The sequence below is a fragment of the Schistocerca americana genome, chromosome 8, assembly GCF_021461395.2.
Source record: "Schistocerca americana isolate TAMUIC-IGC-003095 chromosome 8, iqSchAmer2.1, whole genome shotgun sequence".
Taxonomy (NCBI): Eukaryota; Metazoa; Arthropoda; class Insecta; order Orthoptera; family Acrididae; genus Schistocerca; species Schistocerca americana.
In genome coordinates this window covers 91,776,618-91,848,706 of record NC_060126.1, presented here as the reverse complement: position 1 = coordinate 91,848,706, position 72,089 = coordinate 91,776,618, and the positions used below count along the sequence as shown (strand labels likewise).

General features: G+C 48.2%; 1 protein-coding gene across 1 annotated transcript; it reads right to left on the bottom strand.

The window, feature by feature from the left end:
* Positions 1-50,367: 50,367 nt before the first annotated feature.
* On the bottom strand, positions 50,368-65,375 carry LOC124545584. Its single transcript, XM_047124532.1, has 3 exons — positions 64,448-65,375; positions 63,781-64,352; positions 50,368-50,775 (listed from the first exon to the last, which is right to left on the bottom strand). Exons 1-3 carry the CDS (start codon positions 65,373-65,375, stop codon positions 50,368-50,370), a joined length of 1,908 nt encoding a protein of 635 aa, XP_046980488.1.
* Between the last annotated feature and the right edge of the window lie 6,714 nt (positions 65,376-72,089).

The window sequence follows — 72,089 nt, the reverse complement described above, 5'->3', positions numbered from 1 at the left end:
GGCTGGGATCGACTGATGGGGCAAGAAGCGGAGCAATGGCTACTTGATTAGCTAGTTCTGGTGGTGCAACACCCTTCAGTGCTGCCTCCGGCGGGACAGAAACATCTTGAGCTGTTGCGTCCGGCGGATCTCCCGACGGTACAATCGCTTCTTGCATAGCTGTGCATGGCAAGTCACGCAGCAACTGTTAAGGCTGATAGTCACAAAAGCAACTCTCGTCGTCTGAATGCGCCAGGTATTCACGCTCGTGAGCGAGATGATATATGATGACATAAGAGTTCGATGGCAGTGAGCTCGCGAAAGCCCTCTGGATAGTCTGGTGCGTGGTCGCATGTCGTCTGTCTGTCCATCATAAGTGGGGGGCCAGATGGGGCCGACTCCGTCGTCTGAGCAAGCTCCGCCAGACAACGATCCGGCACAGCCTTTGCAGTAACATAATCGTCCTCGTACAGCATCTCGAGCGCATTTACTTCCATCGTCGGGTGTAGTGCGAAACAAGGGCTCCTACCCACTTCTTCTTAATTTTACTTCAGTTGATGGCAATGTAGCTTTTACTGATGGGTATTTCCTACTTCATCAGTGTAATGTACGGGAGAGGAAACATCAGGGTTGGAAGTGAGTCATCTTCATTAGTGGAGTGTATCTGTCATCTATTGGGGAATTGGAATGGCATCATGTAGATCTGCTGGGGCACTCATTGTTGTAGCAGGGTGGGTCGTTGATATATTGCCCTGTCATCATCAGGGGCTCCGAGGTTCCGGATCAAGTGATTTCCGGCTTCTTCCTTCTTCTCGTAGAATCGTGTGGCAACTTCTTGGAAACGTTGAAGAACTTCTGGTTCAGGTGCAAGTTCACGAATAAATCTCGTCGGGGACTGTGACTGTGAGTGTGCGTGCATGATTCTTCATAGAGCCTTGTTTTGCAGTGGAGGAGCATAACAAATTTCAAAACAAACCGCGAAGGGACGGCGGCATACATCTGGAGTCAGATGGATGGCGCCGAGGGGGAAATCATGTCGAAACTTAAGAGATGTGAGTACCCTGGGGTCACAGTCAACACCAGACGAACAAGGGAACCACGAGGATCCATAGGGAGACACAGAAAGAACCCCTCTGAGTGTCATCTTAAAACAAATCCCCCACGGAACAACGGACGATACTGTGACCGAACAACTTCGCCAGCAGGGTTTCGACGTAGTGAAAGCGTGGCGTATAAAAGGCAGAAAGCGCAACGCGTTTACCCAGAAATTCAGGGTAATTACGTACTGCCAACAAACTGTTGACACGCACCTGACTGAGGGAGCAAAAATAGACTTCACTGTAAGACATGCAGAGCCCCCACGTTACCTCCCCCCCCCCCCCCCCCCAACCGACACAATGTGGCAGGTGCTTCACCTTCGAGCACGCCACAGCGAACTGCACTAGAGTAATAAAGTGCCCAAGATGCAGTGGACCGCACGATCTCTCGCTGTGAGATGTGCGCAAACTGCAAGGGCGACCACTCCGCACTCTCACACAAGTGTCCCAAGCGTCCCAAGGAGGCAACAAGTGAAGAAACAGGCGCACCAATCAAAATCATCGACGAACCAGCGCCACTCCCAAACAACAGTGACGACCTCAAACAGGAGCTCGTGCTGAAAGAGGACCTGGTGCGAGTCCTTGCTGCAACTCTGCGGGACTTGTTCCAGGGCCCCAGGGAAGTTATCAAAAAGTTACTGAAACATGCCACTAAACAGATTCTCGAAAAAGAAATTGAGGTGATGCAAGCAGAAAACAAAATACATATCACAATAAGTGACCACTGGCATCCAGAAACACGCTTCAAACACACACCACAACACACACCCCAGCACGCACCACAACACACACAACAGAACACGAATTAAACAGGCACCCACCCCCTAACTCCAACCCCCTCCCTCCCAGGCACCTCCGCGACGGCCGACACACTACATCTCCTATCGGTAAACGCCCAAGGCGTCAAACCGAAGCGCCCACTACTAACGCACACCATACAACAGGAAAGTGTCCATGTTGCAGGCATCACCGAAACATGGCTAAGGAACACACACGCCTTTAACATCCCCAGGTTCAATACATTCCGAAAGGACAGGCAGGATGGAAGAGGAGGAGTAGCTCTATTCGTGCAGAACACGATTGCAGCAAAGGAGATTTCTCTCCCGGCACCACTCAATAATGTAGAAGCAGTCATAGTACAGATAAGAGACAAGAACAGACGCACTGTCACGATAGCTTGTCTGTACAACCCAACCGGAACGCCCCTGCCACTGCACTTCCTACGACATATGATGACTTACAATAAATACATAATGCTAGGAGACTTTAACGCACGACACCATATGCTAGGGGACACAGCCGATAACGGAAACGGACGAAGTCTATTTGACTTCCTGACGACAGAACCGATGGACCGGCTACCAGTCAACCAACCGACTTTCATAGGACACCGAGGCCACTCGACACCAGACCACGTGCTATATGGACACAACATTAGCGACACAATGTCAGATGCTGTCGTGGGCAGCTCTATAACGAGCGACCACCTGCCAATCCTTTTTTCGACCAGCGCCACCCTGCCCCCAGACCATATACCCACAAGACGAACAGTACGCAAATGCGGACTGGGACAAATATAAAGAAATACTCACGGAACAACTATCAATACCACTGACGATAACAGACGATGACGACCTCCAACACGCCACCGATAGAATAGAGACTGCCATACATCAAGCAATAGGTGAAGCCACACCCACCATAGTAGTCGAAAATTGCAAACAAGCCATACCCCAGGGAAAAAAAACAGACGCGACAACAACCCGTACCTAAAAAGACAATGGAATAAACTGAATGCCAGAATTAAAAGAATCATATCTGGATACCGACAAAGACAATGGGACGACACATGCAGAAGACTTAACCACAGGGAAGGGAGGAAATTCTGGCAACGCTTTAAAACACTCACGGGACAACGACAGACAACAAACACTACATTACTAGTGGATAACGAACCAACAACAGACAAAGCAGAACAAGCCGAGGCATTTCGACAAGTACTGCAGCAAGTATACTCTTTCCCACAAGACGCAAAATTTGACGACAACTTCAGACAACACGCCGAGCAACAACTGACTATAATCCTAAACACGCTGACAGCAGAGATCACTAACGCAGAAATAATTAATGCCATTTACTCAGGACGTAACACAGCTCCAGGACAAAATGACATAAGACGTATACACCTTCAGAAAGCCCCAGCCCACCTCCTGACATCCATCCTCTCCCTCATCTACAACTATTGTCTCACAAATGAAACGCTACCCGGCACTTGGAAGACTAGGAAAACAATAATGATACCAAAACCTGACAAACCAAGGACTGACTCAAGATCTTACAGACCGATATCTCTACTCGACGTCATAGGGAAAACTTACGAAAGGATACTAACTGACCGCATAAAAACGTACGTAGAACGCAGCGACATCCCCCCCCCCCCCCCCCCCCCTCCTTTGACACAATCAGGCTTCCGACAAAATCACTCCACTAACGACCCGTTAATCAGACTGACCAACGGAATAACACAAGGCTTCAACAGAGAACACTGTACGCTTGCAGTCTTCTTAGACATAGAGTGTGCCTTCGACAAGCCCTGGCATACAGGACTGCTCTACAAACTGAGCAAATTGGGCCTCCCGACCAAGGTTATAAGACTAATACGGACGTACATCACATGTCGGCGGCGCTTCCTCCCAAGAATTCACACCCCAAGCAGGCGTGCCACAAGGAAGTATCCTATCCCCGCTGCTATACGCGCTTTACATGGCTGAAGTACCAGCGACAACAACCCCCAAAGAAACGGTAGGATTGTACGCTGACGACACCGCCTACTGGTGCACAGACTTGAAGACGACAACCGTACAACGAAAGACACAGACCTACCTACAAAGACTAGAAAACTGGATGACGACATGGAGAATCCGACCAAACCCAACCAAAACACAAATGACATACAACTGACGCTGTGGGACACACCACTAAGACTTGATGACACTGACGGGTACTTAGAAGTCTACCTAGACAAACATCTAAATTGGAAAACACACCTCACTTACCTGCTAAACAAGACGAGGAAAAGACAATGCCTAATCAGACAAGTACAAGGACGATTCCATGGATGTGACGACCACACGGCGATCCACACCTACAAGACGTACTTTAGACCAGTGATAGAATGTGCAGCAGCCCCCGTAGGAGGCTTGCACAAACCGGTAGCCGAACGACTTGACCAAAAGACGACTTTTACGCAGCATCTGTAGACTGCCAAGGCTCACGCTCAGTGACGACGTATATGACATCACAGGCGTGGATCCGCTACAAAACAGACTGACTAAACTCAGAGCGAACTACGGGAGGCACATATTAACGAAACGCCCAGACATGGAAGACATATTGACAACAAGACCACGAGTGAACAGACGACCAAAACTTACATATCCCCAACCAGCGCGTACAATACACAAAACACCAGCCAAGAATACCCAGACCTCGCCTCCACCGTGGAACCACTGACACAAGGTATCCCACTTCCCCCACACCTGACCCAAAGACACAGAAACTAACCCCAGAATACACACACACACACACACACACACACACACACACACACACACACACACAAGAACCGTAGACCTAAGTTACATCTAAAAAGTAACATAGAAATAACAAATTAAGCATTAAAAGTAGCATACACACCAAAACTACTGTACTACTATCGTATGCTACAACCTCTATATACACTGAAGTATTCAAAGAGAACTAACCGAATAATCATAACGGAAAATATTGTATCATTTATCAAATTTACACTATATTTCAATATGAATTAAAATCTTTAATACCTAAACCTCAACTTCTAACCTTATATAATATTTTTGTACTTATTTAATATTTTTGTACCTATTTTATATTTTGTTTTATTTTGTATTACTGTATTATTTTATATTTTTGCATCTTTATATATACTATATTTTTTATACTCAATGCTGTCAATATGACCAAATGCACTTTTGCAAGAAATATTGAATTAATAAATAAACGAATGTACTTGTACAGCAAAAGGCTGAAAAGGGCAATGCAAGCCCTCAAGCAGTCCGCCCATCCCCCTCAGGGGTGGGAATGAAAAGTGCAAAAAAAAAAGGTGCTTGTAGTCGTGACAGATGCTTCTAGCAGCATTACCCCGTACTGTGCAAACATACTCCATGATGGGGCGGATTAACAGGCAGTAGAATCTCAGTCGGTTTTCACTGGAGAGCGTCGAGTGCTCTTTGACGAGGGGGTAGAGAGCCCCCAGACACTGCTCAACTTTCCTGCAGATGGCAGTCACTTGCTGCTGCCATGTTAGTTTCGTGTCCAAAACGACCCCCAGGTAGGTGGCCAAAGGTTTCCACTCCATCTCTTCTCCAAACAGCTGGAGCGCTGGCACCAGGGTGGGTCACTTCCGTGTGAAGATCACGGCCTGGCTCTTCTGTGCATTTAATTTAAGTCTACACTTGTAAGACCAGTTCTCAGTGTTAATGCAGGCGTCTCCTAGTCGGTGGTGCATGAATGTGGCCCATCTGCTCCGGGTATAGACAGCTGTGTCATCCGTGTTAGGGCCAGTTCCACACGCGGTGTCAGAGGTAGACCTGCTGTGCACAAGGAGTACAGGGTCAGTCCAAGAACTGACCCCTGCGGGACACCAGCAGCGACAGGTCATAGCATCGAGGTGGCATCGTTGATCCTCACTCTGAAGGTGCGTCCTTGAAGGTGCAAGCAGGATGACATAAGAGACGATGCAAGCAGGATGGCATAGGGCCTTGGAAACACCAGATGTTTTAGTTTCCAATTCAGTCCTGTGTGCCACACACTGTCAAAAGCGCGGGAGACATCCAAAAAGATGGCCCCACACTATTCCCGCTTGTTGAAAGCTTGTGTGATCTCTTCCACAACCTGCAGGAGTTGTTGCATAGTTGAGTGCTGATTTCAAAAGCCAAATTGCTCGTCTGGCAGCATATGGTGGAGATCCATGAGAGCCTTGATGGGCAGCAGCAGGAGCCTCTCATACACCTTAATGAGATGAGAGGAGGAGGCTGATCGATCGGTATCTCTGAGGGTCCTTCCTGGATTTTCCTGGCTTGGGGACCCGCACAACTGTAGCTTGTTTCCAGACAGTTGGAAAAATATACAGTTGGAGGATGATGTTGAAGAGAGCAGCAATGTAGAGAAATGCTTGAGACGGAAGTTCTTTCAACATCTTTCTATTGATATTGACGAGACCCAGTGCTTTTTGGTTATTTAAGGCATGAATACCGCCAGAAACTTCATCTGGAGTGATGGGTGGTATGTCCTCTTCTTCTTCCCTTCTGGTGCATGGAGGTAAGCTTGAACTTCGTCTTCAATCCGTTGTACATGGTTGTCATCAATTGGGCCGTCCACACGCACAAAGGTGTTTTGAAAGACACCCGCTATGGCGTTCGCTTTGTCCCTCGGCTTGTAGACGAAACCAGTAGGCGTTTCGAGGAATGGAATCATTGCCTTCTGCTTCGTAAAGAACCTCACTGCATCCCATGGTTCTGGGTCTGGCATAAACTCGTGCAGTTTGTCCGCCCACTGACGGTTCTTGAAGGCAATGATGACAGCCTTGATGGTTTGCTGCAGTAGGTTGATATGTCGCTTCAGGGCCTGCTCCCTTGTCAGTCGCCAATCCTTGGAGCGCCTGTTCCTCTCCCTTATCATGTTCAGTATTTCTTGTGGTAGGTATGGTCGTGCTGGCTGTTGTCTGGATGTCGGCGTAGATGTTGAGATTGCTGTGTTAAGGGCTTCATCAAGAGTTTCCAATGCAGCATCAATATCATCAGCATCTGGTTGAGTAGGTAATGCCTGGTTGATTGATACCCTACATCAATTCCAGTTAGTCTATCAGAAATTAAACTTCGGTGTTTGATATGTTGAGTCTGCAATAAGGTGAAAGAAGGTTGGCAGGTGATTGGTATTGAGGGCATGTCGCACCTCAGCTGTCAAGAACTGGTTGAGCCCCTTCGTAATAGCAATGTCAATAACGTCAGGGTTGCCACGTGACGGATAGCAGGTTGGCTCATCTGGTTGGCACATGGAGGCATCAGCCTGCTCCAGTACTTGTAGAAGCCGCCGTCTGCTGTATGTAGTAATCCGCAAATTCCATGTGGCGTGCTTCGCGCTCATGTCACCGGCGATGAGCAATGAAGTGTTGGAGGTCGATACACTGCTACAAAGGTCACAAGTCCTGTGATGTTTCCACTGCAACTGCTGTAGGTTCAGTTGCCGTGATTGGTACCGGCACAGGGTAATGCTTAATTGAGCGCTTGATGTAAATTGCTGTTCCACTCTCCATTGTTAGCCGATCAGTTCTATAGCAACAGTAGTAGGCAATGTTTGCTCGAAGTTGTGGCTTCGGGTGTGTCTCAGAAATGAGGCAGATGTCTACATTTTTATCAGTCCATAGTTGACGCACTTCCAGGAGATCGTGAAAAATGCTGTTGGCGTTGTAGGTTGCCACGCAAAGGTCTTCAATTCTTCGAGCTCTGTCCATTACGGGTAGAGTATTGGATTGTTAGTTGGTCGAAGCACATTCCGGATTGTGGCTTCGACCGTTGCTACCAGGGCCGCCGGCAGGGCTTGTATGGCCTGACTCATCTCAGTGATGGCTGTCATCATTCATGTCAGGAGTTGCGTGATCTCGGCGAATGATGGTGACATCTGCTGCTATGGTGGTTGTGGTGTTGGTGGTGCTTCATATCTTGTGGTGGGAAGATAGATGGATCTGGAGTGTACTACTCCTCGTGGGACATCCGTGTAGTAGTTCCTTGTTGTGCCCATGGTGCAGGCCGATGCTGTTGTTGCTGCATATAGGCGATGCGGCGTTGCATCAGAAGTGGCTTTGCATTGTGCTGATCTTCTGCCTAGTGCTGGCTGGCCGGGGTGCCTCTGACGACAATGTTTCTTCTGTTTCGTCAAGGTGAGTGGAGGCAGGCCTCTCATCCTCCGACTAGCATCTTTATGCTTCTGACACGACTTGTAGTTTGCAGGGTGGTTACCCCCGCAAAGTCCGCATTTCGCAGGTTGCTTCTTAGGAACCGTGCACAGCCGGGTGCTATGGGGTCCGCCTCATTTAACACACATCCAATCCATGGTGCAGTTCCTGGCAACGTGGTTGAATCCTTGACAGCGGAAACACTGCGTGATTCCGCGCTGTTTTCGCAGTATTTCCGCAGACACTCCCAGAGAAGAGTGTCTGTTTATCTGGAATATTTTTCTGCTGTTAGGGGAGTCGGGAAGGACGGCCACCCTTAGTGTAGACTTGTGGTTGGTGCCAGGCATTCAGTGATAGTCTACAATGTGAGTGGTGCAGTGCCACCTTCAGAGTGGGTGGCTGAACAGCTGGGAAGGTATACATGGGTATACCCCTGGCGCCGACTTCTTCCATCACGTGGACATAGTCTTCAGTAGAGGAGACAGTAAGTTTCAATTTGTCCCCTCCAGCCTGCTTGGCAGAAAACGGCTGCTTCATGTTTTTCGTTGTAAGTGTCGGGGTACTGCATCACGATAGGTGGAATTTTCTGTGCTCGTCGTGGAGGTGGTTGCTGCGGTGACATCACGCCGTCGTCCGCTGCTGTAGTCGCGTCCGCGATGACGTCGTATCTGTTGGTGGTTGTGAGCACTTGGGGCATAGGCAGTTCCTGCTGCTTCGCTTGCCGCTTCCTCGGCGGACTGCGGAAGCCGTCGTGCCTTTTAGATTGCTGCTGTGAGGTGTTGCCAACGTCGCTTCCTTTGCGCCTCGTGTAACTGCTGCCATTGGCATCGTCGTGCTCCATGACTTAGTGATTCGTAGCTAACAGTGCTGCCGCCTGCTGTGTCATGCTGTCGTTCCTGTTCGACGTGCTGTGAGTGATGGAAACAGCTTCCAGCTCCATATTCTTCTCAGCTAGTTGAGATGCTGCTAGTTCTTCTGGCTGTTGAGATGCAGCCTGCGCGGGTACAAACAAATCCGGAAACGCTTGCCATGCTCTTGGCCTTGACGAATGCCGTGTCATCGTATGCTCATCATCCTGCCTCCTTTGCCTGTTCGTCATCAGTGGGGGGTCGAAGCGAAGCGAGCTCCGCCGGACGGCGATCCGCCACACCGTCCGATGAGTTATCACCTGGAAACATCGCAGGGCAAGCGTCACGCGTCTGCTCGCAACGGAATACTAACTCGAACTGCGAAACAAGGGCGGGCGGCCGCCTTATATCCCCCTCCCCCCATGGACCGGTTCCCTCCGCGATCAGCACCCCATTCCGAGCTGGGATGCCGCGAGGGAAGGACGTGCGCTCCGATGCGACGGGTGTGGCGGATCGCTGTCCGGCGGAGCTTGCTCTGTCGGCAGCCCCATCCGGCCCCCCACCTACGACGACCACGCATACGTCCACTGACACGATTTGCACTGCGAAGCGAAGCCTACCGCTACTGGCGACGTAATACGCGCTGCCGGTTTCCATCATCTGCACCTCCACCATCACCACCACAATCACCGTCATTTACCCCACCACTGCTACTCCCAGTCGCAGCTTCATTGCTGCAGCCATCAATGAAGCTGCACCTAGGGCTAGGTCTTGGGAATTATGCGCATCAGGGCCCCCTTCACGTGGGACAAGCCCGCGTGAGCCGCGCTCAAGGTAATGCTCCCCCCTCCCTCTCCCCTCCAGACCCGCTCTTGACATGCCAGATATCCAGGACGCCGCGCACGTCCCGCAACCGTCTTCTGCACCAGAGGAAAACCTTGACGAGGCGCTGATGACCGACGCCGACATACAAGAGGGGCTGACCGAGCAACTAATCGGTCTCTGCGACGCCGCAGAGGAGGGGGGCCAGCAGGTCGACGGTGTTCGGCTGCAGGCCCTCCTTTACCCCAACATGGCTGCCGCAGCTGACGACAGCGACGACGGGAGTTTGATGGACTACGATGACGACCATTGGCGCACGGTCGCTGACCGTCGGAAGTGGCAGCTAGCTTCCTCCTCCGACTCGGAGGCAACCCCGCCTGCGACTAGGGGTCAATTGAAGAAGAAGAAGAAAGTGGTAGTCGACGCGGAAGGCTTTCAAGTGCCACATAAAACGGCACCCCACCGTCAACACGCTGCGACCGCAGTGGATGTGCCCGTCTGCAACGCATTTGCGGCCATTGAGGCAGAGGACTAATTTAAAATCCTCCACACCCTTCGTTCCTTTAACATTGGTTACTACAAGTACGCCACCAAGTCTCTCGTCATCGTCAGGAGTCTTCCTATGAAGTACACTGATGGCGACCTGAGGGTGGCCCTAACATCATTGAATATTATGCCCAAAGTTGTCTCCCGAATCATCTCCCCCTGCACCCGTTGCCCCACCCTACTCTTCTTCGCCTCTGCTCCGGACATGCCAGAGAGCCACCTCCTCCCCACCCCCACCTCCATCGACCGCATTAGCGTGACGATGGAGAAGCCCCGCTCCAGGAGGCTGACCCTGGTGTGCTATCGCTGTCTTGGCCTGGCGCACTTTGCAGGTGACTGCACTTGTGAGGTGCGCTGTGTGAAGTGCGCCGGTGGTCACGCCTCCTCGGAGTGCTCCAAACAACAAGACGGCCCTCCCACCTGCGCCCGCAGTGGTGGGAACCATACGGGCTGCTACATGGGCTGCCCGAAAATCAATTCATTCAGAGCAAATAAAAAACGATTCTCGGGGCCCTTGGCGCTGACATGTCCGGGCGTCAGTTACTCTGGCGCTCTGGGGGGGGTCGGTGCCGCGGATTTACCCCCATCACGCGTCTCGCTCCCATCCCTCCCCTCTGGGCTCCTACCCAACCTCCTCCTCTCCATCCCTATCCCACCCCCTCCAACCGCATTCCCTCTCCTCCCTTCCCAGCAGGTGTCAAGTTCTGCTTCCCCCTCCCCACTGCAGGCGTCATGCTCTGCTTCCCCCTCCCCACTGCAGGCGTCATGCTCTGCTGCTGCTTCCCCACCTCAGCAGCAGGCGTCAAGCTCTGATGTCTCCTCCCCCATCCCGGTGCAATCTCAGCAACACCCTCTCCCCACTCCATCCTCCCTTCCTGCCCACTTTGGTGACCTCATCACCAATGTTGTCGAGGCTCTGACCTCGGCAATAACCTCCGCATACAACTCCTTCCTCCAAACCATCCCCCTCCAACTTGCCTCTGCCCTCTCCCTATCCATGTCCCCCACCACCACCACCATCCCCACTCCAACCAGTCATGGCTATTAGACACCGCGGGTTGTCAGTCATGATCTGGAATGCCAATGGTCTCCACAAACAACAAGGTGAATTCTGACAGTTGCTCCTTGATGAGGAGGTCGACATTTGCCTTGCCGCTGGGATGCAACTCAAACCTGGTTTTTTTGTCCGTGTAGCAAACTACTCCTGCTACAGGATTCACTGGCCCACCTCCTATGGTGGCACGGTGATGTACGTGCGTAATTCCCTCCACCATCACCCCATCCCCCTCCCCCAACTCAACACCGTGGAAGCCACTGGCGTTGTTGTCCACACGGTGAGGGGTCCCATCACTTTCGTGGCTCTTTAAAGACCACCACGAGGCCTTCTCGAAACACCAGTTTATGAGGCATTGCTGTCGCTTGGCAACGTCGTCTTTGTTGGCGGCGACTTCAGTGCCAAACATGCTGCCTGGAACAGCAGAGTACCCAACACACCTGGTCGTCGACTTCTCCAGGTCGCTGAGCGGCATCATGCCCGCACCATCGACCCATTTGATCCCACCATATATCCTACTGCAGGACACCCCCCAGATGTCGTAGGCATCGCAGTGGTGAAAGGTCTTCCCCACCCCAACACTGCAGCCACCCGCATCGCTCTGGCCTCTGACCACTGGCCGGTCATCTGCTCCATCGATCTCGTTGGACTTATGGTCGCGCCGAGTGATGGCCTGAACATGCGCGGTATTGACTGGCAGTTCTATCAGCGACGAAGCAGCCCTACCCACCATCCCTGCTGCCGATCAACCGGATGGAGATCGCACTCTTATCCACCTCACCACCATCGCCCTAGATGCTGCAGCTGCAGCAACCCCTCACCGTCTACATCAACCCCCAGACCATCTTTGTCAACTCCCTCCCCACATCCGTGCTCTCATCACAGAGAAAAACCAGACCACCCGAGAAAGGCAGCTTACTCGGAACCTGGCAACCAAGTGCCTAATTAATAGATTACAGCGCCAAATCATGGCTGCGGTGCAAGACCACCTCAATCAGGCATGGGAGAACAAAATCTCTGCCATTGACCTGAGTGATCCATCTGCTTGGTAGCTCACAAAAGGCCTTCTGAGACTAGGGCAACGGATCCCCTCCTCCAGGTTGGTAATGACTTTGTGTCCGAAGCAGACGCCAAAGCTAATGCCTTCGCCGACGTCTTCGAGCAGAACTTCACCCTGGTCGATGACCCCATCGACCCCGACCATATCCGCCTGATAACGGCACGCCTCTGTCAACTCCTTGCCGTCCAGGACCCTGAGGATGAAATCACCCCTATCAACGAAGAAGAGGTTGAACTGCAACTGCGGTACCTCAAATCCAAGAAAGCTGGCAGCCTCGATAAGCTGACGAACGCCCTCCTCAAGCAGCTACCCCCAGCTTTTATTCCCATCCTGATGGCCACCTTCAACAACATCCTCACAACCAGGCAATATCCCACCGCCTGGAAACATGCCGAGGTGGGCGCCATCCCCAAGGCTGGGAAGAATCTTCGTTCCCCCACCAGGTACTGTCCCATCTGCCTCTTGCCCGCCATCTCCAAGGTGTTCGAGAGGCTGTACCTTAAACGACTGCTCATCCACACTGCCTGAGAACGAGTCCTCCCTGATGAGCAGTTTGGCTTCAGGCAGGGTCATGCAACCACTCACCAACTCCTGCGCTTTGTAGAAGAGGCACTGGACGCCATAGAACGTAGGGAATACTTCGGGGCCATACTCCTTGACGTGTCCAGGGCGTTTGATTCCGTCTGGCACAAAGGGCTGATTTACAAATTATTCTCACTTGGCTTTCCAGTGTCCCATGTACGGCTAATAGCCGCGTACCTGGAAGGTCGCACCTTCCACGTTAGAATCCCTGACGGGAAATCTACACAACGATGTATCAGGGCAGGAGTACCACAAGGCAGCAGACTTGGACCACTACTCTACTCCCTCTTCGTGGCCAACCTGCCCTCCTCGCTGAGGGTACATCTCTCGTTCTCGGAGTGCGGCACGTCTCCAACAGTGGCTCCAGGGGGCTACAGATTCAGTAACCGAATGGGCTAGGACCTGGCCTCTGGCATTTAATCCCTCCAAAACCCAAGCCCTTATCGTCTGCCGACGCTATATCCGTATTCGGCTCCCGCAGGTGTTGGTCCTCAGTACCATAGTCCCTTGGACTCATACTGCAAAGTACTTGGGCGTTACCCTGGACCAGCGCCTCACTTGGCGCCCCCACATCGATGACGTGCGGCGAAAGGCGATAGGGCGGCTATGCCAGCTCTACCCTCTCATCAATCCCACTCCTTCACTCCCTCCACACCTTGCTGTCAGATTGTACACCTCCCTTGTTCGTCCCATCCTTGAATACGTGACGGTGGTGTGGGGCAGTGCTGCCCCCACCCACCTCTGTCGACTCCAAACTGTCCAGAATCGGGCTCTCCAGCGTGCCCTCCGCCTCCCCTTCGACTTCCCTACCCAAGAACTCCACATCCTGGTCGAGGTGCCGCTCCTTCAATCCCACATCCTCTCCGCTGCCACTTCCTTTTACCAGCAAACCCGCCACACTCACAACCTTTTAATCCTTTCCCTGGGCACCCGTGTCCACCATCTGGCCACTACTCGATGACCTGACCTTCTATTCCGCCCCCCATGACTCCACATTCACTAGCCACCTCATTTCATGCCAATTACTCTTTCTCATATCATCGATCCATCTCCTCACCACATCATGCCATTCAGCCCCCCCCCAACACATCACCCCTACACCCCCCCCCCCCCAACGCTGGCCTAATCCTGACAAGCCCATCCTCTTTTCACTTCTCCATCTGTCACTCTCTGACTTCTTTCCCCCCCCCCCCCCGCCCCCCCCCACCCACTCCAACGCCTCAAGATTGTCTGCCACCGCCATCACCGACGCCGCCACGAAGAAGAGGCCAGGATAATGGCCTTTCGCTTTCATTTAACTCATACTGTTCCTACTCCTCTCCTTTAATCTGTGATTTAGCTATAAGTCCCGGCTAGCCATTGGGCCGTTAATTTTCCTCACACTCCTACTGTTATGTCGACTTTCATTTAAATATCGCGCCGGCCAGTCAATTGGGCCGTTCGTTTTCCTGCCTCTTCTACTATCCCTCTGACTATTCTTTCGACTTTATATAAGAAAAAACCACAGCACTAAAGTCAAGTCAAAAACCATAACCACCATGTCATCTCCACACCACCACACCATGCAGGAAGGAGAAGCGCCCCAGAGGCGCTAAGACTTCGCTCCTAGCAGAGGATCCAACCCTCCGTCATGTGCGTCTGTGATCAGCGCCCGGCAGTAGCGGGGCCGCAGGGGTCTGTGGTAGCGTCGGTGTAGTTGCTATGTCTGCCCAGCTCGCCAGATAGTTTTCGTTGCTGAGTGTCTTCTTAATTATGCTCAATGCTGGTTCCCATTACTTGCTAAGATTATAACCGCAGCCTCGGTTGATGATCTCGTCCCTGGTGCGAATTTTGATGGCCTCTCTGATAATGCAGCCCCAGTATTTAGAAGTCCGGCCCAAGATCTTGGTACGCTCGTAATCCATCTCGTGTTTTTCGGACAAACAGTGCTCTGCGACCGCCGACGTGTTAGGACACTTCAGTCGTGTGTGCCTTTGATTTTCTCGACACCGATCTTCGATGGTGCGCACTAAACTTTTCAAGCATGCCCTGACCACGTGTATCCTGTTTAATGTAGAATACTATGAACAAACGGAAGGAGTCGCAATGGGCAGCCCACTCTCAACTGTGGTCGCGAATTTGTATATGGAATACTTAGAGGACGAAGCCTTGACGTCATCCAAATGAAACCTGCTTGTTTTTTCCGATATAGGATGACACATTCGCGATCTGGCCCCATGGTAGGGACAAGCTACTGGACTTCCTTATACATCTGAACTCCATACATCCCAGCATCCAATTCACAATGGAGACCGAAGCAGAAGCTTTTGCATTCGTCAGCATCCTAAGCCAAACAAAATATTCAGAATGAGAAAGACCAAAGCCACTTTAACAGATATGACCCACTTTAATGTATTATACAAATGGCCTTATAATATTAAAATTATTATTAATAATGCAGTAATTAATGGAAGTATAATTTGTGCATGATTCACACATCCATATTCTAATTAGCAAGTATATAATAGTTACAATGACGCAGTAATATTTTACTCTAAGAGAGCCCTAGCCTCAACGTTTTTTTGACTTACTATGTCATTTTCGGGTGAATATGCATCAGAGGGAGAATAACTGCTTCCACTGGACGAATAATCTTTCGAAGAAGTGGTCATTTTTGTCTCGGGATCTTCTTTTTCGGCTACGCATGGACGTAACCTCTTCTTTGTAAGCGCCTTTTTACTGTGGCTTTGGGTTGTTTCACACAGGAAATGACTACTTCCTCACGATGTGAAAACAAGAAATGTCAACTGCTCTACCATCTAGTGCAGGGGTGGGCAATTGTTTTGGCTCGGGGGCCACATTATAGACACAGAGGTTAGCGGAGGGCCGCACCTTACAAACATATATATATATATATATATATATATATATATATATGGCATTAGAACTGTGTGTGTGTGTGTGTGTGTGTGTGTGTGTGTGTGTGTGTGTGTAGTATTCCCAAAATTTTTATGAAAATGCAAGTTTTCTTTATTTCTAACCACGTATTACACACAGAGTTGCAATTTCGGGAGTAGCAGTGAAAGCGTTAAAATGCATTGATTAGTTAGCTTTACATTTCATAAAAGGTATCATAAAAACCATGAGATATAAATGAAAGAGTCAGAAGCAAAGGGTTGTAAGTATACTTCTTATAATTTTGATAAGACTAAAGTCACATGTACATCTTTCCTTCTGACATCCTCAAATATGATAGTTGTGTTCAATTTCATTTATTTTGCTAATTTAATATCATCTCCTAGTACATTAAATTTTAAAACAAGTTTAATGGGACAAATGCATCCTATCACAATTTTACACTTTTTTTTTTAATCAGGAGTCAGACTGCTAGTTGATATTCTCATCACAGCCTGCAAATTACTGTCTATTAAACAGCTTGGGTATTTGCTCTTGTTGATTTTCAAGCAAGAAAAACTTTGTTCATAAATATACGTCGATCCAAATATGGAGAACATTTTGCCTGCAAATTTCTTGATACATGGAAAGTTTTCAGCTGACAAAGATTTGCAACAGTCAACTAAAGTTAAAGCACTAAACATTTCTTTCACTGCGTGATCTGTCTGCACGTCAGTCAGTTCAAGTTGCAGCTCCTGTGGTGTAGTGTCAATATCAGCAGTGATGGGATACGTTAAAACATTAAATTGAGGCTCAATTTTCTTAAAATCCTCACCCTCTAAACTCTGCAGATAATCCCTAATCTTAGCTTAAACACTTCCCAAGGTACTTTCTGTTTCTATAGAAAAGGGAAATGACAAAATTTGCCTTCATTAGCTTGCTTTGCAAACAGACCTCGTTTTGTAGTAAACGGTTTGACATGTGCCCTCATTTCATGAGCAAACGACCCCTTTCCCTGCAATGTCACATTCAGCTCATTCAGTTTTTCAAAAATATCAGCTGCAAACGTTATCTCATATCTCCACTCTTCACATCCTATTTTTGCAACAAAATCATGAGATACCTCCTTAGTGTCCAGAAATAAAATAATTTCGTCCTGTAATGCCCAGACTCTTTTTAATACTTCGCCCAAGCTCAACCACCTCACACTGTTATGGTAAATTATATTTTCATGTTCTGCCCCCACCTCCTCAAGAAGGGATTTGAAATTTGAACCGTCTGTGATGGAGTGCCCTTGCTCTGATTGTGTTCACAACACCAACAACAGGATCTACCACATGCTTTAAGTCTAGTGCAGTCTTGCAGAGGCTTTCCTGATGTAAAATATAATGAAAATCCAAAATATCACTGTCTGTGTCTTCGGCTTGTAACTTGTTTTTTAAACGTTTCACCATACCTATATTTTTCCCACAGAAAGCTCTGACTCCATCTGTTGTAATGCTTACCATTTTGTTCCAGGATGAGCCACTTGTTTCCACACAATTAACAACACATTCTAACAAGTCCTGACCAGTGGTTCTATCTTTCATGGATGCTATACCAAGTAATTCCTCGGTGATGACGAAATGTTCATTAATTCCACGGATAAAGATGAGTACTTGTGCAGTGTCTAATATCTGTGCTTTCGTCCATTGCTAGTTAAAATGAAACAAAATATTCGCTCACAGTCTTTAGCTGGTCTGCAAGTTCGACATTAATTAAATCAATGCGCCGCGCTATAGTCCTCATGACAACGAAATGCTCTGATTTTGTTTTAACCTCAGGACACAATACACTTGCACACTCTACCTTGCACTGTTTAATAAACTCGCCATCCGAAAAAGGTTTGTTTCGTTTAGCAAGGTTATAGGCGACCATGAAACTTGCTTCTGCAGCACAATTTTGAAGCGGTGTTTTCTTCGTAAATAACGCTTGTTGCTTCTTCAAGCGTTTCACGAACTCCACTCCTTTTATTTTTCGTTCTTCATCTGAAAGTTTGCAGCCAAAGTCATTGTGTTTTGTTTCGTGATGTCGCTTCAGATTGTACTCCTTGAATACGGCAACTGTATCATGGCATAGTAAGCATGCGGCTTTAATTCCTGCACCAATAAAGAAATATTTAGTCGTCCAGTCTTCATTAAACAGACGGCACATATCACCGACTTTACGCTTCTTCTTAGGAGTCATCATTTCACTGAATATATATACGCTGTACTGCTGCACGGACAAAACACAAGTAACCCACCCGAAAAATAAGAAAATTGCTCTGAACGTCGTACTATTCACTGGGCGCGGGAGAAATACAGCGCTCCCATCAGCCACCGCGTGGAGCATAATTTGCGCCAATAGCAGGATGCACAGTGCTCTTTTCCGTGCCCGTGGTGGCTGATGGTAGTGCTCCCATAATCCACCGCGCCCACATGCAGCTAGGTTGGTTGCGTGACTGTAGAGACATCTGTCGGTAGTACGCACTACCAAGTAGCGCAAACGCTCGCGGATTTTTTAGTCACGCGGGGAAGGGAAAGTTTGTTTTTCCTATGATTTTTGTAAATGTCTTGGCGGGCCTCACAAAATCCCTCCGCGGGCCACATGTGGCCCGTGGGCCGCTATTTGCCCACCCCTGATCTAGTGCATGCATTGCATTGCATGCCAATAGTTTAGTGTCACTGGCTTCTGAAGAAGGCCAAATTGTTTTGGGTGAAACCTGGGTAAAGATTGGTTTCCATTTGCCACTGAGGCTGACGTATTACATGTCCAATTTTCACAGTTGCTGACAGGGCTGCACAATGTTAAAAATTCTTATATTTTGAATCAACAAATCAGTGGTGAAATAAACTCCCAGTGAGAGAACATTTATTTATACCTGAAGCCTGTCAGTTGGCCGTAATTGCCAATGAATGTATAACAACTTTTAAAAAGCGAAACGTAATACCTTTCTTACAGAAAACAGAATACACTAAACGCCTAAAGGGCTGTCATATGTTCACGTATAGACCGCCTTAAAACCTTGCTCAAATATATTCGTTTAGCCGGCCGCAGTGGCCGAGCGGTTCTAGGCGCTGCAGTCTGAAGCCGCGCGACCGCTACGGTCGCAGGTTCGAATCCTGCCTCGGGCATGTCTGTGTGCGATGTCCTTAGGTTAGTTAGGTTTAAGTAGTTCTAAGTTCTAGGGGACTGATGACCTCAGAAGTTAAGTCCCATAGTGCTCAGAGCCATGTGAACCATTTTATATTTGGTTAAGAGAAACATTAAACTTACATACGGACTCCCAACTAGACAGGCAATAATATACATCAGACACTTCTCCTACAAATAGCTCCCAACTCACGATATCGGCCAAAGTGCGGACATGAACGTCCTGCGGAGTAGCCAACACTGGCCATACCTGGTTGTTACGCACGGGCCCGATTTATCGGCCCGACCGAGGATGCGTAAGACTTCATTTCCCGGGTACCCCTCCCCCCAGACGGCTAACTCAGAGGACTGTCATTGGGTACACCTAGGCCTTAACGGAACGTTCAATTCAGTCAGATGCAAGAACAAGCGAGAACCCGAAGGTTTAGCCCAGACCCACCACCTAGACACAAATGTAGAACAAATTGTCAACAATTGTAGTCCAACAAATCGCGTGTGCTGACGCAGCAACAACACGCTATAACCAAATGTCTCAAATAGTGCAATGTTAATAAAACCAAAACCAATCACTTAAAACGACTTTAAATAAAAAGGCATAGCAACAGTATCGCAGGAGTTAAAACAAATTGCGACTGCTAAATTTAGATTACAAGTAACAAGACTCAGGGTTGAGATATTTTAAGTAGTCGATTGAGCTCACTTCCACACTTCGTGTATGCCGACGTTCAAATCTCCACACAAGTGTCTCACGGAGTTAGCGTACTTTGGTACATCATACTGTTCAAGATTCACAATATTATCTGGAACAAACTAAACACTCAGTTTTAAAACATTATACACTATAAGCCCCACGGCTTGGATGGTAAGGCAGAATGCCGACGCTACTAGACACCAAGCAACAACAGTTCGATCGGAATGAGGCGACAAACTGCGTAGCGTGTGACCACAACATTGATTATTAAGAGATTTTCATAACTGAGCACTCGCTAATAGTTTCTCAGGTGAGGTACACTTGCAATACGGAAGGCAGAATGTGCGTGGCCAGTGGAAAACATGAATAGAATGTCACATTATCAGGCAGTGAATAATCGTCCAACAGCATCAGAGAAGTAGGTCACCAGTACAGTCTCCCGTTAAAATGTAATCGGTTAGCGGTCACCAACAGCTTGGCTGCGCAGACCATCTCACGACACAGCCGTTACAACTGTCGCCAGTACAATGCCTTTTCACAACACCTCTTCTCCGACCGGGTTACCTCCCCCTCCCCGGAGCAATCGCACCGTCTCCCCCCACGTTCATCAAACCTCTCGCGCTCGCCCGTCGATCCGCTCAACGCCGCGCTACCTGGCGACCGACTCACAAGCGCCGAAAAGTTAGTATCTCTGAACGAATATCGATAGCTGCAAAGCCGGCATGCCTCACCATTCTTCGATGACTTTGTCTAAAAGATGTTGAAAAGTAGTGGAGAGAGGCCATCGCCCTGCCGGACGCCAGTCTTGATGGAAAAAGGTTGAGAGATTTCTCTGTTGAATTTGACTTCGGAAGTTGTGTGTGTTAGGGTTTGTTGTATGAGCCGTTGTCTTTTTGGATCCAGATTGTTTTCGTTGAGTATATTAACCCTAGAAACACCAAGGTATTTTAGGTTACATGGAGCACCAACCAAGGGCAAATTTTGCCCGTGTTACATTAAGTTGTAAGTCTTGTAATTTGTTGTAATATGTATTTATATGTATTTATTTTATATAATTCTGTTTCCATTGAGATATTAGTTTAACAGGAAATAGTGACAACATAATTGAAAGCTTAATTTTTTAACACTCATAGGGTGAATATAACAACCAAGAACGGTCAAATCTTGGTCAATGAAAGTTTGTGTAAACAAGATAAGAAGGTTTGTAATTGAATACGAAGGCTGTCTAAAGTTTCTATGCACTCTTTGATCTATTAACTGAATAATACAGCTTTGTTATTGAGAGAATGTTTCAAAAACAGAAATGGAAACACTTGCTAAAATATGTCATTGTACATTGAAAACTCTAAAAAAACACTTTTCACTTGGAGATATATTTTAACTTACAGATGACATTTACCTCCTGCACACAAAATGGTTGATTCTGAATGAGTCTTACAAGGGGAGGCCGCCAATTGTTAAATTCAGATTCGATTCATACTGCGCATAATAAAAGCTCATGGCCAGAGGTGTAATGTGGCAAAGCACCAAGATGCAATTCTCAGCCGTTGTCGAGAAAATCGACAGTTAAAATAAACCGTTGCGGTGAAATACTCTCTACGATTGATAATTCTCTACAGCCTCGTGGCGCAGCGGTAAGCGCTCGGGTTCGTAATCCGAAGGTCACCGGATCGAATCTCCCGCCATGCAACCTTTTTTTTGTATTTGTTTTTTGTAATTGGTTCAAATGGCTCTGAGCACTATGGGACTTAACAGCTGTGGTCATCAGTCCCCTAGAACTTAGAACTACTTAAACCTAACTAACCTAAGGACATCACACACATCCATGCCCGACGCAGGATTCGAACCTGCGACCGTAGCAGTCACGCGGTTCCGGACTGCGCGCCTAGAACCGCGAGCGCGAGACCACCGCGGCCGGCTTTTTGTAATTCAAATGTGTGTGTGTATACACACACACACACACACACACACACCTATATATATATATATATATATATATATATATATATATATATATATATATATATATATCCCGGCAATCAATTGCAACAATTATGCATATAATAAGTTGTTGAAAGTCGTTTGTCGTGGAAAAACTGGCGACTTCGAACATCATTATGTTTTCCGCAAACAAAGTTGTATTTCACAAACGTTATTAATTGTCTTCATAATGTTAACCACGTATAGTTAACGGAAGACGTAGAAACGATATTCCGAAACGAATACGTATAGAGTAAGTCAAACGTTCGAATTAGAATAGAAACCCCACGAACACAAATTTTCTGTGGCAGGTATGAAATATAAACTCCGTTACTCGCTCGTTACACTTGAAGGACAGATGTTGAATGGGCCGAAACGAGCCGGGGCAGCGTAGTTGCCTGCTAACTTCGAAAGAAGGTAGATGCGGTCCCTAGCGCAAGTTATAACATCGTCGAAAATCAGTGCGGACGTGAGAGCTTTGGTACACCCTGTTAAACAAACGGAAAAATGGAGGCGGTACAATTGGAGAGCGATCCGCCTTCACCAAAATGCATAAGCAATTCATTAATAGTTTATATATATATATATAATGTGTGTGTGTGTGTGTGTGTGTGTGTGTGTGTGTGTGTGTGTGTGTGCGCGCGCGTGTGCGTGTGTGTGAAATACAAAAAACTAATAATTAAAAATAGTGTTGCATGGCGCAAGATTCGATCCGGCGACCTTCGGATTACGAACCCGAGCGCTTACCGCTGCGCCACGACGCTGTAGAAAATTATTAATCGTAGAGAGTATTTCACCGCAACGGATTCTTTTAACCGTCGATTTTCTCGACAACGGCTGAGAAGTGCATCTTGGTGCTTTGCCACATTACACCTCTGGCCATGAGCTTTTATTATGCGCAGTATGAATCGAATCTGAATTTCACAATTAGCGGCCTCCCCTTGTTAGACAGATGGCGCCCACAGCTTCCACATGTTAACTTGGTTTTTGTGATGTTGTCTCTTGCTCTCTGGTTACTTGCATTCTTCAAGCATAAGTAGCTCCTTGCTTTCCTAGTTGGTTCTTCATTTGCAGCAATTTTATTTACCTCTCGTTTCTTTCCTAGGATCTCTCCCATCGCGCAAATAATAGGCAACTGGAGTCCTTTCAAATCCATGGCTCGCTCTTCTACATATGGTTTCAAAAGTTCGTGGCCTAATTCAGGGAAATATAGTCTTCTGGCGTTTGGTTTCCCTTCATTCCATTTAGGCGCGTTCATCTTGAACAGTGTGTATGAGTTAACTGCAGCTATATCAATTAGGCTGTAGAACATTGACATTGGCCATCTTCTCGTACCCCTTTTTGTAGAGTATACCCTAACCATTTGATCTACGGCATCCACTCCTCCCTTAGTGGAATTATAGTACAGGTTTATGTGTGTTTTCTGTTTTGGTGTATCAACTTCTACTCCTGAATTACGATGTTGTGTAGACAACAACAACAGATTTTTCTTCAGTTTTTCCTTTGTGATGTAAGAGACAATTGTTACTGGCGGCTTCTTAGAAGCTGGGTCTGTGAATGCGAATTTGGAGGAATACAGCTCTTTGCCTGCTGTCGTCTTAAGTTTCTGCAGTACATGTTCTCTGTTTGTTTTGAGTGTCCTAACCAATGTAAGTTCGTAGTCTTGATAGAGAATGTCCGCCAATTTCACAGAAGTGTAGAAGCAGTCAGTTGTGAAATTGTAGCCTGTATTCTTTATTGCCTCCTCCAGTCTCTTCACAATCTCAAGAGGACCTCGTTCACTGGCAGGTCTACTGTCTTTTCCAGCATACACTTCCATTTTTATGATGTATCGTTCAGTTGCACTACAAAGCGTTCCGACTAATATTCCATATTTTCCAGGTTTGTCTTTGAGGAAAACTTTGAAAGGACAACTACCTCTGAAAAGACACAACATTTCATCAATTGCATTGTCAGGTCCACTTCTGAAGTACCGTGGGAATACTCCATTCAATACTTCACGCAGCGGCGCAAATTTGTCACGTACACGTCTTTTTGACCTGGCGCCTTTATCATCAAAGCGAAGAATTTTCAATAGCTGATATTCTCTTGTCTTAGCCACAGCTCCTCTATAAATCGCTTTTTCCAATAAATTTGACCATAAATCAGATAAAGAAATATTGGTGTCCTGGTAAACTCCCATTAGAATTAAAATTCCCATCAATGCATATATTTCAGAATCGCTAATGGGAGATACGTTTTCTCTTTCAGCTTCTTCATTTGTATGGTCAAGTATTTTCCCCGTACTAATTCAGGAGTTTTTTTTTAAATGATTCACATATGCTTATTAGTTTCCCAGCACTGGTTATTCCTTGACGTTCACGGACTATTTTACCAAAATCCCTTTTACTATGTCTTGGAGTTTCTGTAGATACACTCTGCCAGAATTTTACATATTTATTTGGAGCGTTACCTGCAGGGTTTGTTTTTTCTTCATGGTCCTCCGGCTTCTTTACTGGAATCCTTTTCTACTTCTGTATGATCTGATTGGAAATCACTTAAATCTGATAATTCGTCGTCGAGTAACAGTTCTACAAGAACTTCCTGCGTCGTTCAAGCCTCTATAACTCATCTTACAAAATCTACAATAAAGGCGTCGTTCTACTGTGACAAACTGCTAATAGCAATAATGGCAAGTCTAAAATCAACAATGAAAGTGAAACTCAACAATTAGACTGCTCAACAACACTGTAAAACTCATGTTCGAGGTTGCCAACTGAATAAAAGAAAGAAAAACGTACGGGCAAGTTTTGCCCATGCTTGGTGGTTGTAGGGAAGATAATAAGAATTACGGTCGCGTGGAGTACCAACCCCGGGCAAAATGTGCCCTTGGGCGTAAAATTCCTATTTTGTACTTGTAATTATAATACACTATGCTGTACGTTTCTATGGTTAAATTTTTATAAGGTAACAGACAAAAAGAAAAAGACCCAAAAACATAGGATATTTGCCATGACATTTTTAAAAAATAAAAATGTACGGGCAATTTTTGCCCGTGTTTGGTGTTTCTAGTGTTAAACGGGGATTGTCGGTCGATGGAGTCGTAAGCTTTCTTGGAAGTCGACAAATGTGCAAATGATTGGGAGATTTCGTGTAGCTCGAATTTTCAGAGCAGACTTAAAGTTGAAAATTTGTTCTGTACCTGATCTGTGTGGTCTGAACCCTGCTTGATATTCATCTATATAGGAGTGAGAGTTGTTCCTGTGCACGTTGTAAGAGGCAAGCGGAACTGACTTTGTGAGGAACGGAAAGGAGGGAGATTCCTCTGTAGTTATTCACATCAGGTTTATCTCCTTTTTTGTGAAGTGGGTGGATGAGTGCTCATTTCCGGTCGTCTGGGAGTTCTTCACCTCGCAATATGTCGTGCATGATAGCGTGTGATTTCCTGTAATGATCGCGTTCTGAGATTTTCAGTAACTCTACGGTGATTAAATTTAATATTTATTTATTTTTGTACGACCGAATGGCGGGAGGTAGTAACAGAAGGCGCCGTCGATTCGATTATCAAAGTCCCTAGTTCATCCAAAGGATTAACCTTCAAATTTGCGTATCCTTAGCTGTTGATCCGAGGGCAACTCCGTCGAAGCGTGATAAGTATTTCCTTAACTGACAATTTTCAAACCACTGTTGAAATTTGGAATCGTTAGCAATAAACATGTAAATTCTCTTTTCCGGTATCTCAGAAAAGTGGTTCAAATGGCTCTGAGCATTATGGGACTTAACATCTGTGGTCATCAGTTCCCTAGAACGTAGAACTACTTAAACCTAACTAACCTAAGGACATCCATGCCCGAGGCAGGATTCGAACCTACGACCGTAGCCGTTACGCGGTTCCAGGCTGAAGCGCCTAGAACCGAACGGCCACAACGGCCGGCTCCGGTATCCCATCTTTACATATAACTAAAATTGTAATTGGACGATGTCTATACATAGGAGATATTTAAGAAAACTTAATATGAGCTGTCATTATAACAGAAATAGACAACAAAAGTTATTTTTAGACTTTTTGTCTGTCTGTCGGTATGTTAATAGTTGCATGACGAAAAAACTAAAGAATCTGGTACATGTTTCATCTTTGTACACAGCCTAGAAGCAGAGTTATCGCATTTTTGCCATAAAAGCGTGCATGATTGCTCACCGCAGGGCATTAACAAATCGCAAGATGCTTGAATGAATCCTTCCATCGACAATAATAGTAAGACTCTATTTATAGCGCTCTGTTCGACAGGAAAAAGTTTGCATTAGAAACAATCGCCTAAAAATAATCATGTAGGCCTGCTAAGGACCAGTGAGGTGCGACTTCGCTGCTCTTTAATTTTAATTATTGGTTAGAGCAGGTGTCGCCAATATGTTTTGCTGCCGGTCTAAGTAAAGTAAAATGTATTGAGAAATCGATTCGAATGTCTTATAAACAGTACTTATTTTTCGAACAATGAATTAGATTTTATTGATTATGATTACAACAGAAAGTGTGTTGGTTCCGTGACACAGCACATTACCTTCAATTTGGGCTCCACGCACAGTACCGTTGTCAGTATCTATAAGGTTAAGTATTCTACAGTCTCATGTATTTATAGAATATAGAATTCAAATCCACCACAAAAATTAAGTCACTGTGTAGATTCACAGTGGAAAAGTTCCTTTTAGATGAAGAGGTTCCCCTCTGTTTCCGTCCGTTCCGTAGGCGTGGGTTCGGGTATTGGCTTTAACCACAATAAGAAGAGGTTTACTACAAACACGCCTGACATGTTGTGTGAGCTGAGCTGTGAGATACTCGCACTCCTCGCCCATTTGTTCTTTAATTCGCTGCTATTCTAGTCGGTCATTAGTTAGAGAGTGTGGCTGCTAATTCGTACGACAGTATTGCCTAGAGCACAAAAATGAATTAGACCTACCGGTACATGAAGTCGGCAGGGGTCACGCTTATTTTCTATACCTGCTCATTCCAGATGGTTTAACGCTGCTCTGCTGCTTGTGAGCATCATAAAAAGCTTAATCAAAGCTCCAATTTCGAACAGGATTACAAATATGGTGACGAAATATTAATGACTGTTTCCTCAAATTAACAGTACGCAAAAGCTGGCGTTTGTAACAATACTAATAAGCAATCATAAATAGATGTATATAAAAACTGAAAGACACTCACGAAAAAGGTTTCTGATATCAATGTTGTATGGCGGTTCGTCGGTCTGCAGCTGTGTACTTGCATCAAACCGTTGCCGTCCTAGATGCGGTCTCACGGCCACTAGCGTTTAGTGCTAGTCTGTTGCCAATGCTTAGTGATGGGGTAGGTGTCAGAGCATTGTCTGGTTTTCCCCTTCCCGAACTAATGTTCATTTCCTTCGCCAGTAGGCACTTAAAAGCGATTTAGAGCGCAACGTAGGGTTGCCAGAAGTTTTTGCTAACAAACCGTGACGTTTCTCTAAAATTAACTAAAAACGGCCGTAATTTGTGAATCATAAACCGGAACATTTCGGGACCCTTTTTGAACGTTAAAAAAGTGGAAATATTTGTGTAAATTACTGCTGTATTCAACTGATTCAGTAAAATAGATAAACAAATGAACACTTTGTATTGTAATTAATTTAATAAAACCCAAGGGAGGACATTCAGATGGTAATAATATTTTACAACATTAGTGCTGGTAACAGAAGAATTTTTTATTTTGAAACATTAATACGAGATACGGAATTGTCTACTGAAACACTGTATGTTGAAGTGCAAAGTTTACATAATTCGGTATCCTACGCCTCATATTTATCTGAATTTTGAGCTGTGCAGAGATCTTTCCGCTGTATGATGTATTCATAAAACTTAGAGCAACTCATTTGATAATTAAAAACACATGTAATTGCTGCTTCGACCGTTGGCACTTCTAATCTATTTCCTTCCTCAGTCCATTGCACATTCATGAGAGAGAATACTCGTTCCACGATTGCATTATGCCCTGGAATACTGAAGACGAATTCACACAGATTCAGCAACTGAGAATACTGTTTTCGCATCCAGTCTGGCGAAAGAAGTAGGTCCATTTCTCCTGATATGAATTACTACCCCAGTTATCGCTATTTTTGTTGATAGTTTATTATGTGACCTGTTTTCTTTATTCAAGCAGTTCACTGAATCAGAAATCATGTACTGGCAATCGTCTGCCTTGTACAAATGTTATTGTCCTTGTCACATTAGTTCCACTCAGGTTCTGCGTCCAGCAACATCCATTTAAAAACGGAAAACTGTTCTACATCAACATGAATTTTTTGAATTTCACTAGTTAATGCAACCTCGCTGTCTGCAACAGAGACGTCACTTTGAGTGGAATAAAACATTCTTCTTTACGACGTTCTATTATTCTGATAGCATTTTCCAAAATCGCAGCTACTTCTGTAACACTGCTGTCGGCTTTCCAAAGTTTAAGTATTTGTCTCTGAAACACGCTCAACTGACTATGCAGGAACCACAGACATGCTTCCGTTAACGGATTCTGAAAGATGGTTGTCAGAAATTTAGGTGCCGTTTCTTACAAGAGGAAGAATGATTTAAGAGCATTTGACAACTTAAGTACTCTCTCTACAGCAACAAAGGTAACCATCTTGTTTTTGTATATGACGAAAATGCATGATATTCGTATGTCCACAAACTCACAAAACTCCTTTAGACGTTTCGTTCGTACTGTGTATGTGGAGAAGTAATTGAAAAGTTTAATTATAAAGGTTTCTACGTCAACACTCATCACATCAGCGGCTGTCTTGGCAGCATTGTGTAGAATCTCAGCAGGGCAGCCAACTACTAAAAGATTTTCGTTTACTTCACTTTCCAGTCTAGAAAATACATTGTTTGTACCTGCTCGTCGCACTCCTCCACAATTAGTGTTAGCATTGTCACCGGAAAATGCAAAACACTTGTCAATTTTATGTTCTTCTAATACAGTGTGTACTTTGTAGAGGCGGTTTCATTTGGCAGCAAAACTAATTTAAGCAATTTCACTTGAATGCCATTCTAAGGTGCAGAATATTGAGCAATTAATGGAAATACTTTTTCAGCCTTGTGATTACTCGCATCTGTACCTGTCGAATAATAGCGGATTTATATACTTATCGTATGATGATACAGAGCTTAATCAAATACATAATTTTAAGAGTATACAGTGTAGGAGATGACAAGCAAAATACAGGTACAGAATCAAATGTCTGAAGTATTTAAGTCCAATCTGTTGATCTGGTTGAGCCCTTCAGGTGATACATGATTGATGTCATTTATGAGCCTTCAGGTGATGCATGGTTGATGTCATTCATTGATCCCACGAATGCTCGTTTCGGGCATTCACCAACACTGTGATTTATTGTCTGCAGGGCAGCTCCACAGTCACAATCTGGAGATGTTGCCCAGCCCCATTTGTGCTTTAGATATCCGCAGTTCCCTTGTCCTGTTCGGATGCGGCAGATGGTTCTCCACTGGCGCCTGGGGAGTGTGAAACCTGGAACTCGCATGGAAGGCTTTTCAGCGAGATGACCGTTGAACACTGACGATTCTTCCCACTGACTTCTCCATACTTCGTTGATGTTAAAGTCGGAGACTTCAAGATGTTTTGCAGTTCGCCAAGGTGGTTTTCTTGACTTCAGACGCTGATGTTCTGCTATTAATATATCGCTGTGTACTGGTAGCTGGGGGTTCTTCTGAATGTTTCTCCAGATCTTCAGGAGAGCGTCTGATCTTCGTAGAGCTGGAGATTGGATGTTACTTAAAACTTGTAGCCATGCAGTTTGAGTGCTACATATGCACCCTGTGATAAGTTGCATTGTCTGGTTGAGTTGCGCATATATCTTGCTACAGTGAGCACTATTCACCCAAGTTGTACAACAGTATTCAGCGACAGAGTATGATAGTGCCAAAGCAGTTGATCTTAGGGTTTGAACGCTGCAACCCCAGGATGTATCAACAAGCTTCTGAATGATATTATTACAGGTCTTCACTTTAGCGGTCACGTTGGAGAGATGATTTCGGGAAGTTAGGGACCTATCTGCCTGGTAAATTCAGTCGTTACAGTTTGACAGTCTGGTAAATTCAGCCCTTACAGTTACAGACTCAAAATATATCGACATGCTACCAAACAAAATATACAATCCTAACACCACATAATAAAATATAGAATTCAACAAACAGAACAACAAAAAATTGGCCAGAAAAGCCAATAAAATAATCACAATTGTTTATCACAATTTTATATTCCCCACACATCGATTTCCCACAGGAAGTAAAATACGAATTTGCTTTCCTATTGATGACGCAGAAGTCGCACCGTCTCCGTTTTTGGTCGTACTGGCGGCTGAAGAAGTAGCAGGTCTAGTCAGCTTTTCACCCAGTTGTTCTATATTCGTTCTCAAATACCTAGGAAGACGTTCGTTAACGAATCTCTTCTCCATGCATGGAGTAGCTAACGCAGTGGCTAAGTTTTTGAGAAAAGTCCGTGCTCAAATTCCATTTGTAAAGAACCAGACTGTGTACCCCAGCGATATCAAGGATGCCATGAAATCAGCGCATCAGCCATCGATTGCTTTTTCTCTTCGTGAACGAAGAATAGCACAATTTGTCTAATACGTCGACCCCTCCTTTAGTCATGTTGTAAAATCGAATTATTTCTGGTAATTTCGAGACATTGTCTACCTCCCGATCGAAATGCATTCATGATACCCGGCTGACTTTATTTTTCTCGGGAGTGTATGCTAAGAGCGTTTCGTCATCTTCATGAGTAAATGTTGGGGTCGAGACAGGGGCGTTGGCTAATAACGACGGAGGAATCTGCGGCTTGTTTTTTCGCAGACTACCGTCGTACGTTAGTTAGTTTTTTTTTTTCAACTCAGTCGATGAAAAGACATCCATAAGGCGTAATTATCCCTCTCCTTGTACTGGTGTACATTGTGTGGCTGAAAGTTTAGTAATTTGAGATCTTCCTGTGCTTACTTTTCTGTGACCGTTTCGGGGAGACCTTTTATGACTATTTGGAGGTGTCGTTCGCTCTGTGGTTCGTGTGTATAGTTATGGATGGTATGATGGCGGAAGAAATCCAGAGCGGTTCTTTGGTCCTTGATAGTTTTAAAGTGGTGTTTGATAGTTTTACCCTTGTAGATGGCTTTAATTGGTCCTTCCATGCACTTTTTTAGTGCGGCGTTAAGTGTTAAATAGTGGCCTGCATACTTTATTATAATTTGTGGTATTTTTTATTTCTTTCGGTGTAGTATGAGGCAAGTTTGACGGTGTTTTTTGTTGTCGTTTTTGGTTGTTGTGTTGTATCAGCAGTTCCGGTGGTGTCTGTCGGTTGTGCATGTCCTGTTGATGGTTCAAAACTATTTTCCGTATGTCCATGAAACTGTTTGTGTGGTGCGCTGTTGTCACCAGAAGTTTCTGTCTGATTGTCTTTCGTGGAGGTGGGGTCTGAAATTCCCCTTCCGCATCGTCTTGTTCCATTTCTTCTGGTTCGCTTGATTCAGAGTCAGAGGAATGATATATCAGGTGTATTTTTCGTCGTCATCTCTTTGGCGATTATCGTCGTCGTTCGTCTTGTTTGTTTCCGTCATTTGTCGTTCTGTGATTGGCCATCTTGGCGTCAGAGCTGGCTGCGATTTCAGTGTCGTGTTGTTGCACCTGGAACTTCTTAATCTGTCGACGCAGCGCCGTCTCGATGCTGAAGTCCGGTGTGCGGGGTTTTGGTTAGGTTCAGACCTACCCGCGAGAGCTGCCTATTCCCTCCTTGTTCTTGGCCTAGGGGAATGCAGACATACATCCTGCTGGGGAGGCGCGACCTTCTGTCAGTGAGGCTCCTAGGCATGAGGCCCTGACCCCTCATTCCCGACGCTAGCTATCCTAACCCCAGCTAGCCTCGGGTTTCTCGCCTATCTCCTATCACGTCCTACTTCACGACAACTTTGCTTGTTACTTGCCAGGAGGAAAGACGGGTTGTAACACTACGCTCCTGTTGCGCACACACAGCTAGGCTGCTCAGAGACTGATGTGTTGATGTGTGTTACCCGCGTGGCCCCATTTTTTCCTGGATTGCAAGCACGAGCCCAAGTCTACCTGGAATGTAGTTTTTACTCGAGGGACATATCCTACCACTGAGATGGAGTTGAGTGGTGGTGTGCACCTCGATTTAGAGGGTGAGTCTGGGAGAGGAATCAGTGGTGGGAAGAAATTGATGTTCACGTGCAGTTATTCACTCAGGGCAACGTGCCACCTGTAGTGGTCGTGGATATCGTTGGGTCGTCCCAGCTGCTGGGCGAGGGGGTTGGCAGAAGAGCAGGTGGTGGCAGAGAACCTGCGCGCAGCGTGCTGGAATTTCCCCATGACGAAAGGTTCTCCAATAGCTTCATGGAGTATATGGTGAGGAAAATCATTGGGTACGTGGAAGGCTTCTCAAAATTTTGTCCTGAAGTTGTTGAAGTTTCTGGACTTGGGAGGTGGCAGCATTACCCCAGACATCACATGCATAGTCCATAACTGGTCTGGTGCGGTTGCAGAAAAGGTGCAGATCGCTGTCAACAGGGAACAAGGAGGGAAAGTTGAGTGTAGGGTATAATGTCCCAGCTCTCGGCGATGTCTTCTGACGAACTGCAGTGATTTGGGCCTTCCAGGTCAGCTGACGGTCCAGGACGACTCCTACGTAAGTGGCTGTAGTGGTCCATTCAATTGGCTGGTCAAAAAGAACAAGTGGCTGCACATCAGATGGGCGATGTCAGGTATGTGTGTTACCCTCCGGTCCACCATCGTCAAAACTACTTCTAGCAGGGAAATGTAGTTTTACCTGAAGGCATTTACTATGACTATTGTAGGGTAAGATAGTAGAGACTTAAGGTTGTTCTTTATTTACGTCGTTGGATGTGGATTGGGAAGTTATTGTCTGTACGAACTTATGTTACTTCATGTTGCGACTGCCGGTTTTTAACAATGGAGCAGTGCAACAGGCCTCTTATAGAGGTCTCTGTCGTCCATAGGAGCCCTAAGGTTCCTGAAAAGGGGATTGTCAGAAGCCGCATCCTTCCGATACATCTTCTCGGCGATATCTTGAAATCGGGTGAGGACTTCCTTTTCTTGGGCTGCTTCGTGAAGATATCTTGCAGGGAACTGCGGGTGAACATGGAAGATTTGGCGAAGCACCTTATTTTGTTGCGCTTGCAGGCAGTGGAGATGTCTGTGCACCGCATTCCCCGTGCAGCACGGGCATAGTCCATGACTGGTCGAACGAACATTCTGTAAATAAATAGCTCGTTATTTACAGAAAGTGCCGAATGCTCGTTCGGGAGTGGATAAAGGGCCTCAGCCTTTGCTCAGCTATCCGTCGAACTTCTTGGACTTGGTGCTGCCAGATGAGCTGACGATCTATGACAACACTGAGGTAGGTGGTCATCAACGTCCAGGAGATGATGTCGCCGAAAAGTGGAAGCTGATGATCTTGGGGTGAGATCCTCTTGCATGTGAAGACAGCAGCTTGGTTCTTCCTTGCGTTGAACCTCGCTCGCCATAGAGTTAGTTGCCCATGCTTCTATGGCAGTGCAGGCATCTTGTAGTCCGTGATACCTTGCTTGGGGGCATCAGCTTCGAATGAAGATCGCCGTTCATCAGCGTAAATCGCTCGTTCCACTCTGGGAGATGTAGGGAGATCGACAGTGTACAGCGAGTACAGGATCGGACCAAGGGCCGAACCATGTGAGACGCCAGCTACAATGGGTCGTACTGTGGAAGTTGTGTCGTCAATGTGGACCACAAAGGTTCTCCCCCGCAGATAGCTGTCCATGAGGCGGGTGAGACATCGTGGAAATCCACGTAAATGGACTTCCAGAACAGCCCAGAATGCCAAACACTGTTGAAAGCTTTGGTAACGTCGAGGATGATAGCACTGCAGCACTTCTTATTGTTGAAGGTAGTAGTCATATCTTCAACAACCCGGATGAGCTGCTGCGTTGAGTAGTGGCCTCCCCGGAAGCCAAACTGCTCTGGAGGTAACATCCGATGACGGTCCATGATGAGCTTCTGCCGTAGGAGAAACCTTGCTGAGCTGTGGAAGTAAGCTGACTGGCCGATAGTGGTTCAGGTTTTTCTAGTCCTTTCCTGGTTTTGGGAGGCTACGATGACAGTCTGCTTCCAGGCAGCCAGATAGATATGCTTCTGCAGCATGGCGGTGAAGAGACGTGCCAGATAGTTATGTTACAGGAGGCAATTCCTTAAGCTCCTTCCCAGGGATGTCGTCGGCGCCGGGAGCCTTGTTGGCCATTGCCCTGGTGCAAGAGGTCACCTCGTCTGCAGTGAAAATCGGAAGGTGATCGTCGTCGTGGCGTTCAGCTGCAAGATAAGCCTCGAGGCTGCGGTCCACGTCTCTCATGTGCTGGGCGTCCACTGGGTCATCGAGAGAGACGAAGTTCGTCTGGAAGACATGTGAGGGCATTGGCTTTATCCTCGGCCGTGTAGGCGACGCTTGTCGTCGTGTCCAACGATGGCGTGACGCGCTTCCACTTAGTAAAGAAGCGCGCTGCATCCTAGAGAGTAGGATCAGGAGTAAAGGATGCAAGCTTCTCGCCCCACTGCTCGTTCATGTGTGTGTTGATGGCGGCCTTGATATCACGGCGGAGTCGATTAATTCACCTCTTATGGAGTGGGTCGCGAGTGACGCACCATTCCTTAGAGAGACGATTTCTCATTCTAATGAGAGCCAAGATGTTTTCTGGGAGTCCTCGGCGTAGTCTGGGTGTGCCTCTGGTAGTATGGATTGCAGCAGCGTCGTTGTATCTTCATCGGCGAAACCATTGACGTCGGCATCGACGTAGTGGATGTCGGCATCGAGGTGTGGCCGCACAGTGGCGAGGACATTTTCTCGTTGTCGGTGCGCCGGAGGTTGAGGCGCGGTGGGATGACGGCAGGATCAACTGCGAGATTGAAGATGACTGGCAGATGATTGGAATTGAACTCATGAACGACGTCGGCCGTCATGAATTGATTAAAGCCCTATGTAACGGCGATGTCGAGGACGTCAGGATTGCCCCTGGATGGGTAGCAGGTGGGTTCTTCCGGCCCGCAAGCATGAGCTTCAGCTTTGTCGAAGACTTAATGAAGTCGTCGGATGCTGTGGTGTGGATCGAATTCCACGCCGCATGTTTGGCGTCAAAGTCGCCTGCCAAGAAGAGTTTCCCTGGGAGATGCAGCAGAGCGAGTGTGTCATCCAAGTCCACCAGGTACCGTGGAGGACGGTAGACAGAGACGAAGGTGACCACTCCCACTGAGGTCACTACTGCCACAGCTGTCGCCTCCATCTGTCGTGAAAGTGGTGTAGGAGCCACATAATGGCTTAATGTAGATCGTAGTACCACCACCTCTGGTGGGCCGATCATTACTATAGCATCGGTAGTTGGGGATGTTGGCTTGTAAACCCGTCTTCAGGTGCATCTCCCTGACGAGAAAAATGTCGATGTTTGTGTTGCTCGCGTTTTTTTGTGTCGTCTGTTGTGCCCAAGTGTACCGCCTTTGGCCGTTTCTACTTGTTTCTCTGTTGTGAGGAAGGGTAGGTTTTCACTGTCTTTATTTGTACTTACGAAGAAATTGGGCTCTCCTATGGGTCCTTAGTTCTCCTGTCTATTGGTCTTTTCTTATTGTTAGATTTTCGTTTTGTCATCATTTTTGTTGTCTTACAATTTGTCTATTTTCTTTTAAAGTTCTTATCCAGGCTGGTGCTCTTCGTCTTGAAATTAAATATCTTCTTCGATAGTATTTATTATTGTTTCGGGACTTTATATCAGTGCCATGGTTGTGGGGTCTATTGTGGCAACATTTTTGAGTTGTAGAGTTCGTTCTCTAACGGTATCAATTTTTGAAAGGTTTTTTTCTGCATATTCTTTGATTTTTTTCTGTGATATATTTTTCATTTAATTCTTAATGGATTTCGGTGATTCTCGTCTATCGAGGTACAACGAGGTACCATATAAGGCAGGTGTTCTGAAGTATTTGAAGCTGTTTGCAGGTTGTGCCCCATGCTGCTGCACCATACAGAATTGTCGGTTGGATTGTGGATCTGTATAGTTGTACTTGGTTTACGTGTTTAGTTCTCTGCTTTAGAAAAAATGGTACGAGGGTGTTCATTTTCTGTGCTGTTATCTTCCTTTCTATTGTATTTTCTTTAAATGTTGGTGCTTGGTAGAGATGAATTCCTAGAAATTTCGTTTTTGTACTCCATGAGATATTTTGCTCTGCTATTTGAAGTTGTGTTCGTAATCTTTGTGAAAAATATTGCTGCCGTTTTTGTTGCATTGAAGGTAATTTTTTTCTGTTGTGCCCATGTTTCCATAATATCGATCTGTCTCTGCGCTATTGCTATTGTGTCGATGCTACGTCCAGATGTTAAAAAAGCTGTCGTGTTTGTATAGGCTCAAAGTTACATTCGGTAGAGTAGGTAAGTCATTTATATATAGATTGAATAGTATAGGTGAAATAACGGATCCTTGTGGTATTCGTGCGTCTGGAGTCTTGGTAGGTGATCTTTTGCATTGTATCGTAACGAAGAACTGTCTGTTTTGCAGAAAACTGTCAATAATTTTGATGTAGCTGCCTGGTGTAGGAGTTTTCTGGAATAGTTAAACTATTAGGTTTTCTTTCCTTACTATGTCTTAAGCTTTTGCCATGTCGAAGAATACCTCTGCTGAAGATTTACTAAGGTTAAAGTCGTTATGGATGTGTTCTGTAGTTCTAATTAATTGCAGTTCTGCTGATAATTAGGATGTGCAGCCGAACTGTTCTGGTCGCATGATATTTTCTTCTGTTAGGCAGAGTTGTAATCGTTTCAGGATTATTCTTTCCAGGATTTTTGATAAAGTCAGTAGGAGGCTTATTGTCTGTGGTTTGTTGGTTGTGCTGTGTTGTTTCCTGGTGTAGGTATGGGAACTTTTTTTGCTATTTTCCACTTGTCCGGAAAGTATTCCAGTAGTAAGCAACTGTTGATTATTCGTGTTAGTAGGACTATGTCTATCCTTGGTAGATTTTTAAGATGAACGTTGGAGATCTGGTCTGCGCCTGGGTCTGTGTTCTTCGTGCTGGATATAATGTTCTTTGTTTCAGCTGGTATTGTGAGTAGTAGTCCTGCTATTGAAGGTGTGTCACGGAATTGCTGTAGGAGGTGTCAGATTCTGTTGTCTTCGTTTTCGATTTGGTGAATCGTTAGTCGGTAAGGACATATGTTGGTAAGGACATATGTTGGTAGTATTCTTATGCAACGAGTTCTGCTTTTCCTAGTGCATCAAATATTAAGCCTTCTGGCCCGTTAATTGCAGTGTGGGGTGCTGGTTGTTCATTGATGTTTCGAACTAATTTCCATTCATCTCGGGTGAGCAGGACGGAGGCTGCCATTTTATCCTCCCATGTTTGTTGCCGCCGTTCTATTACTCTTTTGTGAAGTTCGCGGGATAGTTTTTTTGTCTCGTGTCGGTATCGTGGATTGTGGAATTGTTGGTTATTATTGATGCTCTTTTTGCAGCAGTTTTGATTTTGTTGGTTAGAACTTTCACTGCTATGTCTCTTGTATCTACGTTCATTGTTGGTCGGATGTTGTTGGTTAGATATCTTTGGTACTGTTCCCAATATCTGTATTTGCTGTGGTGGTGGTTTCCGCGGTCGCCGCGGCGCTGCTGCATCTGCTACTGCGAGTGTGTAGTGGGTGAATGCGGCTGGTGCAGCATCCACCTCTCATCGTTTGGATCGGGCGTAGCGGTGACAGTCTGTACCAGGTGATGCTGGAAGTGCGCCCAGTTCGTGTTGAGGCGGGAGCAGCGATGGTAAGGTGGCGCCATCTCGTCTTACGCAGGTCGAAAGTAACTGGCAGGTGATCAGACGACAGGGCACAACGAGTGGTCGCGATCGCATTGTATGCTGCCCCCTTTGCTGATTACGATGTCAAGAACATCGGGACGGCCGCGCGTCGGGTAGTGCGTGGGGTTGAAGGGACCTATCACTTCGGCATCGTGGTCGTTAATGACCCGGAGTACTGTCTGCTACTGGTGGTGGTGACTCTGGAGTTCCACTCGCGGTGTTTAGCATTGAGATCGCCGTCGATGAATATGTTCCCGCACATCGACAGCAGCGTCTCGAAGTCCCTGGGTTGCTGATGTCCTGATGGCTGTCGGTAGACCACCTCGAATGTAACGTGGCCCACGGAGGTGTTGACCACGACGCCGCTGGTTTCCAGGGTTGGCGTCTCGGGGAGTTGCACCTGGTGGTGGCGCAGCGACGTCTTCACGTAGACCCCAGCGCCCCCGCAATGAGTGGTCCCGTCGGTGCGGTTGCAGCGAAAGTTCGCCGCCCGCTCGTCCACGCCTGGCTTCAGCCAAGTTTCGGTGACGAGACAGACATCCACATGCTCGTCCCGCAGAAACTGACAGTATTCTCCCGCTTGGGTTCGGAGGCTATTTGCGTTCCACACACAAACGGTTAGACCTTGGATGTGTCTATCCATGTTTGGTTGTGGGAACGGATGGGGTGGTAATGGCCTGGGTGGCCGACTGCACTGCAGACGCGATCATCTGCGGAAGCTGCTTCAGAAGCACTTGAATTCCTCCCTCATGGCCCTTGACTTCGGCGATGCTCTCTGCAGAAGTCCTGTCAGTGCAGGGAGATGGTGCCGCTTTCTGGTCTCGAACGGCGGGCTCTGGGGCTGCAGGCTCACTGGTAGAGCGCTCCGTCCGCGCCGACGGCCGGCCCTGACTCGCGCAGGGTGTTCCCTCAGCGGTCCGCGCCCACGAGCGACTACCGCCTCCAGCGCAGTCCAGCAGTAGAACTCACAACGCCAACACAAATCAAGAAAATACTAGCCTGCAGAAAGGATAGATCCCCACCAGGACTAAACAGAATTTGAATCATACACCTAAAGAACCTCCGTAGGAAACCACTAGTCCTGTTAACACGTATCATTGATAGCTGCATGCTGCTACAAAAATTCCCTGCGGCCTGGAAGGCAGCAAAAGTTATTACACTCCCAAAGGCAGGGAAAGATCCAAAACTACCGGCAAACCATTGCCCAATCAGCCTACAATGGGAAAACGCTTGAAAGAGTAGTTTTGGACAGGATCAACAAATGTCTCATAGACGGTGAAACCATTAGACCGGAACAATTCGGGTTCCAGAAAGAGGTCTCTACGGAGCTTCAAGTCCTTTGACTGACATGACTTCAACTACACAAACTTAACAGCAGCAGTTTTTCTCGACTGGGAAAAGGCTTACGACAAGGTTTGGCACGACAACCTGATTTTCAATATCAAACGCAGGACAACGTGTACAAGAAACTGATAGACAGCTTTCTGACAGACCAGACGTTCCTTGTTGAGGTAGACGGAAAACGCTCCTCAAAAAAGCCCCTGAGGGCCGGCATCCCCCAGGGGTCGGTACTATCACCCACACTTTTTAACATTTACGCAAACCACATCCCCCTGTCGCTGCATGCCAGGATAGCCCAATTCGTGACAACACAGCATTCTACACGAGTGGCAGGCAGCACCACTCAAGACATAGCACGCCTCGAAAAGCAGCTAGACATGGTAGCAGACTGGTGTAGGGGACATAAAATGACACTAAACGCCGGAAAAACTGCAGCTGTCTACGTCACAAAAAAGCACGCGGTACTCAGAAACCGGCTGTCTCTAAACGCCCAGGAATTACCGTGGACAGACTCCGTAAAATACCTGGGCGTAACATTAGATAAGAAAATGCTCTTCCACCTCCACATCGGGGAAAAGAGGAAGAGAGGTATAAACCTCGCAAAAGCTCTCCTGCCCTTCTTCCTCAGCAGGGAGATGTGGATGGAAACCAAAAGAACACTTTACAAAACAACAGTCCTCCCAGCACTAACGTATGGGTGTTCTGCGTAGGGAATCGCGCGCCAGACTAACTACAAAAAACTGCAAAGAGTGCAGAACAAGGTTTTAAGGTGGATTCTGGATGCCCCACCATGGACGCCCATACGCGCGCTCCACGAAACAGTGGAAATTGAAAGCATCCATGACACAGTGAAGAGACTAGTGACAACATAGTACAACAAACCGGATAGACAACTGAGAGACACAGGCGCTGTGATGCTTAGAACTTGGCACAGGCAGTGTGTGCCATGCCTTATCATTGAAGACCCCTTAGAATAAGTAATCAGTAGTGCATAGATAAATGTTTAGCATGTTTATGTTATGTCTGTTTAATGCTCCCTTTTTGTGTAATATGTTTTTTGTTTAGTTAAGCTGTAACCACCACTGTTTTCAAATATATTCTGTTGGTAAGACCTGTCACCACCACAGCAGGCAAAGTTTTGGAAAATCAGTTGAACTACATAATCCAAGGTACCATTCTTTGTTAATGAAACCATGCACGACCACAGCAGCCAAAGGTACTAAATCTTTCGAGTCACCTAATAAAAGGTACCATGTACAACAACATGTAGTTAGTAGATTAAGGACCTAGATTAACCTAAAGATGTAGTTAAATAAGTCTAATCTCCCCCTCCCACTCTCTGCCGTCTGTGCGACCACCCATAACAACATAGTTTTCTTAGAGATAGATTAACTAGAACTAGACTATCAAGTAAAGAGTTAAAGTGTAGGTGCAGACCAACTACGGACCTATGCACTTACGACGGCCGTCCTCAGCGGGCAAGTGGCGGGGAGCACCGTATCCCACCCAGGTGGGTACGGTCAACACCCTGCCAGAACGAGCACAGCGGCCGCCACAGAACGACAACACTCGCTGAACTGCCGACTGGTGTAACTACGCAAAAGAAGCAGTGGGAAGCAGCACCCGCTGCACCCATGCACAGAACATAACAACCCTAAACCCACCCCATAAATCTAGGATGGTCGGGGGCCGCAAGCCCTTATTGTTCCGACCATGCCCTCCAATGTCCACGATTTGTTTTGTAAATAAATTGATCCCAGAGAAAAACAACAAAAAACCACACACAAGTACACGTAGATTCGGCGAAGCCGAAGGCACTGTGAAACACAGCGTTACACACACACAAAAAGGCTCCGACTGGTTACTACTAGAATACTTTCCTGACAAGTGGAAGATAGCAAAAATAGTTCCGATACCAAAACCACAGAGAAATCCGTCAGGTGCAACAAACCATAGACCACCTTACCAAAAATCCTGGAAAGAATAATTCTAAAACGATTGCAAGTCTAACTGAAGAAAACAGCATGCGACCAAAACAGTTCGGCTACACATCCTAATTATCAGCAGAACGACAATTAATCCTAATTACAGAACATATCCCGAACAACTTGAACGTCAGTAAATCTACAGCAGCAGTATTCTTTGACGTATCAAAAGCGTACGACAGGGTCAAACTCTTATCAGACTGTTACATCAAAATTATCGAATACCACAAGGATCCGTCATTTCTCCCATATTATTCAACTTTCTCCTCCGAATGCGAAAATATTTTGTTGCCACCGTAGGGAGAAAGGATCACCACGATAAAATAAGGGAAATCAAAGCTCGTACGGAAAGATATAGATGTACATTCTTTCCGCGCGCTATACGAGATTGGAATAATAGAGAATTGTAAAGGTGGTTCGATGAACCCTGTGCCAGGCACTTAAATGTGATCTGCAGAGTATCCATGTATAATAGATCAACGATTTAGCTACTATACCAAACGTAACTTTAAGCCTATATGCAGACTACACAGCTTCAACATCTGGACGTAACATCAATGTAACAATAACAAGAGCACAGACGCAAATCGACATACTGGAAACATGGGCACAACAGAATAAAATCACCTTGAACGCAACAAAAACGGCAGCAATATTTTTCACAAAAAAGAGGAAACCAAGATAACGAACACAACTTCAAATAGCAGACCGAAATATACCATGGAGTACAAAAAACAAATATCTAGGAATACATCGATCGAGCACTAACATTTAAAGAAAATAAAACAGAAAGCTAGAGGACAGCACAGAAAATGGTGAACACTCCCATGCCTTTCTTCAAAAGCAGAGAACTAAACACGAAAAATAAACTGCGACTGAACAAATCTACAGTCCAACCGACAATCCGATATGGAGCAGCAGCATGGGGAACCACCTGTAGAACTAATATTAAACAGCTTGAAATACTAAAAAATACAGGCCTGAGATGGTCCCTCGCGGTACCCCGTTAGACGAGGATAACTGAAATTCACCAAGAAGTAAACGAAAAATACACCACAGAAAAAATTCTAGACAATGCACAAAAACTTTTTCAAAAAATTGACACCTGCAGAGAACAAACTCCTCCACCCATAAATGTTGCCACCATACAACCACAACTATGGCACAGATATAAAGTTCCGAAAGCAATAATAACTGGATAAAACTACGAAACACTATCGAAGAAGACAATTTCATTTTTACGACGGAGTCAATGAGCTTGAAGAACTTTAAAAGAAAGTGATAGAAAAACTTTTAAGACGACAAAAAGATGACAAGAACGATAACCTAACACCAAGGAGGACAAATAGACAGGAGAACTAAGGACCCAAATGAGTGCCCAAGTCCTTCTGAAAGTACAAATAAAGATAGAGAAAAACCTACCCTCCTAACCACTAAATAAAAAAGTAGAAACCACCAAAGGCGGGTACTCTTGGACACAACACATAAGAAAAAAGGCTCCGTTCGTCTGCCACGCAAAACGAGGGGAGCCGGTGCATTCCACGCTGGTACGAACAGGGAGCAGCCTCGTTTTGCGTCTGCCACGCCCGTCTGCGGGGGCAGCCGGGCGCTGCCCAGCTGCTCCCTGTTCGTACCAGCGTGGAATGCACCGGCTCCCCTCGTTTTGCGGCGGCACGCCAGAAGGCAATGCAGCTTCAGTAGCATGCCACATGCTACTCGCTGCAATTGCAGCATTTGGGCGCGTCTGTCTTCGGGATCTTGCACTCCAGACTGAGATGTTTTCCCGCAATACGACGCAGCGAGAAGGCATCTTTCAGTACTTCGCCACATGGTCCAGGCCCTGGGAGTTGAAGCATTGTGGCGGTCCTCGTCTCTTGTGCAGTTTTCCCACGGTGACTCTGACATTAGCTACGTGGTTCAGCTGGAAGAGTTTGGAGTTCTCAATGGTGTCAGCGAGGACCGCCATGAACAGCGGCATGTCGGAGTTGTCCCTGGGCAACTTCATACGCGATGTGGCGCATATAGGGAAGCCCAGGTCCTCGAGCAGCCCCCACAGGTACCCAGGATCCATGCCGAAGGGGATGTCCATGACCCAACGGTAATCCTCTGCGGTCTTAGTGAGAACGCGGTGCAAGTCGCGCCCCACAACACGAAATGTGACGTTTCCCTTGACCACTTTGACCTTCTCGCCAAATTCTCGGAAGCCGCCAGTCCACTTGATGACAGGATCACTGTTTCAGTGCTATGTTCCCCAGAAGGTGGTGTCCCTCCACCAAAGCTCTTTCTCCAACTCAAACAAGCTATGTCAGGCAATCATTATGTGGTAACAAACAGCATACCAGTGGACGGATGGGCCGAGAAAGACACCATTGATGTATTGTACTAATAATCACCACAGTTCATAGTGCGAACAGTTTTACAGTAATTTCAACACCGAGCAATGTTGGGACAGCATGTTTCCCAATTTCAGTATCATAGCTAAACTGTCCCCTCTCTACTTTGCAAGTATCAATCCGAATGTAGGTAGATGACTCTGCAGTACGTCCATTCATTGTTAATTGTCGAACATATGCATCATCAAAGTGTACCAGCGAGTTTTCTACATATTTCTAGCCTCTCGAGCATAGTGCATAATTTACAATCTATCCCTATGCGGACGGGAGTCACAGAGCATTCTCGCAGTCATAGGATAAAATTAGAGACTGAAATGCGCCCCCCACCCCGCACTGTCTCTGACCAGTCCGTCCTGCAGCACCGTTACGGATTTAATCTGCAGCTGACCAGAAGTAGACCGCTACAGTCCATGTCTCGTGAATGAATGGAGCTAGCCGAGTCCTCATCCAGCCAAGTACACAAGATTTCTCCAGATGCTCCCATGTCGAGGTGGTTAACACCCCTTACCGGTGTATAGTAACAGAGTTGAAAGTGTTGTGGTGTAATAGCAGATGGATAATGAGAACAAGAAACGGGTGATTTTTATGCATGTTTGAGCTCCGTATGGATGGAGTTTGAAGCATCTAGAGTTTAGGATTAGTACCTGGAAGGTATTGGTAAGAGAGAACATAAACATACGCACTCCTAAGGCTACAACGATCCTCAGTTAAAAACAGGCTATAATGTTAGATGGCTTGAGTTTCCGACCTATCAGTCGCGTGGAATGCAGCGCTGTTAATATTCCAATGTTAGAAATATATTTCCAGCGCATGACATACATCCTTCTTCAACGTTTCTCTGCGATAAAGTATATTATCGAACCGTAAAACGAGAAAACTACTTCCTTAAAATAGTGGCTCTGTGTGATAGATGCACAATATAGCGTTCCAGAGATGTATAGCGTCCACTGTCCACATCCGATCATGATTTAGAAATTATACTATGCTTTCTTCAGTCCTATATAAAATGATCATTAGTAACGGAGAATACCTCTTACAAGAAAACAACTAAACGCATAGCAGCAGCGTCCGACAAGTGAAATTACAAGTCACGTCGCGCCTAACTCCGTAAACAGCACAACTGTAAAGCAGATGTATACGCAGGGGATTGCAGTGTATCAAAAACACCTATCGCTAACTTAGTTATGAAACTGAAGTGTCTACTTTACACTCAAAATGCGACAGGGGAATGGAGTAGAGCGCGGAATGCGTTGGCGACGTCTCGGGAACGTCTAGGTGGTTTTCCACGCGCTGCCGTCGTCGATCCTGAGCGTCGCAATCAGGCCCGCCCAGTCTCGATTTTGGTGGTCTGCTACTGCGGACGGAATGTGGCGGCGCCGGCGGCTTCGGTTCAGCTCTTTTTTTTTTTTTGCGGCGTGGTCTCTCGTGACCTGCCAGTCACGAAAGAACCTGTTCTTCTCCCTGATGGCGCCTGTGATGTCAGGAGGCAGCTGGCGGGAGTAGTCCCGTGGTTTCTTTGGGCCTTGCGGTGTGGCTGTCTGCTGCATACAGCGCGAAACGCGTGAATGCTGCGATGGCCTCGTCTGCTCCCACGACGTCCGGATCGGGCATGGCGGCGACTGTCTGTGCCAGGTGCACTCGGAAGTGCTCCCAGTCGATGTTGTGCAGCGTTCTGCAGCTCTCCGGTGGTGCTACTCCATCTGTGTCCATGTCGAATGTCACTGGCAAGTGATCTGGTGACAGGGCACAGCGGGTAGATGCGACTGCGTTGTGGGCGGCCCCCTTGATGATGGCGACGTCGAGGACGTCGGAGAGGCCGCGTCGTGGGTATGTAGTAGGGTCATATGGCCCTACCACAATCGCATCGTGGTTCCCGGCCGCTCGGAGCATCCGCCATCCGCTGTTGTTCTTTACTCGGGAGTTCCACTCCATTCGTTAAAGTCGCCGCTGATTAAGAGGTTGCCGAGCCTGGCCAGCAGCACCTCGAAGTCTGCTGGTTGTAGTGTCCCTCTCGGCGGCCAGTATGCTGCGATGAACGTAATCTTCCCCACCGACGTACTGACAGCGACACCAGTCGCTTCCACCCTCGCTAGCTGTGGAAGTTGTACAGGGTGGTGTCGCAGCGATGTTTTGACATACACCGCCGTCCCACCTCCGGCCGTTTCTCGGTCTGTGCGGGAGCGGCGATAATTTGCTGTCCACACGTTGACACTAGGTATCAAGTGAGTTTCCATCACTATCCATACGTCTACTGCCTCGTCGCGCAGAAACTGTCAGATCTCGCCTTCTTGGACGCGAATGCTGTTAGCGTTTCAGACGCAGGCTGAGTGTCCCAGTATTGGTATGTTAGACATGTCAGGGCGTTGAGGATGCCGTTGTGGTGTTGGCCTGGTTGGCCGCTTGCACTGCAGCTACGATAAGTTGCGGAAACTGCATAATGAGCTGTTAGAACTCGTTTAACATCGCCCTGAATTGTGCTGCGTCAGTTGTTGCAGCTGGTTCCTCCTGGCGCAGTGTCGTCTGTTGGGCTTGCTCGGTGGTTTGTGAGTCGGTGGCGGCCTGTCGTGGCCGTTGTCCCCTCCTACCGCGCACCTGTCCTGTCCTGGCTGTGGTCAGTAGCTCTGCTCCCTCTGTTCCACTATCTTCTAACTACATCTAGTGGGGGAAATGTAGCCTTTACCTGAAGGCATTTACTACACCATCGGAGGGTAAGGGATGATAGACTGCAGGATTTTCTTTAATGTCATCTATGGATGTGGAATTAGGAATGGACTATCTGGAGGAATTGAAGGTACTGAATGTTGCAACTCCCGTCGTTATCGATGGAGCAGTGCAATGGGCCTCTGATAGAGGTCTCGGTCATCCATAGGCGCCCCAAGGGTCCTGATGAGGGGATTATCAGAAGCAGCATCTTTGTGGTACATCTTCCGGGCGACGTCCTGAAATGGGGCAAGGACTTCCTTTGCTTGTGCAGCTTCGTGGAGATATCACGCTGGGAACTGCGGATGGACATGGGAAATCAGCCCGTTATTTACAGAGAGCGCCAAGCGCTCGTTCTGCAGGGGGTAAAGTGCCCCCAGCCGCTGCTCAACTTTCCAGCGAACTTCTTGCACCCGCTGCTGCCAGATGAGTTGTCGATCCTTTACGACCCCGAGGTAGGTGGCTGTCGACGTCCAGGGGATGACCTCGCCGAAGATTCGAAGCTGCTGATCGAGGGGTGGGGTCCTCTTGCGTGTGAATATGACGGCTTGCCTCTGCATTGAACCTCAAATGCCAAAGAGTCGCCCACGCTTCGAGGGCGGCGCAAGCATCCTGTAGTCGGCGATACATGGCCTGGGGCCACCAGCTGCGGGTGAAGATAGCCGTATCATCGGCGTATATCGCCCTTTCCACTCGAGGGGAGATCGGCTGTAGGATGAGGGACCGCGGAAATACATGCAGATGCATCTTCCACAAGAGCCCGGAATGCCACACGCTGTCAAAAGCCTTGGTGTCATCAAGAAAGATGGCGCCACAATACTCTTGATTGTTGAAGGCTGTGGTGACTGCTTCAACAACGCAGACGAGCTGCTGCGTGGAGGAGTGACCACCCCGGAAACCAAACAGCTCTGGAGGTAGCAGTCGCCAACGGTCCATGATGTTCTTCATCCGGAGAAGGAAGAGCCGTTCAAAAACCCTGCTCAGCTGTGGAAGCAAGCTGATGGACCGATAGTGGTTCGGATTCTTCTTGTCGTTACCTGGCTTGGGTAAAGCGACGACAACAGTGTGCTTCCAGGCAGCCAGATAGGTGTTAGCAGAATGGTAGTGAAGAGGCGTGCCAGATATGCATAAGCTGCTAGAGGCAGTTCGTTGGGCGCCTTCCCAGGGACGTCGTCGGCACCGGGAGCCTTGTTAGCGTCCATCGCCCTGATGCAGAAGGTCACCTCGTCTGTGGTGAAGACCAGGAGGTGATCGTTGTCATGGCGGTCTTTGGTGAGGTAGGCCTCGAGGTCACGGTCCACATCATGAATGAACTGGGCGTCCACAAGGTCGCCGAAAGGGACAAAATTTGCCTGGAAGACCGCGGCGAGGGCATTGGCCTTATCCGCAGGCGTATAGACGACACCAATCGGGGATCCCAATGGGGGCATAGCATGCTTCCGGTTGGTGAAGAATCGCACCACATCCCAAGCAGTAGGATCAGGAGTAAACGACGCCAGCTTCTGAGCCCACTGCTCGTTGTTGCGAGCGCTGATGGCGACCTTAATGTCAAGGAGGAGGAGATTGATGCGCCGCTTGAGAAGGGGGTCGCGAGTAACGCGCCCTTCCTTGCAGAGACTGTTCCGCACACGGATAAGGTCAAAGATGTCCTCTGGGAGTCCTGGATGCCGAGGAAGCGTAACCCAGGACGGCGGCGTGGAGTGCAGCATCGCTGAGTAGACAGCACCGGCGAAAGCAGTGACGTCAGCATCGATGTTGTGGATGTTGGCATCGAGACAGGGCAGCACACTAGTGAGTACATCCACATGGTAGGCAGTCCAATACGTGTGCCGAAGATTGAGGCGAGGCGTGGTGATAGCGGGATCAATTGCAAGATGGAACAGAACTGGCAGATGATTAGAGTTCAACTCATCAACGACGTCGGCCGTCATGAATTGATTCAGGCCCTTGGTAATGGCGAAGTCAAGGGCGTCCGGTGTGCCCCTGGAAGGGTAGCAGGTTGGTTCTTCAGGCCCACAAGCGTGAGCACCAGCTCTGTCAAGGACGTGATGAAATTGGCGGACGCTGTGAGTGGTGTGCAGTGAATTCCACGCCGCATGTTTGGCGATAAAAGTCGCCTGCCAAAAAGAGTTTCCGCTGGAGAGACAGCAGAGTGTGGGCATTGTCCAAGTCCAGTAGGTATCGAGGACGGTAGACAGAGACGAAGCTAACCACCCCCACCGAGGTCACCACAGCCACAGCCGTCGCCTCCATCTGTCGTAACGGTGGCGTAGGAACCACGTAATGGCAGATGCTCTGCTTGATGTAGATCGTGTTGCCGTCTTCTCGGGTGGGCCGGTCATTGCGATAGCACCGATAGTTTGGGATAGGAGATCACGGAAAAGTCCATCAGCATTGTATGTGGAAATACGGAGATCCTCAAAGCGTCGCACCCTATCCATGATGTTGGTGAGCGTCACTGGTGGGTTGAAGAACACTTCTGATCGTGGATTCCACGGTGGCAGCAAGAGTAGCGGGCAGCGCCTGAATGGCCTGGGTCATTTCGGTGACCGCCGTCATTATGGTCTGAAGAAGGCAAAGAAGTCGTCACTCTGCTGCTGACCGTCCTGTGGCGGGTGGACGACTGGGCGTCGGCACCGCAGCGGCGGAAAGCTGACATGGCCATCTGCAGCGTCTGTCGGAGTGGCAGAGGACGCGGGGCGTCTCTATGGATGACATGGTGCAGCAGGTGGACGTTGTCAGGCGGTAGGTGGACGAGACTGCAGGAGAGAGTCCTGTCCCCGCTGCTGGGCGCCCGCATTGTGGAAGCTGGCAGCAGTGCTGCTGACGACTGCAGTCCTTCGGCGGCGATCCCTGGCGGTGAGAGGGGGAAGCCCTCGTTGCCGTCGGCTGGCCTCTTTATGTTTGGGACGCGACCGGAAGCTAGCTGGGTGTCGTCCGCCGCACAGGCCACATTTCCTTGACCCAGTCGTTACGGAGGGACTCAAGAATCCCTCGAAGAAACACCTTCAAGGTCGGCGATCGGTCGACGGGAAAAGTATAGTTCCGAATGCCTTGCGCGCCAAGGAAGTTCATAACTGTAATATAATCGTCAAGGGTGGAGACGGACAACTTCAGCTTGTCGCCACCCGTCAGGCGCGCGGTGAAAGGCTGCTTCAGGTGCTGCTTCAACCACTCGTAGAAATCCTCGTAGGACGAGAGAAGCTGCAAAACGATCGGCGGAATGCGCTTCTGCTGTGGTGGGTGCTGTTGCTGCTGCTGCGCCTGGTGCTGGAGACCTGCGTTAGCTGCATCATCAGCAATGTCATCAAACCGGTTGTGCACCGGAATCTCCGCTGCTTGCGGCTGAGCTTGCGTCGCCCTCGCTTGACGTTTCTTGGGTGGTTTGCGGAAGCCATCATCCAGCACATCGGCAGCGTGTGAACTGCTGTCAGTGCCCCTCTTCTTCCGAGAGGCCGCCGTCGACGGTGTCTGTTGCTGGACGACGACGACGACGTTGTCGTTGAGAGAAGTATCCGAAAAATCGTCCACCTCGAAGTCCATAGTCGAAGCCGGGTCTGCCATATTCTTGTTCCTCTCCTCCATAGCCCTGGTCGTCAGAGATGGGGGGCCGGATGAGGCCGCCGACTGGGCAAGCCCCGCCGGACGGTGATCCGCCACGCCCTTCGCTCCGCGCACGTCCGTCTGCTGCGACATGTCGCACTCGAATTTAGTCCGCTCCCGTTAGCGTCTGCCGCGGTAGGAGCGTGCTCCGTCCGTCGTCCGCGGCCATGGACGTCTGTGGCGGCGGCTGGACGTTGTTGCGTTGGCCTGGCTGGCGTTAGTCTCGTTACTGTGGCATAACTCCTTCTCTGGTTTACGGCTGCGCATTTGAAGGAGCTGCAGCCACGGTAGTTCGCCACGTGTTGCTCCTGGCAGTTGCAGCATCGTGGTGGATCTGTCTTTGGGATAGTGCAATCCCACCTGAGGTGTGCTCCCACACACTTCACTCATTGTGGGGGGCATCTGGCAGAACTTGGGATGTGTTCAAGCCACTGGCAGTAAAGCACTGCTCAGACCTTCTTCTGCGAAGTTTTTCTACCGTAACTCCGACACTGCCTACTCGCTTGATCTGGAAAATCTTCTTATTTTCCACGTTGTCATCGAGGATGGCAAGGAAGAGTGGTGTGTCAGAGTTGTATTTTGGCGACTTCATTCGCGAGGTAGCGCGAATGTTGTAGTCCATATCTTCTAGCAGCTCTTTCAAGTATGCTGAGTCCATGCTGAAGGGATGTTAGCGGAAGACCACCTTCAGCGTTTTCACCAGCTCCAAAGAGTTGGTGAAGCAGTGCAGGCCCTCCTTCGCGAGGTCCATGAGCCCTTTGTAGTCTTCGGTCATGTATGTGACAACTTATGCAGCTCGCGTCCTGTCAAGCCAGTTGTGATACTGCCCTTCACGACCGAATTTATCTTCTCTTCAGAAGTTTTGAAGGCGCACGTGTGTTGGATGACAATAGACGGAGGTAGGGGCGTCTTCTTCTGTTGTTGATTGTCGGTGGTCGCCCCACCTTCCTTTGTGAGGTCGGAGAATCGGTTGATGGTGTCGATGTTGTCAGCTGTTGTGAGCGCCACCGCCCTGGCGGTGTGCTTGCGTTTCGGCCTCACGAAGCCGTCTTCGTCTGGCGTTTGCGGGGCCCTGGTCCCCTTCCTTGATGCCTTTTGTTGCGTGCGGAGTGTGGGAGCGCAGCTGATGGCGCGTGTGGCAGTTCGTTTCGTGCTGGTTGTGGTCGTGTTGTTGGGCGGCTGGTGGAAATTAAGGTTGTTATTTAATAATGTATAATTGTAATGTAGAAATTATGCAATTCCCTGCCGTTTAACCATATTTGGGTGGAATTAATTGTTATATAAAATGTTCCTATTATTTATGCTGTTGTTTTGCCGTTCTCAACACTGGCTCTCTAACTACAATATTGGCAACCAGAAAGTGATTAGCAAAACGTGAAGGCTGTAATTAGAATTCCTAGTGCCCACTTCGTCTGAGAAATACATTTATAGTTACAGCTTATAGCTCTGAGGAATTAGGAGATTGTCTGGGATTCATAATCAAAAACGATCGTGTAAAAACGTTCTCTGTATTATGAAAGTCACAGATGAAGGAAAAAAAAAAAAAGGAATCCACACAATCTGACTAACAGAGCAGTTCAGAGTCTAATGCGCTGATGCAACTATAACTGTCCAAATCAAATGTTTAAATGAATGGTCGCCATAATTTGATGACAATGTTCATCAAACGCCACGCTAAATAATGGTAGAATGTCTGTCCCGCGGCGGCACGTGAAAATACGACATACGCAAACTGAAGATAGATCATTAAAGTCATCCCAAAATTAACACTTCACTTGAAAATGATTTCATGGTTACGCGTATCCCGAGTAACTTAATACGGCATCCGAGGCTGTTTATAGCAATGATACCGGCGCGACGCGACTCGCGACACAGATGGTGTGCTATTCAGCGTCTGGAGAGAACTGGGGCCTTACTCTCTCGCGCAGCGCTCTTATATACACTCCTGGAAATGGAAAAAAGAACACATTGACACCGGTGTGTCAGACCCACCATACTTGCTCCGGACACTGCGAGAGGGCTGTACAAGCAATGATCACACGCACGGCGCAGCGGACACACCAGGAACCGCGGTGTTGGCCGTCGAATGGCGCTAGCTGCGCAGCATTTGTGCACCGCCGCCGCCGTCAGTGTCAGCCAGTTTGCCGTGGCATACGGAGCTCCATCGCAGTCTTTACCACTGGTAGTATGCCGCGACAGCGTGGACGTGAACCGTATGTGCAGTTGACGGACTTTGAGCGAGGGCGTATAGTGGGCATGCGGGAGGCCGGGTGGACGTACCGCCGAATTGCTCAACACGTGGGGCGTGAGGTCTCCACAGTACATCGATGTTGTCGCCAGTGGTCGGCGGAAGGTGCACGTGCCCGTCGACCTGGGACCGGACCGCAGCGACGCATGGATGCACGCCAAGACCGTAGGATCCTACGCAGTGCCGTAGGGGACCGCACCGCCACTTCCCAGCAAATTAGGGACACTGTTGCTCCTGGGGTATCGGCGAGGACCATTCGCAACCGTCTCCATAAAGCTGGGCTACGGTCCCGCACACCGTTAGGCCGTCTTCCGCTCACGCCCCAACATCGTGCAGCCCGCCTCCAGTGGTGTCGCGACAGGCGTGAATGGAGGGACGAATGGAGACGTGTCGTCTTCAGCGATGAGAGTCGCTTCTGCCTTGGTGCCAATGATGGTCGTATGCGTGTTTGGCGCCGTGCAGGTGAGCGCCACAATCAGGACTGCATACGACCGAGGCACACAGGGCCAACACCCGGCCTCATGGTGTGGGGAGCGATCTCCTACACTGGCCGTACACCACTGGTGATCGTCGAGGGGACACTGAATAGTGCACGGTACATCCAAACCGTCATCGAACCCATCGTTCTACCATTCCTAGACCGGTAAGGGAACTTGCTGTTCCAACAGGACAATGCACGTCCGCATGTATCCCGTGCCACCCAACGTGCTCTAGAAGGTGTAAGTCAACTACCCTGGCCAGCAAGATCTCCGGATCTGTCCCCCATTGAGCATGTTTGGGGCTGGATGAAGCGTCGTCTCACGCGGTCTGCACGTCCAGCACGAACGCTGGTCCAACTGAGGCGCCAGGTGGAAATGGCATGGCAAGCCGTTCCACAGGACTACATCCAGCATCTCTACGATCGTCTCCATGGGAGAATAGCAGCCTGCATTGCTGCGAAAGGTGGATATACACTGTACTAGTGCCGACATTGTGCATGCTCTGTTGCCTGTGTCTATGTGCTTGTGGTTCTGTCAGTGTGATCATGTGATGTATCTGACCCCAGGAATGTGTCAATAAAGTTACCCCTTCCTGGGACAATGAATTCACGGTGTTCTTATTTCAATTTCCAGGAGTGTATAAAGCCGCGGTGCGGACGGCTAAGGGAACGCCTGATCAAATCGGCTCTGACGACTAGCCGCTGGGCTAGTAATTGAATAAATCATTGCTTCCTTTGCTGATGGCCGATGAAGCTCTCAATTTAAGTGTGCAATCAGCACACAGGTAAGCAATCATAATAAAAGTCTGACGTGGCTAAGTCAAATATTTTGGGCGAGAGAATTAATTTAATTACACTACACGCAGTAGACGAGCACTGAACTTGCCCTTTGGAGATACGCTATCGCTATATTTTTATAGTTATTAAATTGAAACTTCTCACATCTTTATGATTATAGCGGATCTCCATTCTACTTAAATTTAAACATCCTAGCCTTATTCATAAGCCTACTTAATCTATCTTGCCTTAACTTTTAAGACAAAAACCAGAAAATCATAAATTTCAACTAAAATCTTAATTTGTGAAATCCAGAAGACTGTTTCTATTAAATTATTATGATAAAGGAATCTAAATCTAATTTTTTAAGTCTCTAGCTCTTTTCTGTTGCGCCAATGATTTTTACAGAAAAACGTCCAAATTTCGAAAATGGTTGAAGTTATCGAACTGATATTCAACACATATTAATTTAGTATTACTCCTGACATGCTAGAACCGTTTCAGGTTATTTGCTTGATTTTAAAAGTATTGCGCAACATTTATGACGTCAGAGCTAGGCTGGCACACAATGGAAAGACTGATGTGAATTTATTACAGCGTGAGTAGGCTGCTTCCCTACATCACCCTCTACTTAAATTTTCTGTTTTTGAATGTTAATGAACGAAAAAAAATTTAATTACAAAAAGGGAAGCAAGAGTACAGCTTAACTCCCTATGAAAAATTAAAATTGAAATGTAAACATATAGAAATATTAAAAGAAAACTGATTACTTACTTCGGTTATTTAAATTACTGGCATGTTCACTGCCTCTTAAGCAATATTATCCCTCAAAATTTAAGCAAAATCAATGAAACACTTTGGCATACATATTGGCTTAGACAAACACACAAAAATATGTAAAATTATGAAAATCTTAAATCCATTAAGTACATTTTTTTACATACACAAATTCAAAGAATATAACACAGTTATTCATGATACATAAACGGATGATTATATCTTAGCAGTCTTTTCTAAACCTGAAAGAAAATTTTATAATCATGACAATTTCATTTTTACACACGTGGTTGTAGCTGCTTTGGCTGGCGTTCTACACTTCCATTCACAAGGGTAGAGGAGGGGAAGTCGCTATGGTGTGCTTCCTTCACGTTCACTCTAAAGTACATAGGGAAAGGGGAGGGGTCACTGTGAGTTGTGTCCAAGTCACTCCACGCTTTCACGCAGCTACCAGGCTGCCATTATCTGGTTTGTCCTGTAGAACAAACAAAAAGAGTGCCTCAGACTCTGTTCACTTATTATCTGAAGGTGGGTCACAATGAAATGGGGATATATACATTTTATCTTTCAATATGTTACTGGAACAAAGTTAACAGAACTTTTTCAGTTTTACTCTGCGGTTACTTAACTGTCATAAAATCGGTAAACAAATGGCTCAAAGCGCCGTTAGTCACGTACTAGAGAAAATTTATGTCAGGTCATACAATCATTAATCCTATTTAATTTCAATTTATTATTTCTGTACCGGAACACTGAACCAATGCTCGGTACATTCCTGATACATTTGTATTTTATTTACTTACCTAACTCATCTTTGATTACCTTATTCTTAGAGATAGTATATTTGATCAGTAGTTGTCTTCTCAGCTTCTTTGTACATGTGAGTAACTTGTGGTAATAGTACAGTTCTGAGTGTTCAAAACACACTACGTTTAGTTGACTACTAACTCCACTTATTGGTCCTCTGCTGCTGTGTCAGTTCCACATCTGCAATTATGTACTTACATCGTCGAAATGTATTTATGCTGAGCTATAAATAGTGTTCCACGTCTGCCATTATGTTATTCAATTATGTTGCTAGTGTATGTACTTATTTAACACTCACTCTATTAACATTTAAAGCATAGGATAGCACATTTATTTCATATCTATAGTGTATTGCAGCTGATCAGTTTGCTCACGTGGCAATCCATTTCCACTCGATCGGACGCTGAAACCACAGGTAGACCTACCACTAAAGTGCATTAAGTAATTATGGACGAGCGTAATGCTAAATTCCTTAAACCTATAGGACACCATGAAGGGTACCTATGGTCGCATTCACGCCTCCAACTCATAACCCCAATACATGTAGGTGTGTCCTGTCACACTCTACACCAAAATAATGGCCAGCTCCAACCTTATAAATACTTCAAAGACGTGTCCTTCACGTCTTAACTACAAACACTGTTCAATTCTATTACACTGCCATTCCTTGCTACACAAGGTGAGTTTATTCTTACAACTTGTCTGCATATTTTTCATAACACTAAGCACTCTCTCTTACTATTTATTAGTTAGCTCTACAGCATACAATAGGTTTCACTGCCACTTCAGATCCTGCTTGTGCACGAATTTGTGTATCTTTTTAAATTACTGTTGGTGGACCATTTCCAATAAAACAACAACTTTATACTTATAATATTACCAAGGTTCTATACATACTTGTTACTCAAATACTTTTGTATCTTAATTACATCACACTTCTCTACTGTTTATGTCACTGTTACGTTTGTCACATTAGGTATTTTCTTCACTAATCGGTGGATAGAATGGTTACAGAACTCATGGCTTGATAGCCATGACGGAAAATTTTTATATTGCAAAGAAGGAGTCGAAACTTTGGTGGATAGGAAAGATGAAGATTGAGTGAAATCTGAAACGGGAAAGAAGATCTCACACAGCTGGGACTGCACAGCTGCCATACTATGTAGAGGTTACAGAACAACCTCCTCGCTATAGAATTCATTGGTTTCAGAAAATTTTCGTATTGGAAAGAGGGGTCAACATTTTTGTAGGCAGGAAAGATGAAGAATGAGTGAGATCTGAAAAGGAAAGAAGCTCTCACACAGCTGGGACTGCATAGCTGCCACACTGTGTAGAGGTTACAGAACAACTTCCTCGCTATAGAATTCATTGGTTTCAGAAAATTTTCATATTGGAAAGAAAGGGTCGACATTTTTGTGGATAGGAAAGATGAAGAATGAGTGAGACCTGAAATGGAAAGATCTCACACAGCTGGGACTGCACAGCTGCCACACTGTGTAGAGGTTACAGAACAACCTCCTCACTACAGAATTCATTAGCTTAGTGCTGGCTTGATAGTCGTACCGGAAGATTTTAGTATTTGAGAGTAAGAGCCGAAATTTTGGTGGATAGGAAAGATGAAGAATGAGAGACCTGAAATGGGAAAGAAGATCTCACACAGCTGGGACTGCACAGCTGCCACACTGTGTAGAGGTTACAGAACAACCTCCTCCCTACAGAATTCATTCACTACCTATGAACACGCCAGGTCGATTTGAAAATACCTTATGATGCCTTTTTAAAACCTGTCTCAGTTCTTCCTTCTGATTAGCTGAAATTTTATCGATTTCCTGCAATTTAGCTTCTATTTTGTCCAAAATAATTGCTTCTTCTTCTTCTTCTGCGTTTAGCTTACTTTTACTAAAATTAACACCTTCGTCCCAATATCTCCTATTTTTTCAGAACTCGTATAGGCAGCTCCCAAGTTTCATCATTAGTTACTACATGTTTATCACTAAAAGGTACCGTAATCACTCCGGTTATTGGCAAGACCATTTTTAACTGGCTTCTTTCAAAGTCAACAACACTCTGATATTTCGACAAGAAATATATGCCAATTAAAACCTCAATACTGAGATTGTTTACAATTAAACATGGATGATCAATTAAATTACCATTAATGTTAAAGGGCAGTAAAGCTTTTTGCTTTACCGTTTTTGACGCCTTGCCAGTAGCACCAATTATTCTCAGTCCTGATACCCTCATTACTGTAAGCTTGTCTTTACCAGGTAATGCATCAAGGAAGGACTGAGATATCGCACTCATCTCACTTCCACTGTCTAAGAGAGAACGTACATTGATACCCAACATATTCACTATTATTATAGGGTGGCTTATTCTAGTTTGTACAGGTGGTTCCTCAAACTCATCCAATAGTTCCTTTTTGATTTGTCTCCAACTAAAGTGATCGACATCTGTCTTCATTACATTTAGGTCAAAGTGTGTACGAGTTTCCTGAATTACATTTTCAGCTGCCTTTTCCAGTCGGTCTATTAATTTCAAATCGAAACACCGCACGACTTCATTACATTTAGTTTGCTGAACATGACCTAAATTACTGTAGTCTGAGCGATTGTGCGCCTCCAGACCGGGCATAACACTAGTTACAGCTAAACCACTTTCATTATTATCCCCGGGTTCCTTCTCAAGTGACAACTGGTCACAGCTACTGGGTTCATCGACCCCCAACAGGCTACCCTCTGCATTCTCACTTACCTCCTGTTCTAAATCTATTAGTACAGTATCAACATCCTGCACAGGCACTTTAGATAAGAACACATCATCCTCATCGTAAATATAAGCATGAATTTCTTCTGCTTCTTCACCTGAAAATTCAGTATTTTGTAGCTCTTCCCTACCATTACACTGCTGCGCCTTCTCTTTCTCTTCCCACTTAGTATTTGATAGATACCTTGTTAGAGACGCTTTCTGTGAGTGATCTAATATTTCTGCTGTATCCTTAGATGCTACCGACCCCTCATCCACATGTTCAGTCTGAGTATTCTGATCTGTCTTACCAATTACTGTAATTACTGGCTTAGGAAAAGTAACCGCTTGGTGAGCGCCAGTGTCCTCATAGACGGGAACTAGTTTTCCTGCCTCGGCCTACTACTGTTTACTTTATTACCATTATAGTTAACTGGCACAGCATTGCTTTCCGCACTGTTGTTTACCTGCATAATTTTGTTTGGAACAAAATTACTATCATTTGGATGCCATTGTTGGTTCTGATAATTATTTCTCCAGTTCCTACCTCTCTTAGGATGGCGAACACCTACTGTTCTGATGTTTACATTTCCATTCTGCTCGTTCTTAAAATTACTACTAGTGTTATTAGCATTTCTGTTATTACGTGCTTGCTCCTCATTGGCAGCCACACGCTCTACACGTTCCAAATATTCAATGAAACGATCCAGATTGTCTCTAGGGGCAGATATAATTCTAGTTTGCCAATACCATGGCAGTTTGGCTTCAAGACCTAATACTATCATTTCAGGTTTTAGCTTTTCGTCCAAATGTGACAAACGTGAGATCCATGACCTGGCAAACTCTTTAATAGATTCCTTGCCTGCATTGAATTCTCTCAACACTTCATTTTGCTTATTGCTAGACCAATACTCATTAATGAAAGCTGTTTTAAATTCCGCGCCGGCCGAAGTGGCCGTGCGGTTAAAGGCACTGCAGTCTGGAACCACAAGACCGCTACGGTCGTAGGTTCGAATCCTGCCTCGGGCATGGATGTTTGTGATGTCCTTAGGTTAGTTAGGTTTAACTAGTTCTAAGTTCTAGGGGACTAATGACCTCAGCAGTTGAGTCCCATAGTGCTCAGAGCCATTTTTTTAAATTCCGCTAATGTTTTACACTTCAACATAACATCAGCTGACCAACGCATGGCGTCACCTGCTAAATGGCTTCTAATAAATGAGATTTTCTCTCGTTCAGACCAAGTTGGTGGAATCACATCTTCAAAATCGTTCCAGAAATCTAGCGGGTGGATATTTTTATCTGGATCGAACCTCAAGAACTGCCGACACCCGATAAAAGCGGCGTTTGCAGCTACAACTTGTTGCATACTACCATTACCAGAAGTTACTGAAGCTACTTTACTCTCAATGTTAGCAATGTTTGTACTAATATTTTCTACTCTCATTTCAACATTATCTACTCTTTACACAATATGAGTAGCATCAGTTTTGATTGCATCTACTTCTGTTTGACATATCTTTAAACCTATCTGAGCACAGTTCAGATTCCGCCTCTATCTTTTCTGTCCACTTGTGCTCCAGCTTCGCATCTTCCATTTGGAAGTCTTTGCGAACCTCAGCAACTTCGAATTTTACAGTTTTATACATTTCAGAAAATTGTTGAGCAACCTTTTTCTTAATATCCTCATGGTTGTAATCAATTTTATAATTCAAACTGTCGAGATCCTCTTTCAACTTATTGCAACCAGCCTTGAAGGTATCGTCCATTATCTCCAATCGTTCATTAAATGTGTTTGACTGGCCACAATCGTGTTATTTACCCCAATTATATTATATTTTAATTCAGCATTACTGCTTTTGACCTGAGTTATTTCAGACTTTAGTTCAGCATTACTGGTAGCTACTGCTTGTAATATAACATTTAAATCAATAGCCCCAGTATCTTTGGGTTGCTCACTAGCTGGCTTTTTATCACACTCAGGTGACAAAAAACTAGCTCCAACATCAGAATCATCAAAACTAAATGAAACTTCTGATTGATCAGTCATATCTAACTTCTCCTTCTTAAACTCTACCAACTCTGATGACTGTTTCGTTTGTAACTCATCAGATAAACTCTCATCCAATAAATTAACAATTTCTGCTTTACTACAGGGGTCTCTATTATTGAATCATTGCCGCTTCCCACACTACTGTCAGGAGACAATACTTCATATTTCACTTTAACATTACTATTTTCATGCATATTTACACTTGAACCGTTGACTGGATTTACAGTTCCCTCAACAGACATAGGTTCTGATTTAAGTTTAACCTCGGTTTCTTCTGGCAGTTCCATCTCCGACAGTCTTTTAGTGCAGGTTAGTAAAATCTTTAACAGCTTTTCACTTAACTTAGTTCCTTGTGCACGACGTATGGCGTTGCCGGCGCGGCGTACCAGGATTACTGATGCGACACAGCGTGTTGAACTGCAGACGGCTGTTGTGTGTTTGCGTGGCTCGCAACTGCAGGCGCGGCTCCAGTTGCTCCGGCGGACGACTGCGGTGAGGCGAAACTGGCTTCTCGCGATGCCGGCAGCACCGCTAGACTCAGTGCCAGCTCCGTCAATCCAGATGCGTTGTTAATCCAATTGCGTCGTCCACATGCACACGTAACACATTCACTGTTCTATTACTCAGTTGCGCGTCGCATTTCACTCCCGAATCCGAATATTTAAATATCACTTTCACTTTTAGTCAGTTTCGTTTCCCGGCCGATGCACCATATGTGGTGCGGCTGGTGGAATTATGTTTATGTAGAATGTAGAATTGTAATGTAGAAATTATGCAATTCCCTGCCGTTTAACCATATGTGGGTGGAATTAATTGTTATATAAAATGTTCCTATTATTTATGCTGTTGTTTTGCCGTTCTCAACACTGGCTCTCTAAATACAATATTGGCAACCAGAAAGTAATTAGCAAAACGTGAAGCCTGTAATTAGAATTTTTAGTGCCCACTTCATCTGAGAAATACATTTATAGTTACAGCTTATAGCTCTGAGGAATTAGGAGATTGTCTGGGATTCATAATCAAAAACGATCGTGTAAAAACGTTCTCTGTATTATGAAAGTCACAGATGAAAAAAAAAAAAAAAAAAAAAAAGAATCCACACAATCTGACTAACAGAGCAGTTCAGAGTCTAATGCGCTGATGCAACTATAACTGTCCAAATCAAATGTTTAAATGAATGGTCGCCATAATTTGATGACAATGTTCATCAAACGCCACGCTAAATAATGGTAGAATGTCTGTCCCGCGGCGGCACGTGAAAATACGACATACGCAAACTGAAGATAGATCATTAAAGTCATCCCAGAATTAACACTTCACTTGAAAATGATTTCATGGTTACGCGTATCCCGAGTAACTTAATACGGCATCCGAGGCTGTTTATAGCAATGATACCGGCGCGACGCGACTCCCGACACAGATGGTGTGCTATTCAGCGTCTGGAGAGAACTGGGGCCTTACTCTCTCGTCTCGCATGGATCTGCACGGAGATAACTTGGCCTCCGATATGTGATGGAGTTCGCAGCAGTTATTGCTTTGCCTCCCATGCATGCCGATGTAATGCATCTTCACATGTAGATTGTCTTCTTGGGTGTCTCCTCAGCACAGTTCTGCAGTGCTAGCTATGCAGCGAGCAGGCGTGGCCAGCGGGTGGTGACGCTGCGCGGCAGTTTGCGGCCCAGCGTCCGGATTTGGGCGTTGTGTGACCGCCCTGCACGTTTGTAAAAGGTGCGGGCGGTCGCCTGGAAGAGATCACGGAGCAGAGGTACTTCCGCGACGTCGTGAAGATGAGCGGTGGGGAAATCGTAAGGCAGGTGTAAGGCCAGCCGGAGGATGCGATTCTGCAGAGTCTCCAGCTTCTTCAGGTTCGTGTCGGCGGCATTCCCCCAGACGACGGCGGCGTATTGGAGTACAGGGCGGAGCAGCGCCTTGTAGAGAGTGATGCCCAGCCGCGGTGGTAGTTGGGAGCTGGGGTTTAGCACCGGGTACAGGATGCGGAGCCTGTTCCGCACTTTGGTCTTCACTTCACGGATGTGCGGAACCCACGTGAGTCGGCGGTCGATGGTGACGCCGAGGTAATGCGCCGTTGGACGCCATGGGACAGGGCTGCCACCGACGGTGAGCGGTTGCAGACCTGCAGGAACGAGTCGCCTGGTGACGATCAGGAACTGCGTCTTGGCCCCATTGAATTGTAGACGCCACTTGACGGCCCAGGCTGCCAGGGTGTCAACGGCGAGCTGCAGACGACGGCGCAAGATGGCGGCATTGAGGCTCCTCGTATATAGAGCCATGTCGTCCGCGTACAGGGCGAGCCGCACACGGTCGTTCTTCGGCGCACCAGAAGTGTACAGCGAGTAAAGGAGTGGCCCCAAGACCGAGCCCTGTGGCACACCGGCGTTGATGCGGTGGACGGAGGACAAGCCATGCGCGGCCCGCACATGAAAGGTCCAATCGGCAAGATAGGAACGGATGAGACGGACGTGCGACGTTGGGACCCCAAGTTCAAAAAGTTTGAATAAGAGGCCGCGGTGCCACACACTGTCGAAAGCACGCGACACGTCCAGGAACACCGCGCCGAAGAACTCGCGCTGCTCGAGGGCGACGAACGCATCTTCCACCAGCCGAAGGAGTTGGTCAACTGACGAGTGGCCCCTGCGAAAGCCGAACTGCTCTTCGGGCAGGAGGCCTTCCTCGTCAACGTGGCGCTGCAGCCGCCTGATGTACACCCTTTCAAAGACCTTGGAGACGGCTGGCAGTAAACTAATAGGTCTGTAGTTCGCGGGCTGGCGCAGATCCTTCCCCATCTTCGGAATCCCCACGATCTCTGCATGCTTCCAGGACTGAGGAAAACTGCAGGGCTGGAGGATTACATTAAAGACGTCGGCGAGATGAGTGACAGGCACCGGCGGCAACTTCTGGAGTAGGGCGTTGGAAACTTCGTCTGGGCCCGCAGCTTTCCTGGGGTTCAGGGCACGCAGGATGGACGACACCTCCTCCGCCGTCGTCTCTTCAATGACGTCATCGTCGTCGCGTGCCTCCAAGTAGCGTGGGAGCCGGTCAGCAACCAGGTCGTCGTGTACAGCGTCGGTCGGGTCTTCAATCGGCGTAAACGCAGCCTCAAAGACGTCTGTGAGGGCATCAGCCTTTGCAGCTGGTTCGCAGACAGCCTGACCATGGACCAGCAGCGGAGGGATACGTTGCGTACGGCGTAGGAAACGCTTCGTCGTCTGCCAGGCCGTGCCGTCGTCAAGACAGAGGGTGGCGACCTTGTTATTCCAGTCGCGATTGCGATGGTAGTCAATGGCAGCCCGGATGTCCCGACGCATCCTGTTGAGGAGGCGCTTGGTGTCGGCAGTTCTTGTCCTCTGCCGCTCCCGGTAGACCCGGTTCTTCTCAGTGATGGCCGCAAGGATGTCCGGCGGCAGCTGCCGGGAGTAGTCAGGCGGAGTGCGAGGTCGGGGCGGCGTTGCTATAGTGGCAGCGTCGATCGTGGTTGCCGCGAAGTGCAGCTCCGCAGGGGGCGGCGCGGCAGCGAGTGAGTCCGTCACGACTGCTTGAAACCTGTCCCAGTCGATGCCAGCAAGTGAGATGCCTCTCCTGGACTGTTGGAGGGCGTCTAGGTCGATATCAAAAACCACTGGGACATGATCAGAAGACAGTGCCGTCCTCGTCGTGGCGGTGATCTGATGAGGGATGCCCTTGACGACCGCGATGTCGATTATATCCGGGAGGCCACGGACAGGGAAGATTGTCGGGTCGTACGGCCCCACCACAAGTGCATGGTGATGTTCTGCTACCCGGAGCAGGCAGCGGCCAGCGGCATTGGTGGTCGTGGAGTTCCAGGAGACATGTTTACTATTGAAGTCCCCGGCGACGAACACCTGCCCCCTCAAGGAGAGCAGAGCATCGATGTCAGCAGGATCCAGAGGACGAGACGGCGGTCGATAGGCAGCGACGAACGTGATGTTGCCCGCCGAGGTGTGAACGACGACACCAGTGGCCTCCAGCGTTGCCAGTTGTATCACGTGATGACGAATGCCATTGCGGACGTAAACGGCTGTCCCACCACCCGCCGTCAGTCGATCGGTGCGATAGCTGGAGTAGTTTGACGCCCAGGCTTCAGGTGGGTTTCGTTGATAAGGCAGACGTCGACGGCTTCATCTCGAAGGAATTGGCGAAGTTCGCGAGCTTGAGTGCGGACGCCGTTGGCATTCCACGCGACGACTGTGAGCCCTCTTAACGCTGCCCACGGTGCAACTGGTGAGTGTTGACAGCGGTTGGGGCCGGAGAGGCCATCTGCACTGCAGCGGTGAGTTGCTGCGACAGGACTTCGATCAACTTTGTAGCACTGGTCACCAGGGCAGTGAGCTGCGCGACGAGGTTGGCCAGGTCAGCGGTGGAGGCAGCCGGCGCGATCCCGTCGCTGGAAGAGGGAGGCGTGGCTGCTTCGCTGTGAGAGTCCACCTGGGGCTGCTCGACTGACGGTGCTGAGCGCTGGGCACCCATGGGGCGGTGACCCCCGCGCCGGCGGTTGGCGGGGCGCGGTCCGGCCGACGTCCCGGGAGAGGCAGTACCCGGGTCCGCCACTAGCAGCTGTGGTGGAGGCGCAGGAGCCTCACGTGTCGGCACGGCCGCGGATGCGGCAGGAGCAGCCGACGCAGCCGGGACGGTGGAGGGCGCCCCTGACGTTGCCGCCGCGAAAGAGACGCCGGGCCGTCTCGTTGCTGGCTTCTTCGGACGTGGCGCTGGTGTGTGGCCACGTTGGCGAGCGATGGCACGCTTCCACACCTCACACCCACGATAACTGGCCACATGAGCACCGCCACAGAGTGCACATGTCGGCGTCTCGGTGGGCGGACGGGGGCACGCACGTCCTGCGTGGGCGCCGCGCATTTAACGCATCTGTCCGGCATAGAGCAGTGGCGCGCGACGTGATTTATCCCCTGGCAGCGAAAGCACTGCACTGGGCCCCTCCGGGAGCGAAGATCTTCGGTCTGAACCGGAACGTCGGCGACCCGCGTCAATTGGTAGAGCTTGCGGTTCTCCACGGTGTTGGAGCAGACGACCAGGAAGAGCGGCATATCATCGCGTGATTTAGGCGACTTCATCTTCACGACTGCCCGGATGCAGAAGCCCAGGTCAGCGAGTTCACGATGCAGGTGATCGGCTTCCATGTTGAACGGGAGGTCGCGGATTACAATCTTCAAGACCTTGTCAGGTGCGGAAGCGTGGGTATAGAATGGGGTACCACGCTCAGACGCCTCTTGAGTGACCCGGCGATAATCGTCAGCAGTGCGGAGTGTGACCCTGTACAAGTCACGCCCGGCAGGCTTCACGGTGTACACGGCCGTTGTCCAGCTGCGCAACAACTTCTGCAGTTCCCCATAGGGCGGCCGAAACTGGAGGACCACCGGCGCAAGATGGGAGTCTTTCTTCGGCGCAGGATCGCGCGGCAGCTGGTCCGGCGCGTCAGCGAGCGCGTCGAATGAGTTGGCGACGGCAGTTGGAAGCGTCGTCGGAGACAGCATGCGTCTTGCAGTGCACCGGGCCGGGACAAAACCATCGGCGTCAAGGGCGAAATCTTGCTTGGCCCTCTTCTCGATCGGCGAGCTGCGAACAGCGGACGTTGCGGCTGTTGCCCTCCTCTTCTGTTTCCCGCTTCGTCCTCGTGGCTGAGGGGCGGTGGAGCTCTCATCTTCAGAATCGGGGAGCGGAGCAGACAGCGCTGTCTTCAAGGTTTCCGGAGCTGTGTCCATCAAATCAATAGCCATAGCATTGGTCGTCGTAAGTGGGGGGCGAGATGGGGCCACCGACGGCGCAAGCGCGGCCGGACGGCGATCTGCCACACCCTTCGCGTCGCTAGCAAGCGCAGGTACGTCCTTCTCGCGGCTACACATCTCAGCGTGCGTGTAGCGTCCCTTACTCTCTCGCGCAGCGTTCTTAATGGCCGATAAAGCTTTCAATTTAAATGTGCAATCAGCACACAGGTAAGCAATCATAATAAAAGTCTGACGTGGCTAAGTCAAATATTTTGGGCGAGAGAATTAATTTAATTACACTACACGCAGTAGACGAGCTCTGAACTTGCCCTTTGGAGATACGCTATCGCTATATTTTTATAGTTATTAAATTGAAACTTCTCACATCTTTATGATTATAGCGGATCTCCATTCTACTTAAATTTAAACATCCTAGCCTTATTCATAAGCCTACTTAATCTATCTTGCTTCCTTAATTTTTAAGACAAAAACCAGAAAATCATAAATTTCAACTAAAATCTTAATTTGTGAGATCCAGAAGACTGACTGTTTCTATTAAATTATTATGAAAAAGGAATCTAAATCTAATTTTTTAAGTCTCTACCTCTTTTCTGTTGCGCCAATGATTTTTACAGAAAAACGTCCAAATTTCGAAAATGGTTGAAGTTATCGAACTGATATTCAACACATATTAATTTAGTATTACTCCTGACATGCTAGAACCGTTTCAGGTTATTTGCTTGATTTTAAAAGTATTGCGCAACATTTATGACGTCAGAGCTAGGCTGGCACACAATGGAAAGACTGATGTGAATTTATTACAGCGTGAGTAGGCTGCTTCCCTACAGTGTTTGCGTCAGCTGGGTGCTTCCGCGAAGCTTGTTCCACTTCAATCTTCTGAGCAGCCGGTTTCGCCCCTGGTATGAGGCTTAGCAATAGGGCAAAGCCCTCCCCTGCCACTGGCGTAGTGTCAGTGCCCGTCTTGGAAGGCATGCACTGCGATTTCTTGCTGTCCTTGGCGGCCGCGGGCCAGCAAACAGACGCCGTGGCGTGCGAAGCCGAAACTTCGTCCGCACGATTGCTCGTAGTCATGGGTCCTCCATCTAGTGCACGTGCAACAGCGTTTAAAAGAAAAAGCCCGTCTGCAGAATGCGCGCGCCTTCTCTGCCGTGTTGTATTCTTCTTCCTGGGTCGTAACGTCGTAGGTGGCGGGCAAAAAGCCGGACCACTCGCTTCCACAGCCGTGGCTGCATCCGCATAACGCCGCTCCGACCCAGTAGTGGCATTCTTCTCATTCTCCGATTTCATGCGCCGGTCTCTCGTAGGTAGCAGGTAGGATAAGGCCTCCAGTACAGCAAGTTCTGCTGATTGCCGATCCACCTCGCTCCCGAAGCCGCGGCCGCATAACTACTTCTCAAACGCATTACAGTAGTCGTCTCGGAGTCCATTGTCATCTACGGGGTGGTCGTTGGTGGGGGGCTGGATTGGGCTGCCGATTGAGCGAGCTCGGACCGATAGCGATCCGCCACAACCTTCGCTTCGTCGCTGCATGGGATGGCATCTTGGCTCGAAATACCGTGTTACCCGTGACGTGACGTCCAGGCTTCAACAGGGGCACACCAACCCATACCCAGGCGGAGTCCTAGTAGGCTTACCCTACTTTGCCTCCAGGTCATCTTTGGAATGGCGCGTGTTATGTTCGTCTCTTCTGTGTTGCCTGCTTTGCAGACAGCTGTTATGGCTACGCTACGCTACGCAAATGCACGGAGCTTCGTGCTCCGGTGTGTTGTAGGGTGAACGGATCATACCTTTCCTACTTCTGCCTGGGGGAATTTGTAGTAGTCAAAATGGTTCAAATGGCCCTGAGCACTATGAGACTTACCATCTGTGGTCATCAGTCCCCTAGAACTTAGAACTACTTAAACCTAACTAACCTAAGGACATCAAACACATCCATGCCCGAGGCAGGATTCGAACCCGCGACCGTAGCGGTCACGCGGTTCCAAACTGAAGCGCTTAGAACCGCACGGCCACACCGGCCGGCTTTGTAGTAGTCCTCTCGGCGGTATCTTCCTCACGTTGCGTTTGTCTTTCGTTCACCTTTCTCACGTTGCGGCGCGCCGTCACTCCAGCAACAATTCTGGCCACCTGGTGGTCGGGCGCCAGTGCACTTGGTGTCCCAAGTTGCGTATCAGCTCGTTCTCTGACAGGCAGCGCATCGTTTTTACGCGGCCGCCCATATTCCGGGCGGCCGCGTAAAAACGATACGCCGCCTGCCGGAATCGGTGCTTGAGCAGCGGGACTCCTGCTACTCTGTGGAGTTCTCCAGTGCTGAAATATTGTGGCAGGTGAAGCGCTAACGTAAGCGCCTTGTTCTGGACCGTCTGCAGCCTGGCGATGGACGAGTCGGCAGCGTTGCTCCACACCACGGCAGCGTACTCTTAACACAGACCTGGTGAGTGTCAGTACAGGGTTATGCCACAGTGTGGGGGCAGGGTCCTCGCTCGGTTGAGTAAGGGATACAACAAGCGCAATCTGCCAAGCGCTTTACCCCTTACTTCCCTGATATGCGACTTCCACGTCAGGCGCCGGTGCAGAGTGACGCCTAGGTAGCGTCCGGTGTTCGACCGTGGGATGGGGCCTCCCATGATGCTGAGTGGCTGTAGGTCGGCAGGAATTTTCTTTCTGGTGAAGATCGCCGCCTGACTTTTGGCTGCGTTGAACTTGAGCCGCCATTTGGTGGCCCAAGCCCCGAGGACGTCGCAAGCCGATTGCAGGCGGTGACGTATCAGCCTGGCGTTGATGCTTCTGCCGTAGAGCGCTGTATCGTCCGCGTAGAGCGCAGCGTGCACGCCCTGCCCCCTCGGAACGTCGGCGGTGTATAGTGAGTAGAGCAAGGGGCCGATGACGGACCCTTGCGGTACTCCAGCTGCTATGGGGCGTGCTGTTGACGTCCCGTCGTCGGCACGCACGTCGAAGGTGCGCCCAGTCAAGTAGGATTTGAGCAGGCGGGCGTGCGACACCGGAGACCTTGTGTAAGTAGTTTATACACAAGGCCGTCGTGCCACACGCTGTCGAAGGCTCTGGAAACGTCCAGGAGTACCGCCCCAAGACACTCGCGACGCTCCAGCGCCCCCATCGCCTGCTCTACCAGTCGAAGCAGTTGCTGCTGCGTGGAGTGGCCCCTCCTGAAGCCGAACTGTTCGTCAGGGAGCAGGCCTTCCTCCCCGACGTGTCGCCACAGCCTCCTGACATACAGCCTCTCGAAGACCTTCGAAACTGCAGGCAACAGCCTGACGGGCCTGTGGTTTTGCGGCAGCCGCAGGTCTTTTACGGCCATGGGGACAGCTACAACTTCCGCATGTGTCCACGCAGATGGGAAGCTGCAACTCCCGAGCACGGAGTTGAAGATCTTAGTAAGTTGCCGCACGGCGCTCGGCGGCAGCATCTTCAGCAGCTCGCTGCTGATGTTGTCGCACCCTCCCGCCTTGCCTCTCTGCAGGCGAGCGAGCGAGCTGTCGCGCGGCCTCATCCTCCGTCACTTCCGCGATGACGTCGTCCACGTCTCTGTGCGCCAGGTACACAGGAAGGCGCTGTTCCACCAAACGGACGTGTTCTTCGTCCACGACGTCCTCCACCGGCGTGAAATTGGCGGCGAATGCGTCGGCTAACGCTCCGGCTTTGGCGTCGGGCTCGGTGATGACGTCACCGCCGACCTGCAGCGGCGGCACTCGCTGGCGTTGTTGCAGGAAGTTGTTGGGTCACCCTCCAGGCGGATCCGTCTTCTATCCTGAGAGTGGCAATTCTTCCAGTCCAGTCGCGGTTGCGGTGGCTTGCAATTGCGTACTTAATTTCAAGATGAGTGCGGTTGACGGTGGCATTCGTTGCCGGCTGCCACGTAATCTGCCACTCTCGGAACAGTCGGTTCTTCTCACGTATGGCCTGGAGGATGTCTGGTGGGAGCTGCTTCGATCGATCCCGTGGGCGTCTTCGTTCACGCGGTGTGGCTGCTGCTGCTGCTGCCGCCACTTTGTGCGTCAGACGCGTGAATGCGGCTAGGGCCGCATCGGCGCCCTCGTCCTCTGGGTCAGGCATGGCGGCGACTGTCTCTTCTAAGTGGTCCCAGTTGATGTTACGGTTACGACCCTCCGGTGGTCCGACGCCGTCAGTGGCGAGATCAAAGATCACAGGAAGGTGATCGGACGATAACGCCACGCGTGTGGTTGCAATGGCGTCGTGTGCGGCACTCTTGATGATAGCGACGTCCAAGACGTCGGCGCGGCCGCGTTTGGGATAATGTGTGGGGTCAAAGGGCCCCACCATTATCGCGTCGTGTTGTTGTGCCGCTCGCAGTAGTCTCCTCCCGCTAGTGGTCATCATCCGGGAGTTCCACTCCGGGTGTTTGGCGTCGAAGTTACCGCCAATGAACAGGTTGCCGCGCATCGACAACAGCGAGTGGAAATCTTGCGGTTGTAGCAGCCATCCTGGTGGTCGAACGCGGCCACGAACTTGACGTGACCCGCTGAGGTGGTGACCACACCACCACCAGTGGCCTCGACTGTGGTCAGTCCAGGTAGCTGGAACGGATGGTGGCGTAGCGATGTCTTCACATACACCGCCGTTCCACCGCCCGCCGTCTCTCGGTCGGTGCGATAGCACCGGAAGTTCGGCGCCCGCACCTGCACTCCTGGTTTCAGCCAGGTTTCGGTGACGAGGCAGACGTCCATGGCCTCGTCACGCAGAAACTGCCGAAACTCGCCGGCTCGGTCACGAATGCTGTTTGCATTCCAAATGCAAACGGTGAGCCCCAGTACTGGCGTATTAGCCACGATGTGGGGCGGGGGCAGCACGTATGGCGGTGGCCCGGTTGGCCGCAGTCAGGGCAGATAGTAGTATCATCTGCGGAAGCTGCAGTATGAGCTGCTCGAATTCTCGCAGTATTTCACGCAAGTCTGCAGCTTCGGTGGGCGAAGATGGCGTCTCTGTCGTCTGCATCGGTGGAGGCAGGGCTGGCTCGGCGGGCGTCGTAGCGGCAGGGGCGTTGTTTGGCCGTCCACCGCGTCTGCCGCGCCGATTTTCAGCCCTGGCTGGCTTGATAATTGGGGTACTAATTTTGGATATGTTGCCTCTTCTTGTGGATGCTGTAGGCTTTTAACGATACAGCAGAGCCACGGGCCGCTTGTAGCGGTCTCTGTCTTCGTTCGGTGCGCCTAGGTTCTTGATTAATTCACTGTTGGAGGCCTCCATCTCCTCGTAGAATTTCCGGGCTGTGGCTTGAAACCTTGCAAGGATTTCTGGTTCTCCCGCTGCGCCGTGGAGTGGTCGATGTCGAAACATATGATGTACATGGAAGATTCTTCTGAGGATTCGATTCTGCATTGTTTGAAGTCGGTGTAGATGAGTAGATGCTGCATTTCCCCAAACGAGGCATGCGTAGTCCATTACAGGTCGTACAAACATTCGGAATATCAGCAGACCATTTTCGACTGATAATGTGGGGTTTTCATTAATCATGGGATAGAGTACACCAATCCTCTGGTTGACCTTATTCCAGACGGAGTCAACTTATTGTTTCCAGTTGAGTTGTGCATCCAGAACTACTCCGAGGTACATGACCGTGTATTGCCATGGCAATTCGGAGCCGAAAAGTGTTATTTCTTGAACGTGGAAGGCTCTTCTCTTCGTAAAAACGATGGCTTGATTCTTCTGTGGATTGAATCCAATGCGCCATTTATGAGACCAATCTTCCAGGTTGTGGCAGGCATCTTGTAGGCGTCGGTGTACTGCTTCTGTCCATCTGTTCCTGGTGTACAGGACGGTGTCGTCGGCATATATAGCTCTCTCAACTCTGGGAGACTGCGGTAGATCCGATGAATACAATGAATACAGCGTCGGTCCTAGAACGGATCCTTGGGGAACTCTGGCACGTATGGGACGGATGGTTGATTGTGCATCTTCGACTCTGACTGTAAAGCTTCTTTCTTCGAGGTATGATGAGAAGAACTTGATGAGTGGCAGGGGTACTCTGAAGTTGTGGAGCTTCCAAAGGAGTCCCTTGTGCCAAACGCTATCGAAAGCTTTTATGACATCCAAGAAGACCGCCGCGCAGTATTCTTGGTTGTTGAATGCCTGCGTGATGTACTCCACAACACGAAGCAGTTGATGTGTTGTGGAGTGTCCGCTTCGCAAACCAAATTGCTCGGGTGGTAGGAGCTGACGATCGTTTACGATGAGCATCAGCCTATTTAGAAGAAGACGCTCGAAGAGCTTGCTGATCTGCGGCAACAGGCTGATGGGCCGGTAGTTGGATGGTTGTTTCCTGTTTTTCCCTGGTTTGGGCAGGGCGACTATTGTAGCTTGTTTCCACTGACGTGGGTAGTGTTTGCTGCGGAGAATTTTGTTGAAAATAGCCGCTATTCTCGAAAAGGCTTCTTGTGGTAGCTGCTTGAGTGCTCTGCTTGGCATCCTGTCGTGTCCAGGGCCTTTATTGTTGTTCATTCCTCGTATGTAGACTTCAACTTCTTCTGTAGTGATCGGTGGAATGGCTTCTTCTTCCGGGTCGGCATGTGAAAGAATTCTTTCGATGTCCGTTTCGACGTTGGCGATGTGCTGCTGGTCCACATTGTCGTTCATGGGTTGAAAATTTGCTTCGAAAACATCCGCCAAGGCGTTGGCCTTGTCTTCGAGTGTGTATACGATGCCTGTTGGAGTTTCCAGCGGTGAAATCCTCGTCCGTCGTTTAGTGAAGAAGCTTACGGCGTCCCAACAATGAGCATCAGGTGTGAAGGACGCCAGCTTGGAGGCCCATTGCTGGTTCTTGTGATGGGCTAACGCCGCTTTAATGTCTCTTTT

Coding starts and splice junctions, on each gene's coding strand:
- LOC124545584 (XM_047124532.1), bottom strand. CDS start 65,375: ATGTGTAGCCGCGAGAAGGACGTACCTGCGCTTGCTAGCGACGCGAAG. Junction 64,353..64,447: donor AGATCTTCGCTCCCGGAGGG/GCCCAGTGCAGT, acceptor GCGCCCACGCAG/GACGTGCGTGCCCCCGTCCG. Junction 50,776..63,780: donor CGCAGCAACTCACCGCTGCA/GTGCAGATGGCC, acceptor AATTTCCACCAG/CCGCCCAACAACACGACCAC.